The sequence below is a fragment of the Microcaecilia unicolor genome, unplaced genomic scaffold (assembly GCF_901765095.1).
Source record: "Microcaecilia unicolor unplaced genomic scaffold, aMicUni1.1, whole genome shotgun sequence".
Classification (NCBI taxonomy): Eukaryota; Metazoa; Chordata; class Amphibia; order Gymnophiona; family Siphonopidae; genus Microcaecilia; species Microcaecilia unicolor.
The window spans coordinates 38,345-110,433 of NW_021963320.1; the positions used below are offsets into that span (position 1 = coordinate 38,345).

General features: G+C 45.4%; 1 protein-coding gene across 1 annotated transcript; it reads left to right on the forward strand.

The window, feature by feature from the left end:
* The first annotated feature begins 3,235 nt into the window (after positions 1–3,235).
* Positions 3,236–50,529, forward strand: LOC115459183 (protein regulator of cytokinesis 1-like). Its single transcript, XM_030189046.1, has 6 exons — positions 3,236–3,381; positions 18,183–18,315; positions 22,662–22,784; positions 36,512–36,745; positions 43,614–43,784; positions 50,335–50,529. Exons 1-6 carry the CDS (start codon positions 3,371–3,373, stop codon positions 50,527–50,529), a joined length of 867 nt encoding a protein of 288 aa, XP_030044906.1. The 5' UTR covers positions 3,236–3,370.
* Positions 50,530–72,089: the final 21,560 nt, after the last annotated feature.

Consider the following 72,089-nt stretch of genomic DNA (forward strand, 5'->3'; position numbering starts at 1 on the left):
CAGACGCTTCACATCCACCTGTTCCACTCCACTCATTATTTTATATACCTCTATCATGTCTCCCCTCAGCCGTCTCTTCTCCAAGCTGTATAGCCCTAGCCTCCTTAGTCTTTCTTCATAGGGAAGTCGTCCCATCCCCGCTATCATTTTAGTCGCCCTTCGCTGCACCTTTTCCAATTCCACTATATCTTTCTTGAGATGCGGCGACCAGAATTGAACACAATACTCAAGGTGCGGTCGCACCATGGAGCGATACAACGGCATTATAACATCCTCACACCTGTTTTCCATACCTTTCCTGATAATACCCAACATTCTATTCGCTTTCTTAGCCGCAGCAGCACACTGAGCAGAAGGTTTCAGTGTGTTATCGACGACGACACCCAGATCCCTTTCTTGGTCCGTAACTCCTAACGTGGAACCTTGCATGATGTAGCTATAATTCGGGTTCTTTTTTCCCACATGCATCACCTTGCACTTGCTCACATTAAACATCATCTGCCATTTAGCCGCCCAGTCCCCCAGTCTCGTAAGGTCCTCTTGTAATTTTTCACAAACCTGTCGCGATTTAACGACTTTGAATAACTTTGTGTCATCAGCAAATTTAATTACCTCGCTAGTTACTCCCATCTCTAAATCATTTATAAATATATTAAAAAGCAGCGGTCCTAGCACGGACCCCTGAGGAACCCCACTAACTACCCTTCTCCATTGTGAATACTGCCCATTTAACCCCACTCTCTGTTTCCTATCCTTCAACCAGTTTTTAATCCACAATAGGACATTTCCTCCTATCCCATGACCCTCCAATTTCCTCTGTAGCCTTTCATGAGGTACCTTGTCAAACGCCTTTTGAAAATCCAGATACACAATATCAACCGACTCCCCTTTGTCCACATGTTTGTTCACTCCTTCAAAGAATTGAAGTAAATTGGTCAGGCAAGATTTCCCCACACAAAAGCCATGCTGACTTGGTCTCAGTAATCCAATGTCCTCGGATGTGCTCTGTAATTTTGTTTTTGATAATAGCCTCTACCATTTTCCCCGGCACCGACGTCAGACTCACCGGTCTATAATTTCCCCGATCTCCCCTGGAGCCTTTTTTAAAAATGGGCGTTACATTGGCCACCCTCCAATCTTCCGGTACCACGCTCGATTTTAAGGATAAGTTGCATATCACTAGCAGTAGCTCCGCAAGCTCATTTTTCAGTTCTATCAGTACTCTAGGATGAATACTATCCGGTCCAGGAGATTTGCTACTCTTCAGTTTGCCGAACTGCCCCATTACGTCCTCCAGGTTTACCGTGAAGTCAGTAAGTTTCTCCGACTCGTCTGCTTGAAATACCATTTCCGACACCGGTATCCCACCCAAATCTTCCTCGGTGAAGACCGAAGCAAAGAATTAATTCAGTCTCTCCGCTACGCCTTTGTCTTCCTTGATCGCCCCTTTTACCCCTCGGTCATCCAGCGGCCCAACCGATTCTTTTGCTGGCTTCCTGCTTTAATATACCGAAAAAAAATTTTTACTATGTTTTTTTTGCCTCTAATGCTATCTTTTTTTCATACTCCCTCTTGGCCTTCTTAATCTGCGCCTTGCATTTGCTTTGACGCTCCTTATGCTGTTTCTTGTTATTTTCAGACGGTACTGTTGTGTACATTTCCCAGATACAGACTACTCCCCCATCCCTTTCTCTATGGTCTCTGTTATGCTAAACTGGTACTGAATCTGTGCACAAAGCTGGTGAGAAAATATACAGAATCGCTTTAGATCTTGATATTTATATTCAAAACAACTTTTATTAAACATTTTCAGAGCAAGAAATCGCTCAATAACACGTGGCAAACAAGCAGCTTATAAAATTCCCAAGCAAGTACAGAGAACCAAACTACCCCCCCCCCCCATCCCCTAACTCTCCAGTCCTATACACTATGATATTTATTTATTTGGATTTTGCTCACGCCTTTTCAGTAGCAACTCAAGGTGAGTTACATTCAGGTATGATATGCTATGAAAGCCAGAAGGGCTGGACTTTTATGACCCTCGATATTTTGAACAGGTATTATGTACCAGAATTCAACTAAGTGCTGTAAGGGCAAGGAAAACAAGTGTTTTGTTGGTGCATATCCCCTCTATTTTTAGAATGTTTTTTAAAATATGAGTTTGCTTTGTTCTAATTCAGATTCCCAATCCCTTAAGATCTACAAATTTCAGATTCCCAATCCCTTAAGATCTACAAAGTGAGCTGATTTTCAGGGTATCCCCACAATGCAAATTTGCCATGTTCATATACCATATGCATTTGGAAATACCTTGTAAACATTCATTATGGTTATACTGACCGTCCGTGGGACGGTGTAAAAGCCAGATCTGCGGGTTCTTTGTTTTGACGGGCGCTCCTTTGTTTTTCCTTTGTTTTGACGGCCGCAGCGATCACCAGTCGCATCGCTGCGATCGCTGCCGGTTTTTACACCGTCCCGATCGTCCGTTAACAAGCAGGATCAACCATATAATTGGGTGATGTCACGCTGATGGTATCAGCATTAAAAACAAAAAAATTCTAGACGTGTACATGCATCCTACACCTCCATTCTTTCTTTGCAGTGCTCTTTAGTCAATCCAGTCGAACAACTGTCTCACACTGATATTTAAGCAACATTCCAAAAATTCCTCTCTCTCTCTCGCAGCCTTGCTCAAGAAATGAGTCAGCCACACCTATCTCTGCAAACCATCCAAAACCTTGTAAACTCTTCTCAAATTATGACTAAAGAGTAAGGTTTTCTTCAGAAATTTGCGTTTGCTGAAGAGGTCCAAAAACACCCAGAAAAACCGAAAACTAAAGGACCCGACATCTATCGGCCTATTGCATACCGAATTAAATGTATTAAAAAAAACAAACTATAACATTTATGTGGCAGCTGAAGAGACTAAGCGGCCCCGCAGCTTTCACGAACAACGTTGTACCTTTCGTTTTACTTTAAAGACAACAAAGCAACAGAACCACCCTTCTTGTATTCAATATCAGATTCATTACTCTGTCACTGATTTGAAAAACGACAAGCAAGCAAGTTGCAACTACTGCAGCACGCACGCAGGCGCAGTAAACAGCGTCCGGGTGTTCGCGACGCCAGGTTACGGGCGAGTCCTTGGCCTCTGATTGGACTAGTAACATTGATGTCACGACGCCACCGACCAATAGGGCAGCGGCTTGGTATTTTGTTGTTGAATTTGAAAAGGTGGAGCGCAACGGTCCGCTCGCTCCTAGTGCTGCTAGCGAGGAAGGAGGAGGTATTGGATCATTGTGGTCGTGTTTTGGATATTAAAGAACAGAGCAGTTTGATTAAGTGGAAAACGTTCAGTGGTTTTATCGTTATGAGGAAAAGGTAAGGAACACGAAATGAAAGGAGCTGGGTGGACTGATAGCGAAGGAATTTGAGGGTGGGTGATGGGCGAGGTGCCCAACAGTCTACTTACTGTACGTTTTGATGGTGTAGTAGGTGTTAGTTGATCTGAAAGGTTTCGCGGTTTGGAGACCGTTTTTAAATGTTCTAACTTAACGAGCTTGGTGGTTGTTGTTATTTATTCTTGTTCAGGAGAGGTTTAATATTATCTCGCTGAATAGTTGTTTATTTATTTATTGCATTTGTATCCCACATGTTCCCACCTCTTTGCAGGCTCAATGTGGCTTACAATACATAGTAACATAGTAGATGACGGCAGAAAAAGACCTGCACGGTCCACCCAGTCTGCCCAACAAGATAAACTCACATGTGTCATTTTTTGTGTATACCTTACCTTGATTTGTACCTGTCTTTTTTCAATACATCATGAATGGTGGAAATATATTAGAAAATAGACATTTAGTGTTACAGAAGGATCATTGGGCAACATGATAGTATAACAAGCAGATATTATAAGACAGGGCTGAATATATGTGGAGGAGTTGTGTTTAGTCTTCTAGCGCCTTAACTATTAAGTGGGGAAAGTTGGTATTTTTGTAGTCGATTCATGATTCATTCCTCTGTCTTAATTGATTCTACTTCTAAGTGTGTTCTGGTTTATATGAATTTTTGTGTCGGTTACCTTGCGTCTGATATGTTGTCAAATATTTTTGTCACCCCCTCTTAAGAAATTTTGTAGAGAAATCCGATATCTCTTGCAGCTTTCTTTGAACTGACAGTTCAGGGCTTGATTGATATTACTACGTCTAACAGTATATATGACATTTTCTAATCTGTTTTATATGAGGGCCTAATGGCCAGAGAGCATCTGGGAGAACTTGGAGAGCCTGGCTCAAATCCCACTGTGGTTCCTTCTGAGCTTGGACAATTTACTTTAACTCTGTACCTGAGGAAATGGATACTAGAGAGAAGGAAAATATCTTACTTTTAAATTATACACTTAGCATACCTACTACTTATAATTTCTAAAGCGCTACCAGACGTAGGCAGCGCTGTACACTTGAACATGAAGAGACAGTCCCTGCTCGACAGAGCTTACAATCTAATTAGGACAGACAAACAGGACAAACCATTTCCTTTCAGTAAATAGCTAAACTGAAAGCAGCGTTGTTACATCTCAATATAGAGTCACAGGTTGAAGCTGATAACTTTGCTTTTCATTGAATAAACAAACTTTACGTTGAATTGAATTTTGATTTGATAATTTAAAAAGTTAACCACATGTTTTCTCTAGTGATCTCTGGTGGAGTGCACCAAAAAGGATATCTTTACACAATATTTGCAAAATCTGCATGTTCTATATACTGCCAGGTTTTACCAGATCTAGGCGGTTAACAATAAATAAAAGTACAAATGATATATTGAATTTATAGTACTGTATTTAAAAACAAAGCACTTAACTTTCTGGTAGAAAGGATCAAATCGGATAGTAAACAGCTCTTGGGGTCTGGTATTATGACAGGACAGACAGGACAAGGTTAGCATTATCTTATTTTTACTGTGTGAATTGTGCCAGTCTGCCTTGCAGGACCTGTAGACACTGTACAGTTTATACTATTTATCTGAGGCAGTGCTATGTAACAGAAGGAGATATGAGTTTCTTCTGGGGGAATTATGCATGATTATGCACATTCTGCATGAGGATCAATCTGTGCACATGATATAAAAAATCTGTATGACGTCTCATAAAGTGATTATTATGCTTTATTTTGACAAAGCAGAAAAAATTGCAAAGCTTGCTACACAACTTGCCACTGAAAGCCCTCTATTCTCATATCTCACACAGGCTTGGGTGCTCAAGGATTGACTCCCACCCCCTCCCCATGACTCCACAACTCTCATCATCCTATCCCTCAGTGTTCTCTTTCTCACTACCCCCTCCACCCATACATTCAAGTTCTCGTATTCATAGGCTAATCTCACCCATAAGCAATCCCATCTCTAGTTCTCTTCCCAGAGCTTTCCCCAAGTTATTTTCTCTTCCCAAGCTCAGTTCTATTCCCACCATTTGTGCTAGTTCTCTCCTCCCAAACTATCTTCTCCTTAGCTCCTGATTTGCCTTTAGCCTGACACCCATTCCAGAATATGGCACTTTAGCTCCATCAGCTGTTTCAGTTGGAAGGAGGGGGGTGGGGGTTCCCACAAGTCATGCAGACCATAAGCTGCTTTTACTTTTTGCAGCTAAAAATGAAGAATAATTTTCTTTAGGAAATCAGTAAATGCCACCTTCCTTATCTTTCAAAAGGGTGAATATATAATGAGAAAAATGGTTAAAAAGCAGAGAAGGGCGACAAAGATGATTAAGGGGATGGGACGACTTTCCTAGGAGGACAGGCTAAAGCGGCTGGGGCTCTTCAGCTTGGAGAAAAGGCGGCTGAGGGGCGATATGATAGAGGTATGTAAAATAATGAGTGGAGTGGAAAAGATGGATATGGAGCATCTGTTTACGCTTTCCAAAAATACTAGGACCAGGGGGCATGCGATGAAGCTGGAGTGCAGTAAGTTTAAAACAAGAGAAAATTTTTCTTTACTCAGCGCTTAATTTGACTCTGGAATTCGGTGCCGGAAAATGTGGTTAAGGCGGTTAGCTTAGCAGAGTTTAAGAAAGGTTTGGACTGCTTCCTGAAGGAAAAGGCCATAGAATATTATTAAATGGATGTAGGGAAAAGTCCACTATTCCTGGGACAAGCAGTACAAAATGCTTTGCTCCGTGGATCTTCCTTGTCATCAGCAGCAGATGAATCCATTAACTGATGGGTTGTATCCACCTACCAGCAGGTGGAGATAGAGAGCACTGAAAAACCACAGTGACCCTTGGACGGATAGCCCTTTCTGCCTTCAGCATTTTTCTATCTCCCAGCAGGTGTGGACTGTTGCTTGATCAGCTCCTGGATTTCAGACTGCCTGGGGTGGCTCCTGTGCTTTGCCAGTTGAGCAGGGGTGTTGTGGCTGGTGGTGCCCACTTTAAAGGCATATAGGTTCGCCCTTTTCCTGCCTTACCCATTCCCCCGCCTCCTGGAGTCCCTCTGTTGCTGCCTGCCTCCAACACAGCGTTAAAAAAAAAAAAAGAGCCCGCTTATACAGCGTTGCTATTTCTGAGGCTTTCTCCACAGGTTCTGGTTCAGTGCAGCTTGACCGGAGCTCGTTGACTTGGTCTTCTGAGGTGAGAGTGGTGCCCAGCTCCTCTGGGAAGGTTCCCGCGGACAGCGGTCTGTGCGGGGTAAGTTTTGGCGCGAAGCCGCCATTTTATCTATATCTATATTTCCGTCCAGTTGGGCGATGGCTGCTGAAGGAGTTAAGTGCTGCACCCACTGTGGTAAGCACAGGTCAGCAGCGGGCCTTTGCAGTATGTGCTCCTTAGATGCTAGTGCGAGCATGGCGAGCGGTGATTCTTCCCGCTCGATGGAGCTGGCAGCGGGTGCCATTTTGGAAGCGCCGCATGACTCGACCCTCACTGGTGCGGAGGAGTCTGAGTGTAGGGGGACGCCTCATTCTGAGACTACTAGAGCAGCTCCTTCCTCCGCTTCTCCTAATTCGGGGGCGGAGGGCCAGGGTGAGTTTTTCTCCCCTGAATTTGTGCTACTGATGCATAAGGCCTTCATGTTAAATAGAGCTCTGCCAGAGGTGTCTGACACTGCGTTGCGCTCTGGTTTCCCTCCAGGTTTTGATGGCCCAGGGATGGCTGCAGATGTTAATGCTTCCCCCAAGCGTTGGAAGGACGCTAAACGTAAACGGGTGAATTCCCCGTCTGAGAGTGGCGCCTCTCCCTTTTTCCCCCCGTGGTCAGGCTGTGGGGAGTCTGAGTAATCTGGCAGGCCCTCATGGTTGGTTGATCCGGATGAGGGTCCCTGTTTGCCACAGGACTTGGATGATCTTAATGCGGTTCGGATTTTCCACCACGACGAGCTGCCAGCTCTCATTTCTGACGCCTTGCAGGCCCTCTCGATTGATGATCCTGCCGAGGGCGTTGCCTCCTCTAATCCTAGGATGGCTAGCACTAAGAAGCCTTCTCGGGCTTTTCCTGTGCATGACTCCATCCAGGAGCTTATTTCAGCGCAATGGTCTGACCCTGAGGGGCCCTTGGAAGTGGCCAGGGCTATGGGTCAGCTTTACCCTCTGAGTGAGGATCACTTGGCCCTTTTTGGGATGCCTAAAGTGGATGCGTTGGTCACGGCTGTGACTAAAAAGACCACTCTCCCAGTGGAGGGAGGGGTCGCTTTGAAAGACATGCAGGACCGGCGGCTGGAATCCACGCTGAAGCGGTCCTTTGAAATCTCGGGCCTTGCTTTAAGGGTGGCTATTTGCAGTTCTATGCAGTCCGGACCTGTCTTTCCTGGTTACAATAAGCGGTTGATCAGCCCGCAGATGGTACGGGTTCCCCCTCTGAGGTTGCCCCGCGGATGGAGTCTTCCCTGTCATTTCAGCGAGGACTTAAAAAAACAAGAAAAAGAAACCGGGAAACTTGAAAAGATCTGGAGCAAATCAAAAAAATATCACCCTTAACGCTTGGAAACAAACACAAAAGAAATACAAGAATGACATTAAACGAGCCAAAAGAACTTACTACACAAAACAAATCACAACCACAGGAACAGACATAAAAAAACAATACAAAATCATAAAAAGCCTTCTTAACATGAACCCAGTTACAACTTCACCCTCAAACAGTCCATCCGCTGACCAGATGGCCAAATACTTCAGCGATAAAAATCACTAATCTGTGCAAAACAATTCCACAAGATGACACCAATATTGACACTTTCCTCGACGAAATAGACCCTGACTCTGAAGAGGTCCCAGCAGATCGCTACTGGACAAATTTCGTTCCTCTCACCACTGAGGAAATCTCCTCCACACTATCCAAACTCTACAAGTCTCATTGCCACCTGGATCCGTGCCCCAATTATCTGATGAAAAATGCACCAGAACGATTTATTACAGAACTCACCACCCACTTAAATTTCCTACTTCAACAAGGCTCCTTCCCCTCCGAACACGGCAATATTATACTTACACCAATACCGAAAACCCCCCAAAAACCAGCGAATGACATCACCAACTATCGACCTGTGGCCTCCATCCCTCTTCTAACTAAACTGATGGAAAATAGAGTGACCTCCCAACTTAACGAATTCATACAAAAATTCTCCATACTACATGAATCATAATTGGGTTTTCGACCTGCACACAATACAGAAACAATATTACTCACCCTGGTAACTTAAGTTCAAACAAGAAATTTCAATTGGCAACAAAATACTTCTTCTGCAGTTCGACCTATCCAGCACATTTGACATGGTAGACAATGACATTCTTACGAAACTACTGGACAAACTAGGGATCGGCGGAAACATCAAGTGGATAAAAAGTTTTATCTCCACCAGATCTTATCGGGTTAAATCAACCTCATCAATATCACTTGCATGGTCATCAAAATGCGGAGTCCCCCAAGGCTCACCCCTATCCCCGATCCTTTTCAACCTTATGATTCCTCTAGCAATATCCCTATCTAAACATGGCCTAAATCCCTACATCTACGCTGATGATGTCACCATATTCATCCCTTTCCAATCCACCCTTACAGAAATCTCGGAGAAAATAACCACTGCCATGAGCATCCTAACTTCATGGGCCAACGCTTTCAAGATGAAAATGAATAAAGAAAAAACTCAATGCCTAATCCTTTCATCACAACACGCTACTCAGATCCCGACCACCCCTGACATTACAATGATAGTGGGGATGGGACGACTTTCCTATGAAGAGAGGCTGAGAAGGCTAGGGCTTTTCAGCTTGGAGAAGAGACGGCTGAGGGGAGATATGATAGAAGTGTATAAAATAATGAGTGGAATGGATCGGGTGGATGTGAAGCGACTGTTCACGCTATCCAAAAATACTAGGACTAGAGGGCATGAGTTGAAGCTACAGTGTGGTAAATTTAAAACGAATCGGAGAAAATTTTTCTTCACCCAACGTGTAATTAGACTCTGGAATTCATTGCCGGAGAACGTGGTACGGGCGGTTAGCTTGACGGAGTTTAAAAAGGGGTTAGATAGATTCCTAAAGGACAAGTCCATAGACCGCTATTAAATGGACTGGAAAAATTCCTCATTTTTAGGTATAACTTGTCTGGAATGTTTTTACGTTTGGGGAGCGTGCCAGGTGCCCTTGACCTGGATTGGCCACTGTCGGTGACAGGATGCTGGGCTAGATGGACCTTTGGTCTTTCCCAGTATGGCACTACTTATGTACTTATGTACAATCCCTATATCTGACTATCTAAAAATTCTAGGAGTAACATTAGACAAACACCTAACTTTAGAAACTCATGCAGAAGCCACGACAAAGAAGATGTTCAACATGATGTGGGTACTGAAAAGAGTAAAACCATTCCTCCCAAAGAAAACTTTCCGCAATCTAGTACAATCCACAGTGCTCACCCATGCCGATTAATGTAACAGCATCTTCATCGATTGTAAAGCCCAAATCATGAAAAAACTCCAAACTGCCCAAATACACAGCAGCTAGACTCATCTTTGGCAAATCACGATTCGAAAGCGTGACACCGTTACGGGAAAAACTTCACTGGCTCCCCATCAAGGAACGCATAAACTTCAAAGCCCATACAGTGATCCACAAGATCCTCCATGGCGAATCTCCAAGCTATATGTCCAACCTGATCGATCTTCCACACAGGAACTGGCTCAAATCTTCTCGAACATATCACAATCTCCATCTTCCCAACTGCAAAGGTCTCAAATACAAAACCTACTACGCATCCACCTTCTCTGTTATAGGCAGCCAACTCTGGAATGCCATACCTCGACACATCAGGAAAACCACTGAACACCTACCCTTCCGGAAACTACTGAAGACTTACCTCTTCAAACAAGCCTACCCAAATGAACCATCCTAACTCTTGAACCCAACTACACAACACTAGTATTACCCAAACACCAATTTCTTTCCCCACATCTCTTACTATTGACCTACTCTATGTAACAATGTCATCTCTGATACTTTGTCTCTTGCATTGTATTAATTCTGTGATACTTTGTACCACACCCTATGTAATTATGTTATCTCGGATACTTTGTTCCATACTTTGTATTAACTCTGTGCTACTTTGTACCATACCATGTAAGCCGCACTGAACCTGCTATCGAGCGGGAAAGAGCGGGGTATAAATGCTACAAATAAATTTTTGGTTGATGCACTTTATGAAATGGTCAGAGCTTCTGCTAAGCAGATGTCTGTGGCGTTTCTGCTCGCCGTCTTCTTTGCCTGCGGCATTGGGCGGCTGACATGGCCTCTAAGCAAAGGCTGGTGAGGTTACCCTTTCGGGGCCTTCTGTTATTTGGAAAGGAATTGGAGAAGATTGTTAAAGACCTAGGGGACTCTAAGTCCCAACAGTTGCCTGAGGATAGGCCGAGGCCTTCTTCCAAAAGTCTCGCTTCCGTGAAGCTTGCAGGTATCGCCGGGGCGCTCTGCTGGGTTTTCTTAATGTGCCCGTTTTCAGCAAAGGAACTCCGTTCGCTTGGAGAAATGTTCCACAGCAGCCGGGCCACGGCCAAGAGTTCAGAGGCGTCATCCAAAATGATGGGACGCCGTTCCACTCGTCGATTCCTGCAGTAGGAGGGCGTCTTTCCCTCTTTCTCGAGGAGTGGACCAAGATTTCTTCAGATCAGTGGGTCCTGGACCTGATCAGAGAAGGTTACCAATTGGAATTTGGTGCCCCGTTAGAGACGCTTTTATGGGGTCCCGATGCGGCACTGCCCTCAAACGGGTGGTGGTAGAGGAGACCTTGCAAGTCTTCCTGCACCTCGGAGCGGTGATTCTGGTGCCTCTCGCCGAACGCAGCTGCGGTCGCTACTCCATTTATTTTGTGGTGCCTCGAAAAGGCGGGTCTTTCAGACTGATCCTCGACTTACGAAGAGTCAACGAGGCCCTAAGAGTGCGGCACTTTCGCATGGAAACCCTGTGCTCTGTCATTGCAGCGGTACAGCCAGGAGAGTTTCTCACTAGAGAGTTGCACGGGGACAGAAATCCAACCAGTCCCCACCCGTTCCCACTAGAATCTAACCCATCCCCGCCTGTCCCCACGGGGAATCTTACCTGTCCCCACAAGAATTTAACCTGTCCTCACCCACAAGAATTTAATGGTACATTAAAAAAAAAATTCCTGTCAGCTCTCTGTCTCTGGATTTGAGCCGCAGTACTGCAGGCAAGGAAGGAAGAGGAGTGGAGAAGTGGCCTAGTGGTTAGGGTGGTGGACTCTGGTCCTGGGGAACTGAGTTTGATTCCCACTTCAGGCACAGGCAGCTCCTTGTGACTCTGGGCAAGTCACTTAACCCTCCATTGCCCCAGGTACAAATAAGTACCTGTATATGTAAGCCGCATTGATCCTGCCATGAGTGGGAAAGCGCGGGGTACAAATGTAACAAAAAAAAAAAGTTTGAACACTCAGTTGCGCACATATAAGACTTCTCTGATTCACTGGCACTGTGTGCTAAGAGATCACCACATGCACACGCCAGTAGGTCAGGTGACATCTGATGCTCATGCTTATGTCAGAGCTGAGGTCTGCGCATCAGCCCGGAAGCAGAGAGGATTAATAGTAATAGTAAATGATAGCAGATAAAAACTGGATCGGTCCATCCAGTCTGCCCAATAGTCACAATCATTATCAATTCATGATTCAATCAACATTGAATGTATATTATATACTTGATTATGGTCTTTCTGTGGCCTTTCTGGGACATAGACCATAGAAGTCCGCCTGGCCCTATCCTTATGTTCCAACTGGTGGAGTTGCCCTCAAAGCCCACTTCAGCCTATTCATCTTCTCATTTGCGAGACACAGACCGTAAAAGTCTGTCCAGAACTTTCCTCATGTTCCAGCCACTAAAGTTGCTGTCTAAACCCTTTCCAGCCCATCCAAAACCAGATTGCCATATATGAGAGACAGACCGTACAGGTCTCCCGGTATCAGCCCTAGTTCATCACAGCCAGAGTCACCATGAAAGTGTCACACGACACATCCATGCACATGCAGCCATTTAAGTTTAGGTTTTTTATAACTTCCATTTTCTAAATAGAGATCCTCTGTGTTCATCCCATTCCTTTTTGAATTTCGTCACCATTTGTATCTCTACCACCTCCTTAATGGAGGCTTTCCACATCTGTGCTGTTAAAGCAAAGAGGAGGAGGAGACAGCACTCAAAGAACTTGGTACTCGGTAGGTGAGAGGCTGGCGCAAGTGCAGCATACACTTCCACAGGAACCCCATAGGAACTGCTTCCGTCCCCGCCGGAATCCCGCAAACCCCGTTCCCGTGCAAGTCTCTATTTCTCATGTCTCTAGACCTAAAAGAAGCGTATTTGCACATTCCTATCTGGCCTCCGCATCAGCGGTTTCTCCGGTTTGCGGTGTTGGGCCAGCATTTCCAGTTTCGGGCCTTGCTGTTTGGCCTAGCCACAGCTCCCCGTACCTTTTCCAAGGTAATGGTGGTGGTAGCTGCCTTTCTCAGGTGAGAGGGTATCAGTTCACCCTTATCTCGACGCCTGGCTCATCAGAGCGGATTCGGCAGACGAAAAGCCGTCTTGCCACAGTGGTTGCGGTCCTTCAGACTCTGGGCTGGGTGGTCAATATACCCAAAAGTCACCTGACTCCCTTTCAGTCTCTCGAGTATTTGGGGGTCTAGTTCGACACGGCCTCGGGGTTTGTCTTTCTCCCCGACCTCAGGAGATGTAAGCTTCAGAATCAGGTCCATCTGCTCCTGCGGATACCTCGCCCTCGAGCTTGGGACTTTGTTCAGCTTCTCGGGTCGATGACGGCCACCATGGAGGTGGTTTCCTGGGCGAGAGCTCATATGAGGCCACTGCAGATTGCTCTGCTCCAACAATGGTCTCCGGTCTCCCAGGAATATCAACACAGACTAACTTGGCTCCCTGTGGCCCTGCACAGTATGGATTGGTGGCTCTCTGACAGGATGCTGCAACAGGCAATGCCGCTCGCGCTTCCTTCTTGGTGCCTGGTGATAACGTATGCCAGCCTTTCAGGCTGGGGAGCGCATTGCCAGGGAAGCTATGCTTAGGGTCAGTGGACACCCATGGAAGCGGGGTGGTCCATCAATCGCTTGGAACTGAGAGCGATATTCCAGGCTCTTCTGGCCTTCCACAAGATTCTAAAGGGGCTTGCTGTCCGAGTTCTGTCAGACAAAACGACAGCGGTGGCCTATATCAATCGTCAGGGCGGCACTCAGTGCAGGGCCCTGGTCGCGGAGGCCGCTCAGATTTTCATCTGGGCCGAGCTCCACTTGCATCTGCTGTCCGCAGCTCACATAGCAAGTCAGAGCAACGTACAAGCCAATTTTCTCAGCAGACATCAAATCGACCCAGCGGAATGGGAACTGGCAGAAGAAGTTTTTCTTCAGATTTTTTGCCAAATGGGGGACTCCAGAATTGGATCTAATGGCATCAAGTGCAAACGCCAAAGTACCTTGCTTTTTCAGCAGAAGGAGAGCTCCTCGCTCGGCGGGGTTGGATGCACTGGCTCAACCCTGGCCCTCGGGCCTCCTGTGTGTGTTCCCTCCATGGCCCTTGATAGGGCGAGTCCTCCTGTGGATCCAACTGCACCGGGGATTGGTGATTCTCTTCGCTCCGGATTGGCCAAGGCGTCCGTGGTATGCGGATCTTCGTCGGATGATGGTGGAGGCTCCATTTCCTTTGCCTCTAGTGCCGAATCTGTTGGTTCAAGGTCCGGTGACTATGGAGGATCCCTGCCGATTTGGTCTTATGGCCTGGCTATTGAGAGGGCGCAATTGAGAGATAAGGGCTACTCTAACAAGGTCATCTCTACTCTTTTGCAGGCCCGCAAGCAGTCTACCGCCGCAGCTTATGGTCGGATCTGGCGCAAATTTGAGGCGTGGTGTGTTTCAAAGGCGATCACACCCATGTGGGCTACAGTCTTGCCGGTACTGGACTTTTTGCAGGATGGCTTACAGAAAGGCCTGGCTTACAATTTCCTGTGGGTTCAAGTGGCAGCATTGGCATGCTTTCGAGGGAAAGTCTCGGGTTTATCCCTTGCTGCTCATCCGAACATTGTCGAATTTCTCCGAGGGGCGCTTCGGCTCCGTCCTCCCGTGCGGTTGCCTTGTCCGACCTGGAACCTTGGGCTGGTGTTGAAGGCTCTCCAGCGTTCGCCTTTCAAGCCGCTTAAGCGAGCTTTGGAGAAGGATGTGACTCTCAAGACAGTCTTTTTGGTGGCCATGACATCGGCTAGACGCATATCTGAGCTTCGGGCGCTTTCCTGTCGGGATCCTTTTCTACAATTCTCAGAGTCCGGAGTAATGGTGCGGACAGTGCCTTTCTTCCTGTCTAAAGTGGTTTCAGCGTTTCACCTGAACCAGCCCATTTTTCTACCTTCCTTTTCTAGGGAAGACTTTCCGGATTCCTTTGGGCAATTGCATCTTTTGGATGTCCGCAGTGCTCTGTTGCAGTATCTACAGATGTCAAATGACTTCAGGACTTCTGATCACCTTCTTGTATTGTTGACAGGTCCTCGACGCGGGTGTCCAGTGTCTAAGGCCACTATAGCCCGTTGGCTCAGGGAAGTCATTTTTTCTGCGCATTTGCTTTCAGGACGGTCTCCGCCTGAAGCGTTTAAGGCGCATTCCACGAGAGCAATTTCCTCGGGGTATGTGTTCCTACCTGAGCAAAGGCAGTGCAAGCTTCAGAACCAGGTCCATCTGCTCGTGAGGATGCCTCGCCCGCGAGATTGGGACATTGTCCAGCTGTTGGGGTCAATGACGGCCACCTTAGAAGTGGTGCCATGGGCGAGAGCGCACCCGAGACCTCTGCAGTGTTCCCTGCGTCAACGATGGTCTCCAGTATCTCAGGATTATCAATGCAGACTCACGTGGCTCCCTGCGGCCCAGCTCAGTATGGAGTGGTGTCTCTCAGACAACATGCTGTGGTGAGGAATGCCGCTGGCACTCCCCGATTGGTGCCTGGTGGTAACAGATGCCAGCCTGAAGGGCTGGGGTGCACATTGCCGGGGAAGGCATGACCAGGGTCTCTGGACACCCGAGGAGTCAGCGTGGTCCATCAATCGCTTGGAGTTGAACGTGATATTCCAGGCGCTTCTGGCCTTTCAGTTGTCCCTGGAAGGATTGGCTGTCAGAGTTCTGTCGGACAACACGACAGCAGTGACCTACATAAATCGACAAGGCGGCACTCAGTGTCAAGCACTGGCCTTAGAGGCCGCTCAGATATGCCACTGGGCCGAGCTACATCTGCAGTTTCTGTCAGCAGCTCACATTGCAGGTCAGAGCAACGTGCAAGCCGATTATCTAAGCAGGAATCAAATCGACCCAGCGGAGTGGGAACTTGCAGACGAAGCATTCCTGCAGATCTGTGCCAAATGGGGGACACCCGTAGCGGATCTTATGGCCTCAAGCGCAAATGCCAAAGTCCCGTGCTTTTACAGCAGATGGAGGGATCCTCGCTCGGCGGGGTTGGATGCCTTGGCTCAACCCTGGCCTCAGGGCCTCCTGTATGTGTTCCCTCCGTGGCCTTTGATAGGGCGAGTACTCCTGCGGATTCGGCTACATCAAGGAGAGGTGGTTCTCTTCGCCCCGGATTGGCCCAGGAGGCCATGGTATGTGGACCTCCGGCAGATGCTGTTGGAGGCTCCCCTGCCGTTACCTCTGGTACCGAATCTGTTGTCACAGGGACCGGTAACCATGGAGGACGCCTGCCGCTTTGCTCTTACGGCATGGCTATTGAGAGGGTGCAGTTGAGAGACAAGGGTTATTCCAGTAAAGTCATTTCCACTCTCCTACAGGCAGGCAAGCGTTCCACTTCTGTGGCTTATGCCAGGATTTGGCGCCAATTTGAGGCTTGGTGTGCTTCTAAAGCGATTACACCCATGTGGGCTTCTGTTGACTTTTTGCAGGATGGTTTACAAAAACGCCTTGCCTATAATTCCCTGCGTGTTCAAGTGGCAGCCTTAGCATGTTTTTGAGGGAAGGTCGCTGGCCTCTCTCTGGCTGCTTGTCCGGTTGTGGCACGGTTTCTCAGAGGGGTGCTTCGGCTCCGTCCTCCCATGCGAGCTCCGTGCCTGGCCTGGTACCTGGGGATATTTTTAACGACCCTTCAGTGTTCGCCCTTCGAGCCGCTTAGGTGCGCTTCGGAGAAGGATGTGACCCTAAAGACGGTCTTTTTGGTGTCCATTGCATCAGCGAGCCGGGTATCTGAGCTCCAGGCGCTGTCCTGTCGAGACCCATTTCTGCAATTCTCAGAGTCCAGAGTTATGGTACGTACTGTGCCGTCCTTCATGCCTAAGGTGGTTTCAGCGTTTCACTTAAATCAGCCTATTTTCCTGCCCTCCTTTTCTAAAGAGGAGTTTCCAGAATCCTTTGGGCAATTGCACTTCCTAAATGTGCAAAGGGCTCTGTTGCAGTATCTGCGCATGTCAAATGCCTTTCGGACCTCTGATCATCTTTTGGTTCTGTTATCAGGTCCACACAGAGGGTCTCCAGCGTCTAAAGCCACTATAGCCCGTTGTCTCAAGGAAGCTATTTTTTCAGCATATCTGCTGTGTGGTCGGCCTCCGCCTGAAGCCTTTAAGGCACATTCCACAAGAGCGATTTCCTCTTCAAGAGATATGTAGTGCAGCTACTTGGGCTTCTCTTTTGCCTGACATTACAGGCTGGATGTGGCTGCCAGGAGAGACCTGCATTTTTGAGCACAAGTGCTGGCGCGTGGTGTGGCTTGTTCCCAACCTATCTAGGGGTTGCTTTGTTACATCCCACTCGTAATGGATTCATCTGCTTGATGACAGGGAAGGGAAAATTAGGTTCTTACCTTGGTAATTTTCTTTCCTTTAGTCATAGCAGATGAATCCATGAGCCCTCCCTCAGTGGTTCATCATGTGATTGATGTTGTTTTATGTTCAGTTCTTCCTGTAGATATGTTCCCTCATTGGGAGAAGTTGGAAAACAGTCTTTAGGATTTCTGTTCTGTTACAGGAGGTTGAGTTCGTCCCTCCTTTGCATTGTTGCTCCTGTTCTGGGGCGTTCATCCGCTGTGAGGAAAGTTCATGTTATTAATGTGGCGGTGTCACACTGCTTTGGAAGCTTCAAATACTGAAGAGGCAGATGGAGCTAGCTGGCCATGAGGCACTATGGTTTTTCAGTGCTCTCTAGCTCCCCCTGCTGGTTGATGGACACAACCTACTCGTAATGGATTCATCTGCTATGACCAAAGGAAAGAAAATTACCAAGGTAAGAACCTAATTTTCCCTTCAACTCCACTCATTATTTTATAGACCTCTATCATATCTCCCCTCAGCCGCCTGTTCTCCAAACTGAAGAGCCCTAGCCGCTTTAGCCTTTCCTCATAGAGAAGTCGTGAGGACTATTATGTGCTCTGGCAGAATCATCTTTGTGGACCTGCAGTTCTTCTCTCTATATGCTCTACCTTCGCTTTCACCCAATGCAGTCTATTAAGATGTTTCATTGTGATTAGGTCAACATTGTATGTATCATGCTGTACCTTAATATGCACTGTTTGAAAATATTTTGTTTTGATATTGTCTATAGCCTGTTAAGTTGCATTTAAGAAGTTTATTACAAAATTAACAGCTCTGGAGAAAAATACAAATGATTAAGCTAGTCTTGTATAGTGTATAGTAACTTTTCATGTTCTTGCTTTCTCAAGTGAGGTGCTGGCTGCGGAATCCGTAGCATGCTTAAATAAAGCGCTTTCCCGTTTGCGTGATATCTGGGAAGAAATAGGAATACTGGAGCACCAGCGCATGGAAAGAACAGAGGTTGTGAAGAAACATATTAAAGTAAGTATAGCCTATATGTTTGGGCTTTTTTTTTTTTTAAGATTGAATTATTTGGAGACTTTTCAACAGCACTGAAACTAAAATGGGAAGGAACTTGATGGCTTAGGGGAATAGTCATAGAACTACCTAGGCTTTCATTTGTAGTTCACTACTTAGGTTGGCTCAAGGTAGTTGGAAGCCTTGGTCCAATTTCATGGGTCATAGCAGAAGTAGTCACATCACAGCCAACTTAAGAAAACCAGAAAAATCTGAATTCTGTTGTACAACTAGTTAAAGATTGTGATGAGGACACAAGGAGTGAGATAGCTTTAAGTCTGAATTTCCCATTGAGTTGTGTAGTGTAGACATATATTTAAAAGTGTCTCTTCCTGTTTCTGACAGCCAGTGCAACCATAATCTCTGGGATTGCTTTCCATAGGAAATTGATCATAATATTCTGGACTCAACTTATCTGAATATAAAAAGTATATTTCCTTGTCTGGCTGCACCATTCTGAACAAGTGGGTGTTATCTCATCCTAGCAGTAGGTGGGAGGTAGAGGAAAAACTGATCTTCCAGTGATCGTGCTGGTGCTTAGTGGAAAATTTCAGTAGGCTCTACCTCTAGCAGATAAGAATAGCCATACTGGGTCAGACCAGCCCAGTATCCTGTTTCCAACAGTGGCTAAGCCAGATCAGAAGTACTTGGTAGAAACCCAAATAGTGGCAGCATTCAATGCTACCAATCCCAGAGCAAGCAGTAGCTTCCCCATGTCTGTCTCGCACGAGAACACACAACTCGCACCACGAGAGACCAAATAGACCCGGATACTTTCTGGCAACAGATATACAACAACGATTGGACAGCACAAATGGAGTCCATAAATTACATAGTAACATAGTTGATGACGGCAGAAAAAGACCTGCACGGTCCATCTAGTCTGCCCAACAAGATAAACTCATATGTGCTACTTTTTGTGTATACCTTACCTTGATTTGTATCTGCCATTTTCAGGGCACAGACTGTAGAAGTGTTGCCCAGCACTAGCCCCGCCTCCCAATCTCGGCTAAGCTTCTAAGGATCCATTCCTTCTGAACAGGATTCCTTTATGTTTATCCCACGCATGTTTGAATTCCGTTACCGTTTGCATCTCCACCACCTCCCGCGGGGGGGCATTCCAAGTATCCACCACTCTCTCTCTCTCTGTGAAAAATTACCTCTCAGAATGGGACAAAAGATGCACACACATACTAGATGAAATAGCACCCTTACAAACAAGAACTTCACGTAGACACAACTCGATACCATGGTTCAATGAAGAATTTAAAATATTAGAAACACAATCTAGGAAACTGGAACGCGCATGGAAAAAAATAAGATGAACACACACTCAACGCATGGAAACAACCACAAAGGAAATACAAATACGCAATAAGACAGACCAAAAGGTCGTACTTCAAAACTAAAATTGGGCCGAACTACAAAAACACGAAGAAACTTTCCTTATCAGCAGCAGATGAATCCATTACCTGATGGGTTGTATCCGCCTACCAGCAGGTGGAGATGGAGAACGCTGAAAAACCACAGTGACCCTGGCTGCCCCAACTGCCTTCATTATTTCTCTATCTCCCAGCAGGTGTGGACGTAGCTTGATCAGCTCCTGGATTTCTGCCTGGGGTGGCTCCTGTGCTATGCCAGTTGAGCAGGGGTGTTGTGGCTGGTGGTGCCCACTAAAGGCATATAGGTCAGGGATTGGTGATCCTTATCTCTCCGGGCTAGCCAAGGCGTCCGTGGTATGCGGATCTCCGCCGGATGCTGGTGGAGGCACCAGTTCCTTTTCCCCTTGTGCCGAACCTGTTGGTTCAGGGCCCGGTGTCTGAAGGATCCCTGCCGATTTTGTCTTACGGCCTGGCTATTGAGAGGGCGCAATTGAGAGACTAGGGCTACTCTAACAATGTCATCTCCACTGTCTTGCAGGCCCACAAGCGGTCCACCTCCGCAGCTTATGCTCGGATCTGGCGCAAGTTTGAGGCGTGGTGTGTTTCAAAGGCGATCACTCCCATGCGGGCTACTGTCTCGCCGGTGCTGGACTTTTTGCAGGATGGCTTACAATTCCCTGCGGGTTCAAGTGGCAGCATTTGCATGCTATCGAGGGAAAGTCTCTGGCTTGTCTCTTGCTGCTCATCCGGACATTGCCCGATTTCTCAGAGGGGTGCTTAGGCTCCGTTCTCCCGTTCGGTCGACTTGTCCGGCCTGGAACCTGGGGCTGGTGTTGAAGGCTCTCCAGTGTTCTCTTTTCGAGCCGCTTAAGCGAGCTTCGGAGAAGGATGTGACTCTCAAGACAGTCTTTTTGGTGGCCATGGCATCGGTTAGACACGTGTCTGAGCTTCAGGCCCTGTCCTGTCGGGACCCTTTTCTGCAATTCTCGAAGTCCGGAATAATGGTACGTATGGTGCCTTCCTGAACCAGCCCATTTTTCTGCCTTCCTTTTCTAGGGAACATTTCCCGTACTCCTCTGGGCAGTTACATCTTTTGGGTGTTCGCAGGTCGCTGTTGCAGTATCTACAGATGTCAAATGACTTCAGGACTTCTGATTAGCGTTTTGTATTGTTGACAGGTCCTCGATGTGGGTGCCCGGCGTCTAAGGCCACTATAGCCCGTTGGCTCAAGGAAATCATTTTTTCTGCGTATCTGCTTTCAGGCCAGTCTCCACCTGAAGCGTTTAAGGCGCATTCCATGAGAGTGATGTCCTCCTCGTGGGCTGAAACGAGTGCACTCTCTCTTCAAGAGATCTGTAGTGCGGCTACTTGGGTTTCTCTACTCTCTTTTGTCTGGCATTACAGGCTGGATGCTGCAGCGAAGCAGGATGCTATTTTTGGAGCACAAGTGCTTGCTCGCGGTGTGGCTGGTTCCCACCCTAAGTAGGGATTGCTTTTCTACATCCCATCAGTTAATGGATTCATCTGGTGCTGATGACAAGGAAGGGAAAATTAGGTACTTACCTTGGTAATTTTCTTTCCTTTAGTCACAGCAGATGAATCCATGATCCCTCCCTGCCTGACTTTGTTTTTTTGTTCAGATATTTTATGCAGATATTGTATCTCATCGGGAGAAGTTGAAAACCAGTTCTCAGAATTTCTACATGCTGTTCTATTACAGGAGGTTGAGATTGTCCCTCCTTGGATGCTCCTGTTCTGGGGCGGTTGTTCGCTGTGAGGAATGTTCATGTTATTCTACTTTGAGGATTCACTCTGCTTTGGAAATTTCAAATACTGAAGGCAGATGGAGCTAGCCGTTCAAGGGACACTATGGTTTTTCAGTGTTCTCTATCTCCACCTGCTGGATACAACCCATCAGTTAATGGATTCATCTGCTGTGACTAAAGGAAAGAAAATTACCAAGATAAGAACCTAATTTTCCCATCTGCATGAAACATTTATTTTGACTTAAAAACCACTTGCCCCTGAAACATGTTCAAAACAGAATAATCCATTTGTGTATCTAAAATGTAAACTTCTTCAAAACAGATGATGTGATTCCATGTATCCCAATGAAAGAGTTTAATTTTACTTCCATTTAATTTCAATATATCCCATCAACAGGCTTCCCAAGGCGGCAGATTGCAACAGCAGTTAAGATGAACCCAACAGAAAACGGGATACCTTCACTGAAATTTGGCCATCTGTATTGTATAGAACTGTGTAGAAAAATGAGCACAAAATACAGTTTATAAGTGCTGTTTCTGTCAGCTACAATCGCTTTTTAAGCTGTTTTAGTGATATTCAGCTTTTATTTCATGATATCTATATCTAGTTATGGGAAGCTTTCAAATAAATTAAAGCTGTGAAATAAGTTAAAAAGAAAATCTTTTGTCTGCCTCCTTTTAAGGCACTACCTATCCAACTGGATCAGCTTTAGATTTTTTTTATAGATGGGCCACGCATGGGCAGTTGTTTATTTCTAATAATCTTTTGCAATTTTCAATAGCGTTTGCTATTGTTTTGGTATAGTAAAATGGCAGTGAGCTCCGCCTACTGGCTTCAGCCCATATAATGGACTAGATAGGCTCACCCCATCTCCTGTTTTTCATCTAACCTCCTTGCCCCCTTTTATTCTAGTGATGTCACTGGAATCAGTCAGTTCTCTACTACCATCTGCTGGTAGCCAGAGAACAATCCAAACAGTTCAGAATGATACAGCAGGACTACAGGAAAAGAAACATTTTAATAGGTGCAACTATAAAATTCACCTTCTCATTAGAGTATTAGTCTGTTTGAATTTAATCAAAGACAATACTATAGAGACTGGACAGTTATCCTACTAATATGCATGGGTTTATTTTTCTGCTTCCCCCTCACCCCCCTCAGAGTCTCTTGGACATGATGATAGCGGAGGAGGAGAGTCTCAAAGAACGCCTGTTAAAGAATATTGCTCTTTGCCGCAAGGAGCTTAAAACACTCTGCCAAGAACTTAACTTGCCTTCGTTTGAAGTAAGTTTGATTTATGTAAACTGGATCCTCTGTGGAGGTGCCAACTCAGAAGGGTACCTGAAAAATTCCTAAAAATCAATAAAAGGGCTCTAGTGGGTGGGGGAAGGAACTCACCTCAAGGCCTTATGGTTTATTTCATTTTATATATCAACTTTCTTGTAAAACATAAGGTGGGTTATAAAGGCTAATTATAATCGGAGAGAAAAGGAAAAGAATGTCATTTCATATGTAAGTTAAGGGATAAGCAGCTAGAACCTATGCTGTGGACTATCCCTTCCCAAAGTTAGATCACACACGCACACTCCTGAAAAGGTAGGTTTTTAATGCTGCCTTGAATTTTGGAAAGAGTGGTTTTGTGCATAACATTAAAGGCATTGAATTCCATAAAAAGTAGGGCTGCATTTTGATTAAAAACTTTAATCATAAGATTAAAGGTGGGGGTGTAGCCAGCAGTTCATTGGGAGGAGACACAGGTCCATTCTCTCACCTCGCCTTCCTGCATGGTATATCCTCCTGCTTGTTGCACCCTGAATAAGTTTTTTATAGATAGTGTTACACCTACCTCTCCTACCCCGACCCATCAAATCCCTTAGAGAGGCAGTAAGGCAAGAAGGCATGGAAGCCTATGAAAAGTTACCAAAGCCAAAGTGATGCAACCAGATATGGAGGGGCAATTAGACAGGACAACTGGAGCAAAGATCTTGAGGGAGAGTACCAATCCAGACAAGGTAAGATGCAGGGAGAGTGCTGATCACCTATCAAGTTACTGGGGACCATTTTTCCTCATCTTACTGCCTCCTACCCTGCAGAGCAGCTGTAATCGTCTCATAGTTCTGCAACTCAGCACAAACAATATATCGGCCCTCCAGAGAGGGACCTGCTAAATCTTTTCACGCACTGGCAATTGTCATTTTAGCTGCTAAGAAAAGAGTTGATGCTCAGTCATGGACCCTGATAATCCGGACTGCTGGCATCACTCAAATCAAGATAGTTATGAGTGATGCACAGTTTAAGTGAGGAAAAAGCCTCAATTACCAAGGAGAACTCCTGTGTTGGACAGCCAACTTAAGGGAGCCACCTCGAAATCATCACGGGCTAAAAAACCTCTTAAATTATCATTTCACACTTGAGCCTGATGCTTAAATCTTAGAGGCACTAAGTTGCATTAATCTTGCACTTATCTTAGGACAGCTGTCAAGTCGTATCCACCTTCCACGGCCCGACTTCGGCCCGAGTTTCGGTGACTGCCTCAGGGTCCATGGTTAACCGACTAGCTGTATTCCTAAAAAACATAATCAAATGATGATCGTACCACTCATTTCTCTCGCGGCGACCTCCATTTGTAACTTTATATATTCCTTACATTAAATGCTGCAGTTCTTATTTTCTGTGAGTGCTACCAACATGGCTTCCCTTTATAAAGCCTGACATCAGACGCTAATAAAGTAGTCCACCAATAGACAGCCGGTTCCATACCCCACGTGTATAGTGACGAGGCTAGACCCAATGTTAGCCGTTCTTCAGGAGTATAGATCTGATCTGTCAAAAACGTTAGAAAAACTGATTCCATTCTATCCTTGTATTGATCCCATACAGGTGTAAGGTATTCAATCGATGAATCCACCGTTGTTCTTGCTGTAGTAGGCAGAGTTTCTTATCACCTCCCCCGACATTCCAGCTTAGTTGTTTCCAGACGTGGAAATCGGGGCACAGTTTTTTCCTCGGAACGTGGAGGGTTCACTTCAAGGTCCCTCCCTGCTGCAAATGGACGATGGTACGTCTCTATTGGCCTCATGGAATGTGCTACAGAATTTATCACGCAGACTAATCAAAGCCAAATTACACTGCGCGACTATGATTGAATATTGTAAAACAGAAATGATCCCTAGAGGATTACGAATTGCCAAGGAACCCAAACTCTTTCTTGATGACAAAGAGTTTTTGGAAAAATGGGCAGGCATATTGAACAAATGCGCCCTTGATTTGATAGTATTGATTATAGACAAAACCAAAGATATTGCAGATCAGATTAAAAAAGATATTGAAACAGAGCAATTACTTAAACAGAGTCTGTGGATATTTTTTCTAAACAATTTGAAGATTTAAGACTGAGAATGGATCAATTTAGATTTGAGATTCAACGTAATAAAGTGAAAAAATTCCGTCGAGATGAGAGAGATTATACCAACAAGACTGTTTATCCGTGGCTCAATAGAGAAGATGCGCAACAGAGACCAGCGTTTGAGGATAGGAGTGATTCGGGAGATACGGACTCAGGAAGTTCTGAAGGAGAACGCCATTTTTTAGATCAAGGAAGAGGCAAAAGGGGTCGGCGAAGAGGCATAGGCTGTGCCCCCAGGCGGGGGACCAGACAAGACTGCGGATACATGCAGGAGAGATCGGACTGGCCAGTTACACGGTCACAACAATGAAGGAATCGGTGGTGATTAATTTATCGGGTTATACATTATCAGTAGATGAACATAATGTATTAGCTAAAGGACTCACTTTTGTACCTACAGTTTTCCATGACACATTTCAGAGTAGCGTTGATTTAGAGAGATTTCTCCGCACCGTAAGGATTAAAACATTCTTCTCGGAACAGGAGGAGGAGAGATCAGAAATAACTAGGGTCAAATTAAAATCCAAATGGGTGCCCCCCACTCCACCAGAACCAGCAGTGACCATTTTTAGACAATTAGTTGTTAAAGAACTTGAAAAATTGGAAGGGCACAGGTATAGAGGACATAGTAATTGTTCCAGACAGGAATTATTAGCGATAGAATCGCTAAGGGAGAACAGAGAAATAGTAATTAGGAAGGCTGATAAGGGAGGTTTGATAGTAATACAGGATAGGGTTGAGTATGTAAAGGACGCACTTAGACAATTATTAAATCCATGTGATTATGAGGCGTTATGGCAAGATCCCACTCAGATGCTACAAGAAAAGATATTTGCAGTCACAGGGATTGGATTTGCAAGAAGTTTCATTACACAAAAAGAGTTTGCATTTCTGAACACAAAAGCTCTGTGCATTCCAAGATTTTACACTCTACCTAAGATCCATAAAAGACTAATGGATCCCCTTGGACGCCGATTGTGTACAACAGACGAGATCGTACATTAAGGATACGACAGATTTTCTAGTTCAACTACAAAAAGTTGGAAATGTAGAAGATAATTGGCTGTTGGTTACAAAGGATGTCACCAGCTTATATACAATCATTCTGCTGCATGTCTCATATTCCGCCAGAACCGATATACTCATATCACCCCTCTACTCAGGTCACTTCACTGGCTTCCGATCAGATACCGCGTTCAATTCAAGCTTCTCCTTCTTACCTACAAATGCACTCGGTCTGCTGCCCCTCACTATCTTTCTACCCTCATCTCCCCTTACGTTCCCGCCCGTAACATCCGTTCACAGGATAAATCCCTCCTCTCAGTACCCTTATCCACCACCGCCAACTCCAGGCTCCGCTCATTCTGCCTCGTCTCACCCTATGCTTGGAACAACCTTCCTGAGCCCTTACGCCAAGCCCCCTCCCTCCCCGTCTTCAAGTCTTTGCTTAAAGCCCACCTCTTCAATGCTGCGTTCAGCACCTAACCCTTACCGTTCAGTGAATCCAGACTACCCCAATTTGACTGCCCCTATCGGACCGACCGTTCACTTGTCTATTAGATTGTAAGCTCTTTGAGCAGGGACTGTCTCTCTTTGTTAAATTGTACAGCGCTGCGTAACCCTAGTAGCGCTCTAGAAATGTTAAGTAGTAGTAGTAGGATGAAGCGATTAACGTTGTGAAGGACACTCTGGAGCAATGGAATGATTGTAAAATACCCACCTCCTTCATTGTAGAATTAGCGGCGTTAGCCCTACATAATAACTTTTTCCAGTTTGAAGGAAGACTCTTTAAACAAATCAAACCATTGCCCCCTCAGTAGCGAATTTATTTGTGGCTAGATTTGAAGAGCACATGTGTACACAACTTCCTTATTTCAGAAGGCTAAATTGTGGATTAGATTTATTGACGACGTTTTTTGTCTATGGTCAGGTTCTAAGGATGAATTAAAACATTTTACTGACTATTTGAACAGCTGCCACTCTACTTTGAGGTTCACTGTACAATCGGATTTTGAAGCCATTTCATTTTTGGATGTATTTATTATTAAGAACAGAGAGCTGCATACCACTGTGTTTCGGAAAACAACCGATAGAAATACATTTCTGGAATATGGGAGTTGCCATCCTAAGAGGCTTAAAGACAGCCTGCCCTTTTCCCAATTTATTCGCTATAGGTGGATATGTTCTGAAGATTCTGTGTTTAGAGAGAAAGCTAAAGAATTAGGTACAAGACTTAAAAGTAGAGGATACCCAGAGGAGATTATCCAGAAGGCATACAGACGTGCCAAATACAATAATCGGGATTACCTCTTTATGCAAGGAAGTACAGAGAAGATGACTGACTGTGAACCTATTACATGTGTGTTGCGCTTTAGCAACATGTCCAATAAAGTAGCTAACATCATTAAGAATAATTGGCATGTACTATAGACGTTACTCGGGTTAGACAAAACAGAGTTAAGATTGTCCTTTAGTAGAGGATGAAATCTAAAAGAAATATTATCACCTACGGTTTTGAGACAACCAAGGACAGAATATACTAATATTAATGGACATAAGAGATGTAGCAACTGTGGTATGTGTATAATGATGCTTGAAACAAAAGAATTAATTGATCCACAATCTAAGAGGACTTATTATTTAAATCACAACACATCCTGTAAGTCGGATTGGGTAGTTTATTGCATTATTTGTGGGTGCAATAAACTATATATGGACAGTCTTCGGGATGTCTGACCTATAAGACTAGCTGAACATAAAAGCAATGTCAACACTAAAAAGATGACAGCTCTGTTAGCAGCACATTGCATTAAAGAAGGGCATGCGTTTGATACCTTAAGATGCCTAGTATTAAAACAACTGAGCTGGAATGTCGGGGGAGGTGATAAGAAACTCCGCCTACTACAGCAAGAACAACGGTGGATTCATCGATTGAATACCTTACACCCATATGGGATCAATACAAGGATAGAATGGAATCAGTTTTCTACTCCTGAAGAACGGCTAACATTGGGTCTAGCCTCGTCACTATACACATGGGGTATGGAACCGGCTGTCTATTGGTGGACTACTTTATTAGCGTCTGACATCAGGCTTTATAAAGGGAAGCCATGTTGGTAGCACTCACAGAAAATAAGAACTGCAGCATTTAATGTAAGGAATATATAAAGTTACAAATGGAGGTCGCAGCGAGAGAAATGAGTGGCACGATCATCATTTGATTGTTTTTTAGGAATACAGCTAGTCGGTTAACCACGGACCCTGAGGCAGTCACCGAAACTCGGGCCGAAGTCGGGCCGTGGAAGGTGGATACGACTTGACAGCTGTCCTAAGATAAGTGCAAGATTAATGCAACTTAGTGCCTCTAAGATTTAAGCATCAGGCTCAAATGTGAAATGATAATTTAAGAGGTTTTTAGCCCGTGATGATTTCGAGGTGGCTCCCTTAAGTTGGCTGTCCAACACAGGAGTTCTCCTTGGTAATTGAGGCTTTTTCCTCAAACTGTGCATCACTCTTAACTATCATTATTTGTATGTCAGCTATATACTATCGTTGATAATTTATTGAAGATCATCCAAGCCGTTATTTATTATTATTTAGACCAATCAAATCAAAGCACATATAACAAAGTGGTTGTTTATTAAGCCTAAATATCCTCATGCTGTTCATCAAAAACTATTATTTGAAAGAGCCCTCAGAACATACCACCGCTTTTAAGGCAATATCATTTGTTTTTTGCATGGTGGAATAGCACCTCTTTCATAGGGCTTTTTCTTATATGTGCATATACGTGCTATTGCAACAGTCCAAAAGTGCTAACAAAATACTCATAAACAGTGCTCATACAAAACGTGAACTTATCTTTCAGACGATTCTTTGGCTGGCTCCGTCTTTTATCCTTTGTGGTCTTTTATTTTTTCTTTAATTTCCATTTGCTTTTTATGATGAAGCACCCTTGTTACTTTTAACTCCCGATCTCACACGCATAAATTCATTAGGTTTCCCCTAGTCACGCCCGACACCGCGGGTTTCACTGATTTCTTCAGGGACTTGGGTTAAATGTTATGCCATCTCTTGTTGTCGGCTGAGACTGCAATACCATACTCTTTGCACTTGCTCAGTTCTTCTAAGGCGCTTTTATATCATTGGCTTAAAAACGTCCGGTTGCTCTCGTGACGTCACTGCAATTAAATAAATTACCATTAATCAATTGGGACTACTAGAGTCACATTCTTATTGGCTAAACGTTAACAGGCAACATGTAATCAATCAAAGTTGACATCCAATCTAAAAAAAAAGCTCCCAAAGAGGCTAAATCAAGTCATGGAGTTCCACTCTATATTTTTCATTGAGACCTTGAAGACAAATAGTCTGAAGCTTTAAATATCCACCACTGCTCTCTCCGCGTCAAAACAGCTGCTCGATCTCCTCCCCCTTCCAACTGGGGTACGAGGTCTATATAATGAACCATCGTAAATCTGAGAACGCATGGTGGTGGTGTAAACAATGAGAAACCATAGGAGCTGTAAGTGTTTTTGTCGTAAGACGACTTATGTTCCACCAAACGGGTTCTCATTGTCCTTATCGTGCGACCCACATAATATAAGGTACAAGGGCAGTAAATAATATACACCACATAAGATGATTGACATGTCGTTAAATGCTCCATCACAAACGTTTGTTGTGTACTTGCATGGGTCCATTGTGACAAAATACTAGTTTGAACACAAAATTGACATTTTCCACATGGGCTATGACCCCCTTGATTTCTCTGTCGGCCAATATTACGGAACTTGGTGATGGACCAGCTGATCTTTCAAATTCCTTCCCCGGGTGTACGCTATACAAGGATGTTGTTAAACACAGGATGAAAAGTTGACACTTGCCAATGTTTTTGGATCAAGTGTGCTATTTCTGGGGCCAGCATGGAAAAGCCCAACACACATATACCATCTGTTCCATTTCTTGTTTAGATTTTTCTAGAAGCAACAACAGGCGCTGGGCATACAGAGCTCTCTTATATGCCTTTTTAATGCATTTTTGAGAATATCCTCTAGCTCGTAATTTAATAGTAAGAGCTGTTGCTTGAACGTTAAAGGACTCATCCGTAGAACATATTCTACGCAACCGTAAGAATTGACCCACTGGAAGGGACCATTTCAATTGGCGAGGATGATGACTACTGAACTGCAGTAATGTATTACGGTCAGTAGGTTTATGGTACACTGTTACTTGTGGTTGTCCCTGAACTTTATGTACCCATGTGTCCAAAAATGCAATATTTTCATAACTGTTCTTCATAGAAAATTTCAAATTGCTGTCAATATTATTGAACCACTCCAAAAATTGAATTAGTTGAATCTCAGTGGAATGCCACAAGAAAAATACGTCATCAATAAAGCGATACCAATGTGTAATGTTTTCTGTATACCACATCGATTGAAACAACTGGCTTTCCTCAAAGTCGCTAACAGTAGCCACACTGGGGGCCGCTGCTGTGCCCATCGCCACACCCTTCTGCAGAAATATTTTTTTGTCAAACTCAAATTAATTCTTCTTCAACACCAAACCCGCCAACGCCATCAAAAAATCCGTAGGTATCCTGTCATTCTCAGATCTCTTCCTCAAAGTTCTCTCAACAATATTCAGAGCAGCCTCTTGATGGATGTTCGAATATAACGCTTCGATGTGAAGCTTAACCAATATCACAGTGGAAGACACGTCACCTATATTATCCACACACCTCAAGAAATGGGCTGTGTCTTGTATGTAGGATTTCGCCAACTTCACATATGGTTGTAAAAAATGGTCCAGCATCTTCAGTTGCTGATATTTCTAGTAGCTCCTGTAATTTGGGTCCTGGAGTTTTACTAAGGGCAGTTTGTGGTACCGTTTGTGCCCATCTGCAGTTGAATTCCCCCGTCTTAAGGGGAGGAGATAGGAGTGTGGATTCAGTGGTTTTGTTCCTCTGCTTTGTTACGGTTTTACTGGTTAGTAGAAGGTCTGCACAGGCTACTTGTATAAGAAGTTGTGTTCTCAGTCTCCCTCTGCTGGTAGGAGTGCATAACCCAAGCGTCTTGAACGGTATGGAGGATCTAGAGGAAAGAAAATTAGCAGGTAAGGCCTAATTTCACCTTTGTTCAGGTAGTCGGTGATTTGGTTGGTTACCATGCTTTCCATTAGTTTCACTGCAAGAGGGATGGATGCTACCGGGCGATAGTTATGTCATTTGCTTTTTTTCTTTGTATCTTTTGGTATTGGAGTGAGTAGTATATTTCCTTTGTCCTTAGGGAAGAGACCATGTGGTTTAGGTGTGCTGTGAAATCTGTTATAAAGTGCTGTGGGGCAAATTTTATTAGGTTATTGGGACATATGTCCAGTTTGCATTGAGATTTGGCGAACCTGTTGATAGCTTGAGTGACAGTTTCGTTGGTCAGTAGGTCGATGTTTCTCCAGATTCGGTCCGCTGGGTATTCATTGGGGGTTGGGTCTAGGCAGTCAAAGAATTGTTCGTGGTCGGTGGTATTGAGTGGTAACGTGAGTCGCAGTTTTATAATTTTCTCGTTGAAGTATGTAGCAAGGTAGGATGTGGTAACCGGTGTTGTATCTAGTAGTTTGTTCACGAGTTGGAAGAGTTTATGCTTGTCTTTGTAGTCTGGCCCTATTTTGGTTTTGTAGTATGACCTTTTGGTTTGTCTTTTTGTATATTTGTATTTCCTTTGCATTTGTTTCCATGCATTGAGTGAGTGATCATCTTTTGTTTTTTCCCATGCTTTTTCATGTCTCCTAGCTAGTATTTTTAATTGTTTCAGTTCTTTGAACCATGGTACCGAGATGCGACGTTGTGAGGTTCTTGTTTGTAGTGGTGCGATTTTATCTAATATGCTTTTGTTGTCCCAATTGAGGAGGTAGTGTTTGGATTCTGTTTGTGCTATCCATTCCTCCTTGTAGATCTGTTGCCAGAATATGACAGGGTCAATTTGGCCTCTCGTGGTGTGTGTGGTGTATACTTGTTTGTGGTGTGAGCCTTTTTTCCACCATTGTAGGGTAAGGTTTAGTTGGTGGTGGTCTGACCATTGTATGTCTGACTATTTTGTGTCTGTTAGGATTAGGTTAAAATCTGAGGACAGTTTGTGTGTGATGAGGTCGAGTGTGTGTCCTTTAGCATGAATTGTTTGCATAGTAGGCCAGTTGAGGTTCCATAGTTGCAGGAAGTCCTTGGTTGCGTTAGGGTATTCTAGGTGTAGGTTTATGTCCCCTAATATCAGTAAGTTAAAGTTAGATACACAAGTATTCAATATCAAGTCCATGAAGTGAGTGAGGGTGGGATTCTTGCCGGTTGCTTGGTGGTCTGTAAAACAACACAGCATTTAGGTGGTCAAGTAAGGTAGTGCAGTGAATTCTAAGTGAAGCGATTTCAAGTTGTGGTGTTATAGACTCGGCAGTTGTTGTTACTGTGAAGTGGGATCTATAGATTAGTGCTATGCCTCCTCTTTTTTTTCCTTTTCTTGTCTAGTGAGTGATTTTGTAGCCTGGAGGACATAGATCTAGAATTATGAGGTCCTTGTGGTCATGGATCCAGGTTTCACTGATGAATAGTAGATCAAGGTTGTCTGCCGTGATCCAGTCTGTTGTTGTTGTTTTTAACTACTGATCTGGCATTTATGTAACCCACTTGGATTTTTTGATAGGGGTCGGTTGGGTTCGAGGTTGTGTTGATTTTCATCAGTTGTCTATTCTCCTGTAGTGTGGGTTTATTGTGTCCTTTCTTTCCTTTATGTTGGTTCTGTCCGCGTGTGGTAAATCTTCCATTGTTTTGGTTGTTGCTGTTTTGGTGAGGTGTATTGTATCTGGTTGGTATGTTTAGGTTGTGTAATGTGGGTATGTTGTTGGTGTTCATAAGGGGGGTGGTTAGTGTATGGTGTATTAATGGTAGTGAATAAATTGTTAGGAGCAACTTGGTGGTGTTCAATTTGGTGTTGAATTCGCTGTGGTTAGCTCAGGGTCGCTCAGTGTCTCTCGTCCTTCCTTGAGTTAGTGTGTGGTTCCAAGTGTAGGAGTGATGCTCCAGGTTTAGGGACTCCATGTGTATGGGTGTTGCGTTTGTGTTTTGGGTGCTGATTAAGGGAGACCCCTAGTTCAGTCGGTGTGTGGAGGAGTTTCCTCGGGTAGGATCTCTTTGAGTGGTGAGAGATGTGGCAGTGGATGAGGTAGGATTCCGTTTTAATATGTAATAAGGCAGTGATGGGAGCTGGGGGAGTCAGTAGTGGTGGAATCACCTCCTTGCTCCAGGTCTCGGCGGTTGGGCTCGATCTCCTCCAACCACATTGTTTTTCCCTTCCCCATGTTCCTATTGATGGCTCAGTCTCCTTCAGTCGTATTGTCTCCGTTTCTTCCTACCTTGTATCTCCCCAGTCTCTGGCGGTCCTAAGTTTCTCTTTGGTCTGTTTCAATTCTGTGCTGTCGTTCAGGTTCTGGTGTGCAGGTAGTGAAGAGTGGGGTTTGTCGCAGGGCTGGATTGCACGACCGCATTGACCACAGTGTGTGGCGATCCGGTCTCCACGCTTCACTCCAGATGGGCAGGCAGTGGGAGGGGGGAGGCTGGACTTGGTAAATGCCGCCCTGGGTAGTTGGGGAAAGGAGGTGGTTGTCTGCCTAGTCTGCAGGGCCGCTGCTGCATCGGGGGCTGGATCGTGGTTAGGTCGGACGTCTGTGTTCTCTGGCTCGGAGTGCCTCTCTTACCTCCGTTACTTCGGTCGGGTCAATTGGTCGTATCTGTTGCTGGCGGGCAGCCGAGCTGGGCTATAGTCGCTGTCGGGTTGGCCTTGCGTGGTCCTCTGAGGAAGAGGTTCGATTGCCTCTCCTGCTCTTGAGGTGCAGCTGTGCGATGCGATGGTGTCACCCCATGAAATGCCGGATGCGAGCTGGGAACTTCCGACTAAGCGGAATCAAGTATGTGGGGTCCAGCCGTCCGTCGGGGCACCGGGTGGGATGTAAAGGAGGTTTGGACGCCTCTAGCAACGCGGGGTGGGAGGCAGGCGAGCGGGAGCCAGGGCTGGGTAAGCGGGCCTCTTTGGGTCCCCCTTGGGGAGAGGTGCAACTGCCTCTCCCTTCGGGGCCACGACATGCTCTTTGCCGCCGCCACTAGTTCCGATCGCCACTTACCGGTTCTGCTTGGTGGCTCTTCGGTCCAGCTGGCAATCTGCGCTCTGACCTGCGATCTCAACCTGGGAGGGTGACTACGAGGTCACTCGGTTCTCGATCAGGTCCGTTTTTCGGTTCAGACTGAAACGACCGTTTCTTCTGGGGTCCGTTTGTGGGTCGGTCTCCGTTCCCAGTTGGTTTTTATACCTAATTTTATTTTCTACCTAATTTACTGACCTGGATCTGTGGAGCCGATGGCTCCATGACCATTAGATGATAGCCATATAAATTACAGAAATGTTCTTTCTGTTTTGCTGAGATGTCCCGTTTTGAAGGACACTGATATGTTTAAAGGCACTCACCCTTGGTTGCTGAGATGTCCCGTTTTGAAGGACACTGATATGTTTAAAGGCACTCACCCTTGGTTGCTGAGATGTCCCGTTTTGAAGGACAATGATATGTTTAAAGGCACTCACCCTTGGTTGGCAATGTGCCGGTGGCTGCTCAGGTTTTTGGATGCACAGTTTGTTTCTTCTCTGGCTTTACTTCTGCTTTGGTACGTTATTACTGGATCTTTCTCTGGTTGCCAAGGGCTCTTATTGGCTCCTAGAGTCACAGTTTTTTTTTTCTCAGTCTCCACCTGCTGAAAGGCGTACACAACCCATCGGTCACATTCTGGGCCAGTCCGGAGGGACTAAAGGAAAGCAAATTAGCAGGTAAGGTCTAATTTACCCTTTCTGTAGAGAGAAATTGCCAAGCTCTAGAGGTTCTAATATTTCTTCCCCTGACTCTCAGACGTCCTTCTTTAATCCTAAAATGGCTAGCATCAAAAAGCCACAGTCTTTCCCAGTCCATAAAGCTATGTAGGAACTTATTACAGATTGTATGCTCTTTTGAGCAGGGACTGTCTTTTCTTCATGTCCAACTGTGAAGCGCTGCATACGACTGGTAGCGCTATAGAAACGATTTGTAGTAATAGTAGTAGTAGTAGTAGTTAGTGGTCCACTTTGGATGCCATTCTTTGGGTGGCTCGAGCTATGTCTCGCCTTTACCCTATCTCTTAAGATGAGCTTGAGAAGTTTGAAATTACCTAAGATGGACTCTTGGTAGATTCAGTTTCAAAAAAAGCTACCCTTCCTATGGAAGGGGTGGGGACTAGGTCTAAAAGATGCCTCAAGACGGGAAGTTGTAGTCTTTAAAACTCTCCTTTTGAAGTCTCTGCAGTTCTTATGCAGCCAGGGCTTGCCTTAGCTGGTTTCAGTAGGCAGGGGATGAATTGACTGGAGCTGATTATCCAGTTTCTTTGGAGGTCCCCGATATTGAGACAGTAGCCACTCTCGGTTTATATCTTTTTGAAGGTGCGGTCTCCAGAATTGTACACAGTATTCTAAATGAGGTTTCACCAGAGTCTTATACAAGGACATCATCAACTCCTTTTTCCTACTGGCCATTCCTCTCCTTATGCACCCAAACATCTTTCTAGCTTTCGCTGTCGCCTTTTTTACCTGTTTGGCCGCCTTAAGATCATCCTGTACGATCACACCCAAGTCCCGCTCCTCTTTCGTGCAAAAGTTCTTCACCCCCTAAACTGTACCATTCCCTCAGGTTTTTGCAACCCAAATCCATGACTGCACTTTTTAGCATTAAATCTAAGCTGCCAAGTTCCAGACCATTCTTCTAGCTTTGCTAAGGCGTTCCTCATGTTATCCATACAGTTAGGGGTTTCTACCCTATTGCAGATTTTGGTATTATCCGCAAAGAGGCAAACCTTACCAACCAGTCCTTCAGCAATATTGCTTACAAAATGTTAAAAACTGAACCTTGCAGCACACCATCCAAATAAGCTGTATTTACAACTACTCTCTGTGCCTTCTGCTCAACCAGTTCCTAACCCAGTCAGTCACTTTAGGATCCATACCGAGGGCACTCATTATTAGTCTGTGCGGAACTGTGTCAAAGGCCACATCAAGCATCCTCCCTCGATCCAACTCTGGTCACCCAGTCAAAGAAATTAATCAGATTTGTCTGACAAGATCTATCTCCAGTAAAATTATGTTACCTTGGGTCGTGTAATCCCATTGGAGTCCAAAAAGTGTGTGTTCTGTATATGGCAGGATTGATCAGGCACACAATACCTTGTCTTAGTTCCATAGCTCGAGTAGTAATGCAAACACTAACTGTAAGCCTGTGACTTGTGTTGAAAGGGCCACCTCTGCTCACACTCATGAACTCGGGGAAAGCTGTTCTGTCCTGGCACTGTGTGATGACATCACTCGTGTACCTGATCAATCTGCTGTATTCAGAAAAACCTTGTTGCAGGTGAGCAACAATGCTATAGTTCTTCCATCTAGGTTTGTTCAGGAACACTTGGCTGTCATCTGGAAAAATGTTTTATGAGGTGTGGTGTGGTATGCAATTTTAACTTGAATAAATTGTACAATGATTTTTTTTTTTTTTTAAGGAAAAAGAGAATAGCACAATCCTAGAACTAGAGAGCGCTTTGCGCAGTCGTCTTAAAGTTTTATCAAAACAGAAGGATGAGAGAATGGAGGAAGTGAAAACGTTGAAAAAACAAGAACAAGACCTTTGTGACATTCTTTGCAAAAAACCCTACTATATTGACAACGAGGCTGTTCCAAGTCTAGAGGAACTAGATCAATTCAGACAGCACTTGGCTGCATTAACTGCTGAAAAGGTACTATGCATTATTTAAAAAAATAAAAAAGGTATAACTTGTTTTCTGCTGTGTAATTGTGTGCAGCCCTTCCTTTCTATCACTTTTTAACAAGTCTATATGTACTAATATTTCTCCGAGGACAAGCAGGCTGCTTGTTCTCATATGTGGGTCGATGTCCATGGCGGCCCCAGGAACAGAGATTTTTTTTCTAGTAAAATCTGAAGAGCTTTGCGACAGCCAGCAAAGCACGGGATGGACGCACTGCGCATGCACGTCCATCTTCCCACCCACGCACATCCGTTTCCGCCTCATTTTTTTTCGTTTCTGCAGTGGAGAATGGCTGCTTGTCGGTCTCTCTCCCTTAGGTCCCAGGAAAAACTTATTCACCTTTTCGCATGCTGTTCGCCGCTTTTTTCTTGTTTCTCTTCGCCCTTTTCTTGTTTTTTCTTTTCAAGTAAAAAAAAAAAAAGAAAAAACCTCTTTTTTTTTTTTTTTTTCCCTTAGTTTTTGGCCTTCTTAAGTTTCCTTTCGGTCTGTCGTGGCCATTTTGGGCCACCCGTCCGCGGTTCCCTTTTTTGTGCCCTCAGTTGGCACAATCAAGCCGTTTGACTTCGCCACCGCGATTTTTCCGCTAATTGTTATCGAAGCCTTCCAGCGGCTTCAAGAAGTGTGCTCGGTGCTAGCAGTTGATCTCAGGCACTGACCCGCACTCCTGGTGCATCCAGTTCCTTGGGCCGACGATTGCCCAGACGCTTGCAAGTTGTGTCTTAGCTTGAAAAAGCGGACACAGGCGTCGAGAAGAGCTCTTTGGGACCACCTTTTCGGAGCTCAGACTGATTCCTCTGCGTAGACGTGGACATCGGTACCGAGGTTGGCGGAGTCGATATCGGCACCAGGGATGGCATCCACATCGGGAGCGCAGGTAATTGCTGTCCGAACCTCCCCTCTAGCTGGAAGTAGTGAGCCATCGAATGGGTCTCCGTCTCGAAGGCTCCTGCTGTGCAGGCCCACCGGGACCGAGCGATGTCTGACCCGACCCCGAGGAGGTGTGTGGATTCCACGTCCTCGTCGGTTTCGAGGAGTACCGGTGACGTGCTTCGAGCGAAGGCGAAGAAGCATCCCCACCGGTCTCCCTCGAGGCATGGTACCGGAAACTCTGGGGCGTCGAGGGATTCGGCACCCGCGACACCAGGGGGAGCGCTCACCCTCTATACATGAGGTGTCGGTTCGTCGATCTTCGGACAGCCCGGTACCACCTCCCAGGCCTTTGCAGATTCTGACTTCAACTCCGGTACTGGCCCCACAGCCTTTCTCGACAGCGACTCTGGAGGAGAGCATTCGAGCCATTCTTCTGGTTCTCCTGGAAGGGCTGCTGCATCAGTCTGTTCCGATACTGGGGGTGCTAGAGATTTCGCCTCGGCGCCCCCGGGGCGAGAGGCTACGACTTCCTCTTTTGGGAGGAAATCCTACCAGTCCTCTATGCTCGTGTCCAAAATTCAGTCTTACTGTTACAAGAAATTATTTATTTTGGGGGAAAGAGCTCTAGAGCACTCGCTACTATTTATAATTTAAGAGCAGGCGCTGTATTTATAAGTTTTAGGATATTAATTTCTCCACCAATCACCAAAGGTGATAATTGCAATAAATTAAATAAATTAAGTATATATAAAAGATACCATATACTCAGAACACAAAGAGACCGTATTTTTAGCTTCAAAAAGGTTGATTTAATATACAATTGCACACGAGAGGTAGGTTTGATCTTAGAACAGAGAATTTGTGCATAAAATAGAACAAAGTAGCAGGTAGGTTAACTTATAAGTCCTTGTTACAAGCATGCTGTGGTCCAGCTGATTGATGAGCACATGGTTAGGACAGGAACAGGGCTTCTGCAGTGAGTGGATCATCTGAGTTGCTTGCAGCTGAAGAGAATCTGAATCTTGGGGAAACATCTTTTGCTTTTATATCTTGCAAGCTGCAGGAGGATATGATCAGAGTCCCAGCACCTGCTTCCTGGTTTGCACTGGATAACTTGCAAGGTATTATGGTATCTTGGTCTCATGTCTTATGACATCACAAAACTTGCTGTCTGGATCTTGCTGACAAATGGTCTTTTGATGTGAAAAGGCTTCCTCCTCAGTCTCTGGAGCAGATACACATTACAAGTCCTTCCTTTTTGCACATGTCTGAAAGCTGATGGGAGGGGCAGGTATACCTTTGACAAGCAAATGTCTTGTTTATGGTTTCCCCTCTGAAGTCTTTGTTATCAGTAGCTGGAGTTATGCCTTCTCCAGACTATCTGTCTGCTGGTGGAGATGTCTATGTGATTCTTCAAGTATCCACCTTAGTCATGCTTTTGTTCAGTCTTTTTAGGTGGGAGGCAGAGAGAGTTTTATTTCTCTTTGAAGCACAGTACCCTTTTGTCTCTTAAATGTCTTTTAAATGTTCCCCAAAGGGAGAGGGAAGAGGGCTTTTGGAATGAAAGCCAGTTCTGCTGCAGTGTCAAATATATATATCTCATCCAACACAACATCATGCTACACATTTAATTCTGATGATTGGCTTATACCATAACATTCTTACCAGCTGTACACAAGCATCCACATGCGGAACAATGTTAAGCAACTGGCAGACTTGGTGGATAAGCTCCCTCCGGAGCACACCAGGCCTTTTCAGGAGGTGGTCAGGCAGCTGAAGGCATGTCGTAAATTCCTGTCCAGGGGTGCTTATGACACTTTTGATGTTGCCTCCAGATCCGCTGCTTAAGGTATAGTGATGCACAGACTCTCATGGCTGCATGCTTCTGACCTGGACAATAGGACCCAGAAGCGGCTTACGGATGTCCCTTGCTGAGGGGGATAATATTTTTGATGAGAAGGTCGAGCAGGTGGTAGAGCAGCTCCACCAGCGGGAAACCGCCCTCGACAAACTCTCCCACCGGGCGCCTTCAGCATCTACCTCAACAGGTAGACGATTTTTCAGGGGAAGGAGGAATGCTCCCTATGCTTACAATAAACGTAGGTACAATCCACCTTCCCGACAGCCTTCTCAGGCTCAGCCCCAGAGCGCTTGTTCGCGTCAACAGCATGCACCCAGACAGGCCCCTGCAGCTCCCCAGCAAAAGCAAGGGACAGGCTTTTGACTGGCTCCAGCTGAGCATAGCCGCCATAAACGTAGCTGTGCCGGACGATCTACCGGTCGGAGGGAGGTTGAAATTTTTTCATCAAAGGTGGCCTCTCATAACCTCCGACCGGTGGGTTCTACAAATAGTCCGGTTGGGGTACTCCCTCAATTTGATCTCTAAACCTCCAAATTGTCCACCGGGAGCTCAGTCTTTCAGCTTCCAGCAAAGGCAGGTACTTGCAGAGGAACTCTCTGCCCTTCTCAGCGCCAATGTGGTTGAGCCCGTTCCACCAGGGCAAGAAGGGCTGGGATTCTATTACAGGTACTTCCTAGTACAAAAGAAAACAGGGGGGATGCTTCCAATCCTCGACCTAAGGGCCCTGAACAGATATCTGGTCAGAGAAAAGTTCAGGATGGTTTCTGAATCATGGGCACCCTTCCTCCCATGATTCAGAAAAACGATGGGCTATGCTCTCTGGACTTAAAGGATGCTTACACGCACATTCCAATTCTCCCAGCTCACAGGAAGTATCTGCGATTCTTTCTGGGAACACAGCACTTTCAGTATTGTGTGCTGCCCTTTGGGCTTGCCTCCGCGCCCAAGGTGTTTACAAAATGCCTGTTGGTAGTTGCAGCGTCGCTAAGCAGACTGAGAGTGCATGTGTTCCCTTATCTCGATGACTGGCTGGTGAAGAACACCTCAGAGGCAGGAGCGCTGCAGTCCATGCAAATGACTATTCGACTTTTGGAGCTACTAAGGTTTGTCATCAATTACCCAAAGTCCCACCTTCTTCCAGTTCAGCAACTAGAATTCATAGGAGCTCTGCTGGACTCTCAGACAGCTCGGGCCTATCTTCCCGAGACGAGAGCAGACAACCTTTTGTCTCTTGTTTCCATGGCCAGGGCATCTCAGCAGATCATGGCTCGGCAGATGTTGAGACTTCTAGGCCACATGGCCTCCACGGTTCATGTAACGCCCATGGCACGCCTGCACGTGAGATCTGCTCAATGGACCCTAGCTTTCCAGTGGTATCTATCTGCGGGGAATCTAGAGGATGTGATTCAGCTGTCCACCGATTTTCACAATTCCATTCAGTGGTGGACAATTCGATCCAATTTGACCCTGGGACGTGCTTTCCAAATTCCTCAGTCTCAAAAAGTGCTGACCACGGATGCATCTCTCCTGTGGTGGGGAGCGCATGTAGATGGGCTTCACACTCATCAGGGAGCTTGGTCCCTCCAAGAATCAGGTCTTCAGATCAATCTCCTGGAGTTGCGAGCGATCTGGAACGCTCTAAAGGCTTTCAGAGATCGGCTGTCCAATCAAATTATTCAAATTCAGACAGACAACCAGGTTGCCATGTACTATGTCAACAAGCATGGAGGCACTGGATCTCGCCCCCTGTGTCGGGATGCCATCCAGATGTGGCTTTGGGCTCACCGTCACGGCATGATTCTCCAAGCCATGTATCTGGCAGGCGTAAACAACAGTCTGGTCGACAGGTTGAGCAGGATAATGCAACCTCACGAGTAGTCGCTCAACTCTCGGGCGTGGTACGCAAGATCTTCCGGGAGTGGGTCACCCCCTCGGTGGATCTTTTTGCCACTCAGATCAATCACAAGGTTCCTCAGTTCTGTTCCAGGCTTCAGGCCCACGACAGACTAGCGTCAGATGCCTTTCTCCTACATTGGGGATCAGGCCTTCTGTATGCGTATCCTCCCATACCTCTAGTATGGAAGACTTTACTGAAACTCAGGCAAGACCACGGGACCATGATTCTGATTGCGCCCTTTTGGCCACGTCAGATTTGGTTCCCTCTTCTTCTGGAGTTATCCTCCGAAGAACCGTGGCGATTGGTGTGTTTTCCAACCGTCATCACTCAGAACGAAGGGGCGCTTCTGCATCCCAACCTCCAGTCTCTGGCTCTCACGGCCTGGATGTTGAGAGCGTAGACTTCGCCTCCTTAGGTCTTTCTGAGGGTGTCTCCCAAGTCTTGCTTGCTTCTAGGAAAGATTCCACAAAGCAGTGTTAGTCTTTCAAATGGAGGAGGTTTGCCATCTGGTGTGACAGTAAGGCCCTAGATCCTCGCTCTAGTCCTACACAGACCCTGCTTGAATACTTTCTACACCTGTCAAGAGTCTGGTCTCAAGACTAACTCCGTAAGAGTTCATCTTTGTTTGATTAGTGCTTTTCATTATCGTGTAGAGGGTTTGCCTATCTCTGGACAGCCTTTAGTTGTTCGCTTCATGAGAGGTTTGCTTTTGTCAAAGCCCCCTGTCAAACCTCCAGCAGTGTCATGGGATTTCAACGTCGCTCACCCAGCTGATGAAACCTCATTTTGAGCCACTGGATTCCTGCCATCTGAAGTATTTGACCTGGAAGGTCATTTTCTTGGTGGTGGTTACTTCAGCTCGTAGAGTCAGTGAGCTTCAAGCCTTGGTAGCCCATGCTCCCTATACTAAATTTCATCATAACAGAGTAGTCCTCCACACTCACCCTAAGTTCCTGCTGAAGGTGGTGTCGGAGTTCCATCTGAACCAGTCAATTGTCTTGCCAACATTTTTTATCCCCATCCTCATACCCGCCCTGCTGAACGTCAGTTGCATACATTGGACTGCAAGAGAGCATTGCCCTTCTATGTGGAGCGGACAAGCCCATGCAGACAGTCCGCCCAAATGTTTGTTTCTTTTGATCCCAACAGGAAGGGAGTCGCTGTTGTGAAACGCACCATTTCCAATTGGCTAGCAGATTGCATATCCTTCACTTACGCCCAAGCTGGGCTGACTCTTGAGGGTCATGTCACAGCTCATAGTGTTAGAGCCATGGCAGGGTCAGTGGCTCACTTGAAGTCAGCTACTATTGAAGAGATTTGCAAGGCTGCGACATGATCATCTGTCCACACATTCAAATCTCATTACTGCCTTCAGCAGGATTCCCGATGCGACAGTCGGTTCGGGTAGTCGGTGTTACAGAATCTGTTTGTGGTCTAGAATCCAACTCCACTCCCCTAGGCCCATTTTTGTTCTGTTCCAGGCTGCACTCTCAGCTGTTTCTTCGTAGGTCAATCTCTGTCATGTCCTTGCTGTTGCGAGGCCCAGTTGACCTTTCTTTGTTGTTTTGAGTGAGCCTGGGGGCTAGGGATACCCCACATGTGAGAACAAGCAGCCTGCTTGTCCTCGGAGAAAGCGAAGTTACCTGTAGCAGGTATTCTCCGAGGACATCAGGCTGGTTGTTCTCAGCAACCCGCCCACCTCCCCTTTGGAGTTGTTTTAGTCTTTATTTGCTTTTAACATAACTGAGGCGGGAACGGACGCGTGTGGGCAGGAAGATGGCCACGCAGTGCGTCCGTCCTGCACTTTGCTGGCTGTCGCAAAGCTCTTCAGATGTTACTAGAAAAAATCTCCGTTCCTGGGGCCGCTGTGGACGCCGACCCACATGTGAGAACAATCAGCCTGCTGTCCTCGGAGAATACCTGCTACAGGTAAGTAACTTACTTTATTTTCCTCATCCTGTTGGCACGGTTGTTTTGGTCCACTCTATTAAGGATATATCCCAGCTACCACTTTTAGAATGTTGCTCCTTTTCTAACTCAGTGGTTTTTGTTTATTGGTTCTCTATCTTACTGCGTAGCATACTGTACGTGTTCCCATACTTAATCTCATGCTCAGTCAGTCCTTCTCCTTCACCCAACTGTTACAGCCAAGCTTTGTAACTTTGGGTATTTCTGGAGCTGATTTCACTATACTACTTTTCTGGTTGCAGGATTGCAGAAAAGCAGAATTTATAAACACCAAAAGGCAGATAATTTTATGCATGGAGGAACTGGATCATCTTCCCGACACCAGCTTTGAACGAGATGTTGTATCTGAAGACGAGGAAGCTATTTGTTTATCAATTGAGAACATTGCTGCACTTAAACAGTTGTTACATCAGGTATGAAATCATCATGCCCACAGTGTTTTCTCACTATTTGAGGTTTGAATTATGAGGTGTATGCTGTGCTCTGTGTGTGTCTGTGTTAACCCCTTGTGAAAGGTGCTAAGAATTCTCAACCTTTAGCTTGAAAGGAGACATAATAGTGGGAATTGTCATTGGATATTTGCAAATGAGGGCTCAAGGTACTGAAGGTTGTTTTCAATTGAGTGGTAGCACTAAAGAAGAACATTGCCAGGCGCAAAAGTTCTGGTTCGTTCAGTCCAAAAAAAAAAAAAAAAATACAATCCAGATCTCCACAGTATTCTGGCAAAAAAAAAATACCCTTAAACTTAGGATCTTCACCAAATCCAACAATGGTGGCTCTTAGAGCACTAAATAGGCCAGGCTTTCAAAACAATGTATGACTTATCAGATTTGAATATGTAAATGTGCATGTCAAAATTCACATTTCCATTATGGCACCAAAGGATCAGTCCAGACAAATGTGTTTTGTCCATCAACTAGCAGGTGGAGATAGAGAACACTGGGTGTACGGAATTATAAAAAGCACAGATCACTAATGCTCTCCATCTCCAGCAGCTGGATAGCAGTTTATGTACAGCGGTGGCTTTCTGGTGTGCTCTTATCTTTCTGGAAAGGTTTGAAATCTTAGGGTTGAGTAGCTCAAGGTCTAAGGTGTAAACCTGGTGGCCTAGGTTCCTCCCTACTTCAACCGTGTTCTGACTCCACTTCCCTTTTCCAGCCTTTGTTTTAAAAATATATATATATACTCCTCAGCTTTACTACCTTTCTCTGTGAGTACATTTATTTCTTATGGCTGCTGAGCATATGAAATGCTGCTCCCGGTGTGGGAGCTGTAGAACAACTTTGGGCCAGTGCATGATGTGTTCTACCATGACAAGTAGCCAGGGGCAGCTTGTTCCTGACTCGGAATTGAGTACCAGCTCTGGCCAGGCTCCTCTGTTGGATGTAGTGGTTTTGGTGGGATCACCCATGACAGTGATCCCAAACAGAGCCACCACGGCAATTTTGAATACCGTGGTTGTTTCCCCTCCGATTCTGTCATGGCTTTATATCAGGCACTTAGTATTTCCCCATCCCCTGCCAACTATCTCTCCCTTCCAATTTTCGCCTATTTGTATTATAAATGCATCTGGTGTTGTAAAGCGCCAGCAAGGTGTTGCTCAGGCTGCACATGGGACTAAGGCATAAGGTGGATGCTCTTGAAGAACAGGTGAAGTTTTCTCCCCCCAACCTGTGACGGGGAGCTCATGTAGATGAACTTGGGTCTGCTCAGGAAACGGATCTTTATTTGAACCTCTTCGAGATGAGGGCCATTTGGAACACAGTATAGGCTTTCAGATATCGGCTACAGAACCAAATTTATTCTCACTCAACCAGGTTGTAATGTTTTATGTAACCAAGCAGGGGACTACAGGTTTCTACCCAGTGGGGCCTCCTTCACTGAATTGTACTTTGAGCCACATACCTACCAGGAAAGGACAACTGCCTGACGGACAGACTGAGCAGGGTTTTGCAACCGCACGAGTGGTGTTTCAAAAATAGGATATAGCCTGCAAGATCTGAGTGTGATCTCTTTGCCATCCATCTCAACAACAAAATCCCCGAGTTTTGTTCTAGGCTTGGATCACACTTTCTCCTACATTTGGGGAAGGGATTTCTGTATGCCTATCTTCTTATACCACTCATAGAGAAGACTTTCCTGAAACTCGAGCAAGACCAGGGAACTATGATCCTAATCGTGCCTTACTTGCCGAGGCATATCTGGTTTCCTGTCCTGGTGGCATCCTCTAAAGATCCAGGGAGATTGGAATACTTTTCCGACCCTCAGCACACAGAGCAAGGACTCGCTTCTGCATCCCAACCTCCAATCCCTGGCCCATGGTTTGGAAATTGAGAGCATAGAATTTGAATCCATGGACTTGCTGGAGGGGGGTCTCCTGCATTTTGCTGGCTTCCAGGAAAAACTCCACTAAGAGGTGTTACTCATTTAAGTGGAGGTGGTTGCTGTCTGGTGTGAGGGCAAGGCCTTAGATCCCCTCACCTGCCCTGTACAAAATATTGGAATACCTCCTCCACCTTCCTGAGTCTGGTTTGAAAACCAGCTGTGTAAGAAAAGTGCAATCAATGCTGCTCACCATATGGGAGGTAAGCCCATATCTGTACAGCCTCTAGTTCGCTTCATAAGAGGTTTGTTACTGACACAGCCTTCTGTCAAACCTCTAACTCTCATGGGATCTAAACATTGTCCTCACCCAGCTGATGAAAGCTCCTTTTGAACCACTTGATTTCCTGTCATCTGATGTATTTGACCTGGGAAGTTGTGTGTTTGGTGGCAGTCACTTCAGCTTGCAGTCGGTGAGCTTCAGGCCTTAATAGCCGATCCACCTTACACTAAGTTTCATCACAATAGAGTAGTTCTACACATGCGCCCTAAGTTCCTTCCTAAGGTGGTGTTGGAGTTCCATCTTAATCGGTCAATCATCCTGCCAACATTTTTCCAAAAACATGCCCATCCCGGCGACAGTGTAGTGCATACCTTAGACTTCACACATGCCTTTAGCCTTCTGTCTGGAGTGAACTAAAGTCTATAGACAGTCCACCCAGCTTTTTGTTTCTTTTGAACTAAACATGATGTGGGTAGCTGTCGGCAAATGCACAATCTCCAATTGGCTAACTGATTGCATCTCCTTATACCCAGGCTGGGCTTACTCTAGAGGGTCATGTCAAGGCTCAAAATTTCAGATCCATGGCTATGTAGGTAGCCCACTTGAGGTCAGCCTCCATAGAGGAGATTTACAAAACTGCAATGTGGTTATCTGTATACACATTTGCATCTCATTACTGCCTAGATCAGGATACCTGATGTGATTGCTAGTTACATAAGAGTAGCTGTACTGGGTCAGACCAATAGTCCATCTAGCCCAGTATCTTGTTTTCCAAACAGTGGCCAAGCCAGGTCACAAGTACCTGGCAGAAACACAAATCGTAGTAAAATTCCTTCTCTGAGGACAAGAGATCAAAAACTGAGCCTATACATATATGCAAACATACAATATATTTTCTTTGAAGTCAGGAAAGGTGACCAATTTCACAGGTTCTCCTTTTTGAAGTCCCTAGGGATGGAGCCTCTATGTCTGTCTCCTTTATTCTCAAAGAGAGCTCTGCTCCTAGGTAGGACAAAGGGTATGCTAATCAAGAGTATTAAACACAGGTCTAGCAGGCAGCTCAACACCATTTGGTCCATTTTGCCATCCTGAGTGGTTCCTGAGGGAGGGGTGTGTTCTCAGAGGTCAGAAGCTGGTTTAATATTACTCTATATTAATTTTAAGTATGTCCAGCCATCCTGACAGTGTCTACCATGCTTCGGTCCCTGTGTCACTCCGTGTCTAACTGTATCAGGACAAGGAGAGTGTTTGAGGCGTGGTGTGCCAAGTTGAGTATCTCTCCCTTTCGTGCTTCAGTGGCGCAGATCCTGGATTTTTTACAAGGGGGTTTGGAAAAAGGGTTAGTGCGCTCTTCGCTTAAAGTTCATGTGGCGGCCTTATCCTGTTTTAAGGGCCAGTTCAGGGGAAGTCCCTGGCTTTGCTTCCAAAAGTGGTCTGGTTTTTGAAGGGGTCAGGTCTTGTGTGGCCTCCATCGCTGACCATTTTTCCCTTGTGGGACCTTTAATCTGGTTCTCTCTGCTCCTTGCTCGGTCTCCCTTTGAGCCTTTGGCTTACTGTACTTTGAAAGATTTGACTCAGTGTGTTTTCTGGTAGCCATTGCCTCAGCCAGGAGAGGTCGGAGTTGCAGGCTCTTTCTTGCCGTTCTTCTTTTTTGGAATTTTGTTAAGGACTGGGTAGTATTGCAGCCGGTCCCTTCTTTTCTCCTCAAAGTCTTGTCATGTTTTCGTGTGTCTCAGTCCATCATTTTGCCTGTCCTGGGCTCTTCTTCCGGGTTGGCAGATCACCTTTATCTGAAATGTCTTGATATCAAGAGGGTTCTGAATCATTATTTGAAGGTTGCGGAGGAATTTCAACAGATGAATCACCTGTCTTATTGAGTGGAGGAACTCTGAGGGGGTTAGTGGCTTCTAAACCAATCTTTCTAGGTGGCTTAAAGAAATGATATAGCTTCCGCTTACCTCCTAGCAGGCAGACCGGTACCAGAAGGAGTGAAGGCTCACTCTACTAGGGGGCAGGCAGCTTCTTGGGCTGAGTGTTTTCTGGTTCCGCCTTTAGAGATCTGCAGGGTGGGGTCTTGGCCCTCTTTGCATTCCTTTTCATATCATTACAGATTAGATGTGCAGAGTCGTCAGGATGAAGTTTTTGTGGCGCATGTTCTCGCAGCGGGTTTGGGGTCCCGTCCATGGATTTACTGCTTTACTTCCCATCAGTCACAATCTGGGCCAGTCCGGAGGGACGCTAAGGAAGGAGAAATTAGATCTTGCGTGCTAATTAGCTTTCCTTTAGTTTCTCCGGATCGGTCCAGAACCCATTCTTTGGTTTGTTGCCGACAAGTTGGTATCTAAGTTTTGGTCTTAGAGCTGTGTTGTCCGTTTACTGTTCCTTGGTATTGTTTTCAAATAAAAAATAAGTAGAGAGAGAGAAAAACAACAATCTTGACAGGTTCCTGCAGAACTCTTTGTGCCTATGATACGAAAGGCACAGAAATCATATGGCACAGGCTCCCCATAAGTCTGGTACTGGTGTCTGCTCAGGTTCCCAGGTGCACAGAGCGTGATCCTTTCTTTTCTTCTCATGCTTTTTTACAATGTACTGGATCTTTCTGTACCTAGCAAAGGCTTAGTGCAGTGGACTTTGGTCCTGGGGAACTGAGTTTGATTAACTGCAGCTCCTTGTGACTCTGGGCAAGTCACTTAACCCTCCATTGCCCCTGGTACAAATAGGACCTGGTTATAATATGTAAACCACTTTGAATGTAGTTGCAAAAAAACTACAGAAAGACAGTATATCAAGTCCCATTTCCCTTCTTTTTCTTCTTATTGGCTCACTCTTTAGAGTCAGAATTCTCAGTCTCCACCTGCTGGAAGATGTCCACCAGCCGGTCTGGAGGGATTAAAGGAAAGCAAATTAGCAGGTAAGACCTAATTTCTCCTTTCTTGATTTTAAGCGGAGTTCCTTTGCCCAATTTTAATGATTTTGACACACTTTTGGATTTCACTTAGGATAGCCATATGTGCTTTGAGAGATACTATTACTACTACTACTATTTAGCATTTCTATAGCGCTACAAGGCATATGCAGCGCTGCACAAACATAGAAGCAAGACAGTCCCTGCTCAAAGAGCTTACAATCTAATAGACAAAAAATAAAGTAATCAAATCAATTAATGTGTACAGGAAGGAGGAGAGGGGGGTAGGTGGAGGTGAGTAGTTACAAGTGGTTACGAGTCAAAAGCAATGTTAAAGAGGTGGGCTTTCAATCTAGATTTAAAGGTGGCCAAGGAAGGGGCAAGACGTAGGGGCTCAGGAAGTTTATTCCAGGCGTAGGGTGCAGCGAGACAGAAGGCGCAAAATCTGGAGTTGGCAGTAGTGGAGAAGGGAACAGATAAGAAGGATTTATCCATGGAGCGGAGTGCACTGGAAGGGGTGTAGGGAAGGACGAGTGTGGAGAGATACTGGGGAGCAGCAGAGTGAGTACGTTTATAGGTTAGTAGAAGAAGTTTGAACAGGATGCGAAAACGGATAGGGAGCCAGTGAAGTGACTTGAGAGGGGTAGTATGAGTAAAGCGACCCTGGCGGAAGACGAGACGGGCAGCAGAGTTTTGAACCGATTGGAGAGGGGAGAGGTGACTAAGTGGGAGGCCAGCAAGAAGCAGATTGCAGTAGTCTAAACGAGAGGTGACAAGGGTGTGGATGGGGGTTTTGGTAGAGTGCTCGGAAAGAAAGGGGCGGATTTTACGGATGTTGTAAAGAAAGAAACGGCAGGTCTTGGCGGTCTGCTGGATGTGAGCAGAGAAGGAGAGAGAAGAGTCAAAGATGACCCCAAGGTTTCGAGCCGAGGAGACAGGGAGAATGAGAGAGCCATCAACAGAAATAGAAAACGGGGGGAGTGGGGAGGTGGGTTTGGGGGGAAAAATGAGAAGCTCGGTTTTGGTCATGTTTAATTTTAGGTGGCGTTGAGACATCCAGACAACAATGTCAGACAAGCACGCTGAAACTTTGGTTTGGATGCAAGGTGAGAGCTGACAGAAGGATAGTAATATCGGGGGGGGGGGGGTGTATACGTATATATATAATTTATATTTATCTAATACTTTCAATTGCTCCAACAGGCTCCTTAATGGTTGTAGCAAGACATTGAACAGCATAGGTGAGAGGGGTGGGCCCGGTGTTACCCCAGAAAGGTATACATGCTAATCTGGACAAATGTAGGATAAATGTTCTTCAAGCACAAAAATAAGTGTACCACCTTCAGCAGGGGAAATTCTTTGCTAGCAAAGTTATGGTTATCCTTCAGTAGTATATTGACAGTTTGTCTTGGATTTTTCATAATCTGAATTCACTGTTGGGTTTCTTTAGTTAGAGGAGCAGAAATCAAAGAATGAGGCAATATGCACAGAGCTGCGCTCTAAAATCACAGCGCTCTGGGACAGACTGCAGATTCCTGATGAAGACAGAGATGCAATTACCATACACATGACTGGATCCAAACCCACAACAATTAAAGCAGTAAGAATTTTGTCCTTCATTTTAAATTTACAGTTTTTGGAGTAAACTTAACTAACAATTCTTTATTTATTATTATTTATTATTGCGCTGGTAAGTTTGCGCAATAATTTAATATATAGGCGTGCTAAAATTGATTCAGGTCGATTGCAAGTGACTTTGGAGTAAACTTAACTAACAATATTTTACTTTGAGCAATAATATATAGGAGTGCTAAGATTGATGCAGGTTGATTTCAAGTGACATTGTTTTTCACCATCTTGTAGTCTAACTTGAGGACAGTAAGAGAGGTTAATTTAGAATGCAATGTAATACAAAGTTTGAAGAATGGTCCAGAATACGGCAGCTAAGATTTAATCCTAAAAAATGCAGGATCAAGCATTTGGGTGGCAAAAACCCAAGGGAACCGTGCAGTTTAGAGGGTGAAGAACTTTTGTGCATGAAAGAGAAGCAGAATTTTGGGTGCGATTGTATGTGATGATATTAAGGTGGCCAAAGAGGTAGAAAAGGTGGTAGTAAAATCTAAAAGGATGCTTGGTTGCATGTAAGTACATAAGTATTGTCATACTGGACCAGACCAAAGGTCCATCAAGCCCAGCATCCTGTTTCTAATAGTGGCCCATCCAGGTCACAAGTACCTGGCAAGATCCCAAAACTGTACAAAACATTTTATGCCGCTTATTCTAGAAATAAGCAGTGGATTTTCCCCAAGTCCATTTTAATAACGGTCTATGGACTTTTCCTTTAGGAAGCCAGACAAACCTTTTTTTTTAAACCCTTCCAAGCTAACTGCTTTTACTACATTCTCTGGCAACGAATTCCAGAACTTAATTACGTGTTGAGTGATGAAAGTATTTTCTCTGATTCGTTCTAAATTTACTACTTTGTAGCTTCATTGCATGCCCCCTAGTCCTAGTATTTTTGGAAAGAGTAAAGAAGCAATTCACATCTAATTTCTGATAACACTTCTACATCCACCTGTTCATCCTGGCCAGGTTGACATTAGTACACTCGCTCCTATCACTATCATTTTCCCCTTTACACATGGAATTTCAGTCCTTAGGGTTTCTAAGATGTTTTGCTTCCTGAAGAATTTTCAATCTATTTGATTCAAGGCCCTCCTTGACATACAAAGCTACCCCTCCACCAGTTTGTTCCACCCTATCACTATGATTGTACCCTGGTATGACAGTGTCCCACTGGTTATCCTCCTTCCACCAAGTCTCAGAGATGCCTATTATATCTAATATTTAATTTAGTGCAATATATTAACTCTCCCATCTTGTTTGTTAGGCTTTTGGCATTCCGCATGTAGACGTTTCAAACTGTTTGTTCCCATTTACATCTTGCTCATTAGTTGACACTGTTAATTTGCAATCTTTTGTCTGATTTTTATTTAAGGACATCTGATCTACTATGGTCTCTTTTTTGCAACCTCGTTATTGGGATACCCTATCTTCCCTGTTTTGGTGATATCTTTGAAAGATACCTTGTTCTGAACCATGCGTTATTGAACGACTGTCAGCTTTCCCCCACGTTCTAGTTTAAAATCTGCTCTTATCTCCTTTTTAAATGCCGATGCCAGCAGCCTGGTCCCACCCTGGTTAAGGTTGAGCCCATTCTTCCGGAATAGGCTCCCCCTTCCCTAGAATGTTGCCCAGATCCTTACAAATCTAAAACCCGTCTCGCTGCACCATTTCTTCATCCATACATTGAGACTTTTGAACTCTGCCTGTCTCTTGGGCCCTGCTCCCCTAGAGCTTCTAGATTTGAGCTTTCTACCTAAGAGCCTAAATTTGGCTTCCAGAACCTCTCTCCCACATTTTCCTATGTCATTGGTACCCACATGTTGCTCCTCCCCAGCACTATCTAAGATCCTATTTCCATATCATCAAGCTGATCAATCCATAGACTGGTGGGTTGTGTCCATCTACCAGCAGGTGGAGATAGAGAGCAAACTTTTGCCTCCCTATATGTGGTCATGTGCTGCCGGAAACTCCTCAGTATGTTCTCTATCTCAGCAGGTGGTGGTCACACACAGCAGCAGCTCTGGCTAGGCCTCCAAGCCTAATCCTTAGGTTTTGTTGAGGCCTGGGGTTGAGGGCTCTTTTGAGCAAGTGCAAACCTGGTGGTGCCAGGTCCCTCCTTTTCTCCCCCCTCCCGCTGGCTCCGTTTAAAAAAAAAAAAAAAAATTTTAAACGTCTTTAAAGGCGTTTAATTCGACATTTCTTTAAACGTTCATTGCAGCTACTCACTGGGACACCAGTTCGTTACAGCTCGGAGCGGCAAGCAGGTAATTTTACCTTTTTATAGCGGGCAGGGGGTTCCCCGATTCTTCTCCTCGTGGCATATGGCGTCGGAGGGCGAGGGCGCAAAGGGTCGCTCCCCGGATCGCTGAAGCGCTTCTAGAGGGGATGCGGGGGTTTTACAACCTGATTCGCCCTTGATGGGTGACAGTTTAGTGACCGATGAATGTCCCGGTCGTTCCTCCGGCGTGGCGGTTTTTTCCCGCCATAAACGCCCATCCCCCGCTCCTCGCCTCCGCCATCTTGGCCGGCCACGCGGCTCGGACGGCTTCTTCGTGGGCCGCCCTTGAGGTTGGAGACATTAATGCCATGAACGCCCTTAATTTGGGCGACGGCACAAAGCGGCTAAAGTTAAGCGCCGTTCTTCCCGCGCGGCTCCTTCGCGGAGTTTCGCGCCGGACGCCATTTTGGATGCGCAGCATGTCTCTCCCCCGCTATTGCGAGCGCCGGTTGAGAGTGCGTCTAGGGCTGTTGCCCAGGCTGCGGAAGTGCACTGTCTGGGGGGTTTCTCCCCCGAGTTTGTTTTGCTGCTGCATCAGGCTTTCCTCATGCAAAACGCTGCCCCTGCTCCCTCTTCTGATAAAGAGGTTGAGGTTCCCAGAGGTAAACGCCCTCGGGTTGATTTCCAGGCCTTGGAGGACTTTGTCTCCTCCGATGTAGATGAGGGCAGCGTGTCTGAGGTCTCCCAACGGTCCTTTGCGGATTCCTTGGAGGAGATAGATCCCCGCTCGGATGGAGCGGATGACCCCTCTGCAGCGCGGCTTTTTAGCCCAGAGGATTTGCCCAACCTGTTGTTACAGGCCATGGACACTTTGAAGATTTCCTCTCCGGAGGACGTCTCTCCCTCAGCCCCTGTTGGCTCTGCCATTATGCTGGGGACGTAGCGCCCGCCTAGATCCTTCCACGTGCATGATGCCATGCACACCTTAATTGCGGCTCAATGGGATGTCCCGGAAACGAGCCTTAAAGTGGCTAGGGCTATGTCCCGCCTCTATCCTTTGGCTGTGAGTGAACGTGAGGCCTATCTGTGGCCTACCGTGGATTCTTTAATCACTGCGGTGACTAAGAAAACGGCGTTGCCGGTGGAAGGTGGCACGGCCCTAAAGGACGCCCAAGACAGAAGATTGGAGGCGGCCTTAAGGTCGTCCTTTGAGGCAGCTGCGTTAAGTTTGCAGGCCTCAGTTTGCGGCTCCTATGTGGCCAGGGCGTGCCTGACTATGGTGCAGCGGGCTTCCCCCTCGGATCTTTCCTTGAGGGCTGATTGGCCGGCCCTGGAATCGGGCTTAGCCTATTTGGCAGACTTGCTGTATGATGTCTTGAGAGCCTCAGCTAAGGGCATGGCTCAGACAGTCTCTGCGCGGCGGTGGCTTTGGCTGAAACATTGGTCTGCTGACCACGCCTCTAAATCCCGCCTGGCTAGATTGCCTTTTAAAGGCAAGCTGCTCTTTGGGGTCGAGCTGGACAAAATCGTGACCGATCTCGGCACGTCTAAGGGCAAGAAATTACCAGAGGTCAGGGCTCGGGCTAGTACTCGTCCCGGTACCTCCAGAGGACGGTTGCTGGAAGCCCGTCGGTACCGCCCGGGCAAGTCGGGTTCCTCTGCCCCCTCTTCCTTCAAGAGGAATTTCTCCCCCAAGCAGCATTCCTTTCGCAGAGACCGCCGTCCCGGAGGTGCTCCCTCCGGTCCTCCCCCAGGGTCTCGTACCCAATGACGGGGCCTTGGTCCACGCCCCAGTGCAGATTGGAGGACGGCTGTCCTCGTTTCTGGGCGAGTGGACCACTATAACTTCAGACGCGTGGGTGCTGGAAGTCATCAGAGACGGCTACAAGCTAGAGTTCTGCCAACCCTTAAGATACGGGTTTGTACTCTCTCCCTGCAAGTCTCCGGTCAAGCTGTGGCAGTGCAGCAGACCTTGGACAACCTGATCCGCCTGGGTGCAGTCGTTCCGGTGCCAAAAAATCAGATTGGCAAGGGACGTTACTCCATTTACTTTGTGGTTCCAAAGAAAGGAGGTTCTGTCCGGCCTATCCTCGACCTCAAAGGGGTCAATCGGGCCTGGAAAGTGAGGCACTTTCGCATGGAGACTCTCCGCTCTGTTATAGCGGCAGTGAAGGCAGGAGAGTTCTTGGCTTCCTTGGACATCAAGGAAGCGTACCTGCATATTCCCATCTGGCCTCCTCTCCAACGCTTTCTGCGTTTTACAGTCCTGAGACGACACTTCCAGTTCAGAGCCCTCCCTTTCGGGTTGGCTACTGCTCCGCGGACCTTTTCCAAAGTAATGGGGGTCATCCTTATCTGGACGACTGGTTGATCCGAGCCCCCTCTTATGCAGAGTGCGGCAAAGCTATGGACCGGGTAGTTGCTCTGGTGAGCTCCCTGGGATGGATCATCAACTGGAAGAAGAGCCAGCTGCGCCCGACTCAGTCCCTGGAGTATCTGGGAGTTCGATTCGACACCCAAGTGGGCAGAGTGTTCCTGCCAGACAATCGGATTGTCAAGCTTCAGGCTCAGGTGGACTAGTTCCTAGTAGCCTCTCCTATTCGGGCTTGGGACTACGTGCAGCTGTTGGGCTCTATGACGGCCACGATGGAAGTAGTGCCCTGGGCCAGGGCTCATATGAGACCACTACAGCTATCTCTGCTGCTGCGCTGGACTCCGATGTCGGAGGATTATGCTGTGCGCCTTTCCGTGGACCCAGCAGTGCGCAAGGCGCTGAGCTGGTGGACGCAGACAGACAAGTTGTCTGCAGGATTGCCTCTGGTGACCCCGGAGTGGATTGTCGTCACGACAGACGCCTCTTTGATGGGCTGGGGAGCCCACTGCTTGGGAAGGACAGCGCAGGGGCTCTAGTCTCCTGCAGAGGCAAGTGGTCTATCAACCTCCTGGAACTCAGAGCCATTCGGTTGGTGTTATTGGAGTTCATCCCGGTACTGGTGTTGTAGCCTGTACGGGTCCTGTCGGACAATGCCACGGCTGTGGCCTATATCAACCGCCAGGGAGGTACCAAGAGCGCCCCTCTAGCCAAGGAGGCTATGAGTCTTTGCCAGTGGGCGGAAGCGAACCTGGAGCAGCTTTCAGCGGCCCACATTGCCGGAGTCATGAATGTCAAGGCGGACTTTCTCAGTCGCCATACCTTGGAGCCCGGAGAGTGGCAACTATCTGCTCAGGCGTTCTTGGACATCACGAAGCGCTGGGGCCAGCCGAGCCTAGATCTGATGGCATCATCGGCCAATTGCCAAGTGCCGCGCTTTTTCAGCAGAGGACGGGACCCTCGATCCCTGGGAGTAGATGCTCTTCTCCAACAGTGGCCGACACAAGAGCTCCTCTATGTGTTCCCGCCCTGGCCCATGTTGGGCAGGGTGCTAGACCGGGTGGCAAAGCATCCCGGCAGGATAATCCTGGTGGGTCCGGATTGGCCCAGATGTCCCTGGTATGCGGACTTGATCAGGCTCTCAGTCGACGATCCTCTGCGGCTGTCAGTGGAGCAGGGCCTGTTACATCAGGGTCCCGTGGTGATGGAGGATCCCTCTCCCTTTGGTCTTACGGCCTGGCTATTGAGCGGCAGCGTCTGAGGAAGAAGGGCTTCTCAGACAAGGTCATCGCCACTATGCTGAGAGCGAGGAAGCGCTCTACTTCTACTGCTTACGCCAGGGTTTGGCGTATCTTTGCAGCATGGTGTGAAGCAGGCTCACTTTCTCCCTTCACTGCTCCAATTTCTTCAGTGTTGGCGTTCCTGCAAGAAGGTCTGGAGAAAGGCCTGTCGCTCAGTTCCCTTAAAGTCCAGGTAGCGGCTCTGGCTTGCTTCAGGGGCCGCCTGAAGGGTGCTTCCCTGGCTTCGCAGCCAGATGTGGTGCGCTTTCTCAAGGGAGTTAATCACCTGCGCCCTCCTCTGCACTCAGTGGTGCCTGCGTGGAATCTCAACCTGGTGATAAGAGCATTGCAGAAGCCGCCTGTTGAACCCTTGTCGAGGGCATCTCTGAAAGACCTGACGTTGAAAGCAGTCTTTTTGGTGGCTATCACTTCAGCCAGAAGAGTTTCCGAGCTCCAGGCGCTCTCATGTCGAGAGCCTTTTCTGCAGTTCACTGAGGCAGGAGTGACTATTCGCACAGTGCCTTCCTTCCTGCCCAAGATTGTTTCTCGCTTCCATGTGAATCAGCAGCTCTGTCTCCCTTCCTTTCGTAGGGAGGACTACCCAGAGGAGTACTCTGCTCTTAAATATCTGGATGTGAGACGAGTCATCATCAGATACTTGGAAGTGACCAATGATTTCCGGAAATCGGATCATCTGTTTGTCCTGTTTGCAGGTCCTCGTAAGGGTCTGCAGGCTGCTAAGCCTACAGTGGCAAGATGGGTCAAGGAAGCCATTGCAGCGGCTTATGTGGCTGCGGGGAAGGTGCCGCCTATCCAGCTGAAGGCTCACTCCACGAGAGCTCAGGCGGCCTCGATGGCAGAGGCCGGATCCGTCTCCTTGGAAGAGATATGCAAGGCGGCAACTTGGGCTTCGGCTCATACATTCTCCAAGCATTACCGTTTGACTGTGGCTGCACGGGCGGAGGCCCGGTTTGGAGCTTCAGTGTTGAGGTCAGGGATTTCAATGTCCCGCCCTGGGTGAGTACTGCTTCGGTACATCCCACCAGTCTATGGATTGATCAGCTTGATGATATGGAAGGTAAAATTATGTATAATCATACCTGATAATTTTCTTTCCATTAATCATAGCTGATCAATCCATAGCCCCTCCCAGATATCTGTACTGTTTTTATTCTGGTTGCATTTCAGGTTCAAGTTTAGTCTTCAGTTACTTCAGAAAGACTTCGTGTTCAAGTTTTTTCACTTGGATTCTTCAAGAGTTAAGACGAGTTTGTGTTACAGTGAGCTGCTGCATTCCTCTCCCCTCCGTTTTACGGGGCTGGATTGAGACATAAATTCTGCCGGCACTCCCTCCCGCTTCGTGCGGCTGTAGGGCAGCTTTGTACCCCTCCCGCTTCGGCGGTGTTAGGGTCAGTCAGCTCCTCCCGCGGTTGCGGTTGCAGGATAAGCCAGATCCCCCCGCATCGGCGGGTGTGGTGTCCCTCCCCCGCTCCACGGGGATGAGCTGGACGGATTCCCCTCCCCCACTTGTGTGGGGATGAGCTGGGTTAATTCCCCTCCCCCGTTTCGGCGGTGGTGAGCTGGGCAGAGTGTCCCTTCGTGGGTGTAATTCTCTAAGTGCTGAGTCCTGCGGATGGAGCTTTGATATCGACATACTGAGGAGTTTCCGGCAGCACATGACCACATATAGGGAGGCAAAAGTTTGCTCTCTATCTCCACCTGCTGGTAGATGGACACAACCCACCAGTCTATGGATTGATCAGCTATGATTAATGGAAAGAAAATTATCAGGTATGATTATACATAATTTTACCGTAGTTGACGTGTGAGGTCTGCCACCTTTGTACCAGGCAGGCAAGTGACCAGGCAATCCTCACATCCATCAGCCACCCAGCTATCTACATGTCTAATAATCGAATCACCAACTACATCCGTCGTAACCCTTCTCTCCTGGGCAGTAGATCCTGGAGATACATCCTGTGCGAGATGATATTGCATCCCCTGGTGTTCTGGTTCTGGCTACAGGATTACTTCCAGCTTCACCAGAGTGATGCTGTCCTTTGTAGAAGAGCTCCCTCCTCCAAGGCAGCACAGGGGCTGCCTGATTGGAGTTGGTACTTTTCTACAACGTCCCTGTAGGCCGCCTCTGTCTGTCTCCCTGAGCTCCTCCAAGTCTTCTACTCTAGTCTCAAGAGAACAGACTCGTCTGAGAGCTAGGACCTCTTTGCATTGAGCACACAGATATGACCTCTCACCAACTGGGAGATAATCATACTTGTGTCACTCAATGCAAAAGACTAGGTAGCACCCCTCTTGGTGCTGGACCACTTAGTATTATAGAGTTGTTTTAATTAAAACTTAAGGTACTAGGGATATCAGATGAATACAAAGAGCCTAAAGACTGATATAATTTTATTTAGTGTTTGCTTCTCGGAAACTAATTAAATAATAAACTCTAATGAAAACCTTCTTGTCCTAATTAGAATAATTGACTATAAATGAAGAGTTGAGCTAGGGGTGGCTGGGAAGGAGGACCGAACTAGATCCTACTGTGCCTTCCAGAGACTATCTGTTTATGCTGTGGCAGAAAATTTAAGTTTTAAAACTATGGGGAAAGGGTTATGGAGACTAGCTAATAAACTTTGCTGCTTTTTTGTTTTTATCTTTCAATGATTTTTATTGAAGACTTAGCCAATACAAATGTGAATGGAACAATCATTTTCAGAGAGAGAATATAAAATCACAAAAACAATGAATTCTTCCACATTTGTTTCCCCAGACATTATTATCAACTTTTTCATTTTATATCCCACCTCCCCCCTCCCCTTATGCTGGAGTCTGTTTTATTCAGATAAGTTATCACATCGAACATTTGCAACATAGCTCAAACAAAGGTACTTAAACATCAATTAGCTATCCAGCCTCTATTAGAAAGCAATACTTTATAAATTTCCTCTCCTATGTTACCGAACAACTATTAACTGACCTGATAGCTACTATAACGGTAAGCATACATTATCAGTGGTCCATTACCTATATTAATCCCTCCATCCCCCCTCCCTCCCCCCTTCTCCTCCCTTCCCACCCTCCCCCCTCTGAGATCTGATTTAAAGTCTGATGTCACTTCTGTGATGTATCAAAAGGTGTCGCTGGTGTCTCCACACTCCCTTTCAATCTGTGTATAATCCTCTTCCTGATGTTAGGCTGAAGGGTAGTCCAATAATGTTCCCACACCCTACAGAATGCGTTCCTCTCCTGCTCTGAGTAAGCAGCCTTAGTGAGTCCACAGAGTTCCAGGTGTAACTGTTCAGTCATTTTTGTTCTCCACAGCTCTTTTGTAGGCGCCTGAGTCTCTCTCCAGCTGAGCAAAATCACCTTTTTCCCTATTAACACTGTCCTTCTAAGAAAGCCTGTGCATCCCACAGGGATCGGTTTGGCGATGATATAAACGTCGAATAATAACAGCGGGGTATCTCCCACTGTCCGCTTCCAGTACTGATTGACCTCTGCCAAAACCCGCTTCCAAAAAGTTCTAATCTGTGTACATTGCCAGAACATATGGCCCAAAGTTGCCTTTTCTTCTCCACATTTGGGGCAATTTCCTGTTCCAAAACCTGCCTTTCGTGCTCTGGCTGGTGCGATGTAAGCCCGCGTGGCAAACTTATATTGCTGTTCCCATTGCCTCATGAATGCCGCCCTATGCAGAATGGATAGCAGGTAGCCTTGTAACATATCAGCTGTGATCTCAACTTTTAGATCCCTCTTCCAATCCCGTGCCACTTTGCGATAGTCTATATCTTCTGTTGTATCTAAAAGGTGTCTATGGTGAAATCGCAGCGGCACAAAATTTTCCGATCCCAGAGTGAGTGCTGTTGATATCGTTTCCTGTACGTCCTCTGCCAGATTCATTGCTCCCAATGATTGGGCATAGTGCTTCACTTGTGCATAGGCATAAAAATCTGATGCAGTCAAACCAAATTCTCTTTGTAATTCTGCCAGTGGCTTTACCTGCCCTTCCTCATCCAGCAATTGAAATACGTACCGAATCCCCTTCGTCCTCCATGATTTAAAATGTTGCGCTGATGATCCATCTGGGAAATCTGGGTTAAGATTTAATGATAGAAAAGGAGTAGCCTCTGCCGCGAAGCCTTGTCTACGACACAACCACCGCCACATTGCTCTTGCTGATCGCACAAAACAGTTCAAGGGTTGCTGCCCAGCGGGTCTTGTTTTTGAGGTATGCACTAAGCAGCTGAGATGCACCTCCGGAGTCAATGATGCTTCCAGCTGGGTATTTGTAAACTGTTGGCTTCCTACTAGCCAATCACGAACATGTCTCATGGTGCAGGCAATTGTGAGGTACCTGATACTGAGTAATCCCATACCTCCATGTGTTTTAGGTTTACATAGTACATTTAACGCTATTCTGGGGCGTTTGTTATTCCACAAGAACTTCCTTAAGACTTCATGTAATGTTTTCTCCTCCCTTCCCCGTAAATACAGTGGCAGCATCTGGAATCTGTACAGCCATTTTGGTGCTATCATCATGTTAAATAAGGCAATGCGCCCCGTTAGGGAAAGTGGACAAGAGCCCCAGATCCCTAAGAGGCGTTTAGTTTCCTCCAGCAGGGGCTGTACATTCCTTCTATACAATGTGGACAAATCTACCGGGATATCCACCCCCAAATATTTAAGCTTCTCCTCCGCCCATTTAAAAGGAAAGGGGCCACTCCAGCTGGACCGAACAGTGGGGGACATCGGCAGCGCCAAGGACTTTCCCAGATTTAATCTAAACCCCGATAACTTTCCATATTCCCCTATCCTCTCAAGTAGCCGCGCCACTGATGTCTGCGGGTCTTCCACCAGAAGCAATAAGTCATCTGCATAAGCTAATAGCTTCACCTCCCCTTTGCCCATCTTCATACCCCGGATTCCAGGCTCTGTGCGAATTTTACATAATAGGGGCTCCAATGATATCAAAAATAGTAATGGGGACAGAGGACATCCCTGTCTTGTTCCCCGTCTTATTAAGAATTCTTGAGTTCTAACCCCATTTACCAATAATTTAGCCCGTGGATCCACATAAAGCATCCTAATCGCTTGTAGAAACCAGCCCTTTATTCCCACCCATTGCAGCATCTCAAACATAAATGACCAGATTACCCTATCAAAAGCGCGTTCCGCATCCAAACTAATCACTAGGCTTGTTGCAGTTCCCCCAGGTGCCGCTATCACGGCTGCCAGCAGCTTTCGGACATTTAACACTGAATGTCTACCACGGACGAATCCCACTTGTTCCTCTCCTACTAACGTTGGAAGTACACTTGCTAGGCGTTCTGCTAATAACCGGGAAAGGATTTTGACATCCACGTTAATTAGTGATATAGGCCTATAGGCAGCTGGGTCCGTGGAGTCTCGTCCTGGTTTGGGGATTAAAGTGATCAGCGCTTCATTTGCGTATCTGGGGAGCCTTCCTGTTTCTATCGCCTCTTCAAACAGGCCTATCAGGGGCCCCACTACTTGTTGTTTAAGCAATTTATAAAACTCACCCGAAAACCCATCAGGGCCGGGTGCTGAGTGCATTTTCAGGGCCTGTATTGCCTTCATCACTTCCTTTGCATCTAGTGGGGAGTCCAGAGACTCCATCTGGTCTCCCGTCAAATGTGGTAGTTTAGACTGAGTTAGATATTCTTGAATCTTTCCCCGTAGCTCGTCCCCTGTCTGCTCCCCTGAGTACACCTCCTCAAAATGTGTTCTAAAAATCTCCGTAATTTCCTCTGGGCTTGTGGTGCATGAATTAGGGCCACTACGTATGCTGGTCACTACTAGCCTTCTGCGAGCTCCTTTAATCAGCCTAGCCATCATGCCTCCCGGGCGGTCTCCAAATCTATGGAGATGATATTTGCGGACCACTGTGGCTCTCATAAACCTCTCCTGGAGCAGGCTATTTAACTCTGTCCGTGTTGCAATTAAGGACTCGAACAAGTCCTGTGTGGGATGAGCCGTGTACTTCCGTCTGGCCTGTTTTACCCTCCTCTCTGCCTGTACCACCTGCTGTGCAATTTGCCTATTCCTCCTTCCAATGTATGCCATCACCTCCCCCCGCATTACCGCTTTTGCAGTGGACCAGAAAAGGCCAGCATTATCTACGTGCTGTTCATTGTTCAATTTAAAATCTGCCCACTTATCAGCAAGATATACAGCAAACTCAGCGGAAGAATATAGATATGCTGGAAAACGCCAACCTCCAGACGCTCGGTAATATGGTTGGGCCTCTATATCTATCCAAATCAAAGCATGGTCTGATATTTCATCTGGGCCAATAGTCGCATTCGAAACCTGGTAAAACAGTTGTTGCGAGACGAGAATGTAGTCTATGCGGGATTGGGTTCCGTGGGCCCGCGAGGTGTGTGTGTAATCTCGTTCTGTGTCATGAAGTAGCCTCCACGGGTCCACCATCCCCAGCCCACCACAAAAGGTCTCAAGCACACCAGGTCCCAACGTCTCCCCTCTCGGTTGTCTGCCTGTCCTGTCTAATCCCGGCTCCATAACCTGGTTCATGTCTCCAGCAATAATTAATGGGTCGGAGCCATATTCCTGGCATTTTGCAAAAAGGTCTGCAAAGAAGTTCTTTTCTCCTGTCTGGGGTGCATAGACCGCTACAAGGAGCCTCGTCTGTCCCTGCCAATTTAATTGCACCCCTACGTAATGTCCCCCACTGTCCGCAAATAAAAATTTAGCTTTTATTGCTGCCGCTTTATGTACTAGAATCGCCACCCCCCCTCTTCTTCCCACTGCTGAGGAGCAAAAAAACCTCTCCTACCCAGTGCCTTTGTAGTTTCTGGTGTTCTATCTGAGATAACCTAGTTTCTTGTAAGCATGCCACTCCCACCTTATGCCGCTTTAAAGCGCTTAAAATCTTTGCCCTTTTAACCGGTGATGTGATCCCACCTACATTCCAGGAGATCAGTCTAGTCCCCCCTCCTTGCAGATTAGCCATCTCCTCTGTGTACAACAAATAACTTCAGTTTACATTCTATACCCTTCCTCAGGGGTCCCAGCCTCCCCCCCTTGGAATATCCATCTCCAGTTACACCCGATCTTTAAGTCCACCAGTCTCCCCCTCAGTTCAGTCCTTCCCCTCTTTAGAGATACCCAGCTTTCTAGTGGTCCCTCCTGATTGTGACCTTCAGTCCCTACCCCCCCTCTTTCCCTTCCCCCTTCCCCCCCCTCTCCTCTTTTCAGACTCCCCTCGTCCCCCATCTTCCCTTCTCCCCACCCCTTATCTACTCCCATTATCCTTAATGGGTTTTGGGGTTCCCCGTGTCCCCGGGCCCCAGCTCTCCCTCCCCTCCACATTAGCTCTACATCCGTTTTAGGATTCTTTTATTACTCAGTATCGGTCCCCAAAAACAAACCTTTTGCACTGCAGGTCTCCCTTCCTTAGTGCACCTCAGCCGTTTGTCTGCTCAGTGTTTCCTTGCTGGTCTCTTGTCTCCAGCTCCATCACAAATCTCTGAGCTTCTTGAATATCCTCAAATTGCTTCCACCGGCCCTCATGCTTGATTTTCAATATTGCTGGGTAAATCAGCATAAATATCTGTTGCTTTTCATGTAATTTCTGGCACAGTGGGTGAATTTTTCCTTTTTTCCTGCAGTGCTGCTGAATAATCCTGAAAATACGTATCTGCTGTCCCTCATACTGCAGCGTATTCCTTTTTTGGCGAAACCCTCTTAATATTTCTTCTTTGTGCACATAATTGTGTACTTTTACGATCACTGTTCGTGGGGTCTGCTTGCCCTCTTGCCTCCGACCTATGCGATGAGCCCTTTCCAGCCATAGTTTCCCTGCATGGTCCGATAACGCGAACTCCTCTGCTAACCATTTTTCTAGTAAATCGGATAACAGACGGTCATTTACTGATTCTGGCAGCCCCACTATGCGAAGGTTTCCCCGCCGTGACCTGTTTTCTAGGTCCTCTACTTTTGCTGACAGGGTTTCTAGTGTGGCGGCCATTTTTTTTCCCTCTGCGTCGCGGGGCCTGCTGCGGTCTTCTGCAGCGGAGACCTCTTCTTTCCAGTTCTCCAGTTCGTTGGGCCGTGTCTGCAATGAGCATTCCAGGTTGGACACTTTAGTATATAGTTTTCTAGCTTCGGATCTAGTGCGGTGTCCATCGCTTCCACGATCTGTTGTAATTGCTCCGTGGTGAACCGGGTTCCCCCGTTTGCAGGGCGTTCTTCTGCTATCGCGGTTGGCGCCTTTGTTTTTTCTTTTTCCTTTTTGCTCCCTCGGTTCGCCATGGCTTGCGTTGGCGAACTTAAATATTTGTCCATGAGGGGCTAAACTATTTCTTATATCGTCTTTTGGGGAGAGATGTAAGCTGAAGGTCCTATTTTAAAGCAGTTTAGAGAGCCAGGGCCCAGGAGATCGCGGGACCACGTCTTCCTCTCTTCAGAGCATCACGTGACCCCCCGGGAGTTATTTATTACAGGAATGATTTAAACAGCGGTACTGAACAGGTGAATAAGAGGTTAAGAGTTAAAAGCAGCCTCTAAAAGGTGTGATTTTAGCCTGGGTTTGAATAGGATCAGAGACAGAGCATGACTACTGGCTCAGATGTCTATTCTAGGCATATGATGCAGCAAGATGGAAGATTCTGGCTCTTGGCTGACAGCTATGACTGTCATGACCAGACTAGGGATGCTGGGACAGATAAGAAGAGGGAAACCCTAGGGGCAGCTGCTCATGGCATTAGATTTCAGGCCTAGTTCCAAATGAGTTGGGGGACACAAAGGAGAAGGAAACTGCTCAGCCAAAAAAACTAAAACTGTACACAAGGCTACTCAAACTACTGGCTCAAAATTAAGTAATTTTTAAAAAGGACACAACTGTCACAAAACACCTATGTATCCCACGGCCACTTAAAGGGTTTATCTCCAGCAAAAGGTCCGCCTGCACCTGCCACTCGTGCTCTACACTAGTACCCTCCTCCTCCCGACTGGGTCGCAACCACCTCTGGCTGAGTTTCCCACACTCCAATTATACCCAGTAATTTCTAGGTTACTGAAGCCACACTCTGTGATCCCACAGTTCCCAGAAAGCACTCACAGACACAACACTCAAACTACCAGGATTCTTTATCAGTCCAAACATGGTGAACGCATGTTTATTCTCTTAAAAAATATTGAACAGTGGAACAAAATAGTGTAAATAAACAATAACAGGTAACTGAAATACGGATCAATTATAACACTATCTGTATACTGTCTAAACAGTACCTGGGAAGGTCAGGACATATAATTCACCGAGCCTCAGCAAAGAGATCTGTCTCTCTTCCTCCCGGGCTAAGACTGAAGCAACAGTCAGCAACAACTGCTGGGTAACTTCAAACTCCAGGCCAATCAGAGCCCAGTCAACAAGATTTTATCTTGTTTCCTGTTTGTCAAACTAAGGGAAAAAACATTCAGTTCTCTGTAACACCTTTACTGCAAAGAAACACCACCTGCTGGCCAATAGGAGAAATAGAGTTCAGAACATAATCGATGCAGGAAAATATCTAAAAAAAATTTACAGGCTTAAATACTGTTACATCACACCAACAATTCAAAAAAAGGGAAAAATGGGAACCACCAGCATTTGTTCACAAATGCCATGCAACAGGAAAGATGCAAAACAGTAAACATTTTGCTGCAACTCTTTGCTCTGTCTGAAAATGTTTACTGCTACAAGAGGGAAAGTGAAAAGTACAATATTATAATATTCAAATAGTTTCCCAACCTCCTATTATGTGGAAAATAGAGTAGCCTAGTGGTTAATTATGGAAATTAAGCTTCAAATCCTATGGACGCTTCTTGTGACCCTGGACATGTCACTGAACCCACTATTGCCTGAGATACAGACTGTGAACCTTCTGGAGAAAGAAATACCTAGCATACCTAAATTTAACTTGCCTTAAGCTACTACTGAAAAGGTACAAGTTAAAACAAAGCTAACAAAAGCCTTAAAATTAAAGGAGGCTCTATGTTTCTGCCCACCAAGATAACCAGGGTACCCTACATCAGAATAAGCCAATAAGGAACCATACCATATACAATGGGCTGTTTCTGTAGCCTGTTCCTCCTCTTTCCTCAAGGACTCAGAAGCATCTAATTTATCCACCTGAAAACAAAACACACACAAAAAAGATCAACATTCATCAGCTTTTATAAAGGTTATACCGGTGGCAGAAGTGGAAAAGCCTTAATTCAAACTAGTTCAGGGAATACTCAGAATTCTCGCTTAAAAAAAAAAAAAAGGACCATCCAATTATTCATTCTGTACGTGCTCTTAAGATATACATTCTAAACAAGATCCACAAGTATCCAATGAAAGGGTGCATGGTTACCGCCATATATATATATATATATATATATATATATATATATATATATATATATAATATATATATATATAATATATATAAAGAAATCCTTAGTTGTGTGACCACTAAAAGCAATAGTAATTTTACCACTAGAACAATTTAAAACAGCTGCTGAATGTTGAAGTTTTAAACAATAAGTGAATTTTTACATCAACTAGGGTATCTTCACAGGTGGCGATACCATTTAAAAGGACCACCAAAAAGATGTTTTAGTACATGAATTTTCCAGGCCTAAAACCTCAATCTTTCGTATCACCAGAACCAATACAGCTATATTAGATGTCTACACGATAGCAATACAGAAACTAATTCCATCTGGTTATCTTAAGCTACAGTAAAGAGATGTGGAAAACCAAACCCACTTCCACATTTAAATTTCTCAAAATAATATTTTAATGCTCAGGTTACTGTACATGCAGATTGTGTGTGCTCTTTTTAAATTTCCTGCCCTTTCTTCAAATGTCTGTTTTCTCTCTTTAAAAAAAAAAAGTGAATGAATTCAACTTTAGTTCCAACAATCCTAATTCCTTTAATATTTAATAGTGTTAAAACACATATGCAATTAAAATACCCTGCTTAGATGGATTCCACAGCTAGCATACGTCCAAAAATCAAAGCAACAAAAATGTCTCAAAGATGTGTGCCTCTCTTGCCAATGGTGAAGACTATTGTAATAATTCATATTTTAAACAATTTTGGTGAGGCATGTCAAAATAAAATAAGGAAGTTTACCACAGTTTAGAAAAGTGTTTTTATACTTGTTACTGGGCCCATGAATTTCTGAAGCCACACTGATAACTTCAGTCTTGTGAGAAGGGAAGAGGGATTTTGGAAGAACACACTGATACCCTTGAACCTTTGAACATCGACCCAAAAACTAATACCAAGATTCAGTCTGGACTACATAAGAGCTAGGAACTATCATGGGAACTCAGATGTCCTAAGCTTTATAGGTGGTGACTACAGTAATAACCACACACTTCCTCTGGTTTTAAGCCTATTAGTCTGCTGTAAGAACACAGAAAAGGGAAGAGGAGAAACCCAAGCACAGACTGCTGAAGAGGGGGAATTTTGCAAGTAGCAAATGTTAAGCAAAAGATGTAAAACTGGCTACAAATTCCTGTACATTTGCAGTAGTTCAAGGCACAATATAATACCTTTCAAAAGTATCAATGCCTTATTTTTTCACCAATTCACTAAAATCTGAGTCAACCAAGTTTTCCTTAGTTCTGTTGATATAGATGAAAAGAAAATCATTCCTCCCCCACTTTGCCTCCTAAATCAGTTTTGGTGCATCAGCATAACAGACAACTGGATTCAGTTCCCTACACACTTGCTTGCTAATCAGAATTAGTAAAAGTAGTTAAACTGCTTTAAAAGGCTTTTCCACAAAGACTGCAATAAGCTGCAGAGGAAAAGGAAAACATGCGTTTAATGTTAATTTTGGTGTTATGTGTGCATGAAAAAAAAGGCAAAAGTACTGAAGCAAGAAGTGAAATCTGAAGATGGTTGTTGCCATTCAGGCTTCCAAAATATAAAAGAAAACAAAGACAGACACAGCCCAGAGCAATGCTTTTTATAGCTTCAGGAAGTGTGATGTCATTGCAATGATCATAACACATGCTTAAAGTTTAACACAAACACTGCAGTTCAATTACCTCTTTTTTTTCACACACAGCCTTCTTACTACCTGCCTTCCTAGCTGCTGCAGACCTTGCATGTAGTCAGGTTGGTTTAATGTTCTGATGGTGACCGGGCACATTGTGTGCATTCACAAATGGAAATACATTTAACCACAAGGAGTCATTTACCTAGGCTACTTTCAATACTTTTTTTTTTTATGCTTGCCTTTTCCAAACCATATTTTGCAAATGCAGCTCCTTAACCTTCTTCACTCTTTATATTATGCTGGAAGGAGTCCTCCAGGACTATATTATCTGTGGCAATATCCTTGGTGCCCGATTCAGAAACAAGGAGAGGGAGAAAGGGGACTAAGAGGATGGCAGAAACAGATGAAACACTCATTCAGCATTAGGAACAGAAGTATGGGGATGAAGTGAGAACATTTTTACAGCACAGCCTCAAATTCTGGACACTGAAATTCAAGGATTTTGAAGCTGACTGAAAACATCAGTATTGTAGCTGTCCAAGTGAATATATAGACAAAACACTTCTGCCACAAATTTTTAAAATCTATGAGAATTCCCTTGTAAGCTATTCGCTTTTCTTAATTTTGCCAATTGACCCTATTAATTAGATCAAGAAAATGGAGCATTACATATTTAATATGTTAGAAAGTACTCTGCCTTGATCAAAAATAGTGTGACAAACTCTTGCTTTGGATATTACCAGAAAGTGCCACACAACCTATCAGCTGTATGTAACAAGGGTTCAAAAAAAAAAAAAAAAAAAAAACAGCTTCAGCTGAAAATTAGAGATGAAGCTTCCACCATCAGAACTAGACACCTGAAGCAATGCAAAAGTGTCTCCTGGAGCAGCTAGTATCTACTCTGTCCTGAATCAGCAAAACACATTAGTAAGAATCAGGAGAGGTCAGAAGGTGGATTACAGTCCTTAAATGCATGGCCAAAAAGGCCTTTTTCATATCTTAAGGATTTATCAACACAGCATCTGAAATTTAGGCAGTAAGATAAATTGGTTACAAGCCAGGTGAACACTAATTTCGAATTCAGCACACCTGTGGCATGTCATCTTACTTCCCCATGCCTTAATTTAACCACTAATTGTGCAACTGCATTAACTTCTCACTCTGGAAGCTTTTATAGGTTTATACTGCTAGATCCTCTATGCTGGCAGTATCTATATTATAATTCCTTATTAACTGTGGTGTTCCTTGGGATCAGAATTAAAGGAAGCACATACACTTAAAATTATTAGTTAAGTTCCGTCAGTAACTTGAAAGCTAGCCATTTTAATTATGGTTGCAGATATAAAAAGGTTTCTATGAACCGACAACCTTAAAGTTTACTAAAATAATGTAGATATATGAATCCTTCAGATATGGCTCAGAGGCATGCTCACACATAGACTGTGATTCACCATCTGATCAGCCTTCTGCCCTTCCTCAAACTAGATTAGCCGATTAGTAGCAAGTGTTTCTACTAACATCCTACAGTTCTAACAAGTAGCTATGTTTTAAAGGACTAGCAGAGGCTTTCAGTGAGATTTGGTTGGAGGGGAAGAAAAGCAGCAGCAGCAGTAGTGTGAAGGTAGAAGGAAAAATAATTCATGCAGATTCCTTAGACTTAGTCCTCCAGATTTAAAGATGGAAAACAAGAATCAACTTTCACCTTTTCCTTTATTGCATCAACCTGCAAAGGAATTCAGAGGGTGCAGCTTAGAAAATTAAATCCATATCCAGCATAAAAGGCAGAATCAGCAACATAAGAGTTAGGGAAGAAAATTCATTGGCAATATACAAGCTGAAAGAACGTAAGAAAAACCAAGGACACCCCGAGGTGTATAAACTTCCAAAAGCCATTTAAATTAGAAAAAGCCTTTCATTTTAACTTAAAATTCTGGTAGAAGTCCATGTATTAAGACCGAGATGCACAGATTAAAAGATGGTCACTATAAATGAAGCACAATTTTCTTCTTTCATCAATCAAGTAAAATCCTGCAGCAATGTGTATAAGGGGTGTTAAAAGGTTTTGGTAGTTCTTTGCTTGGCATAGTCATCACTCCTTTGGGCTGCCAGCTGAAGCTGAACCTTCTTCAGCTGGGGCTATGGCACAATGAGCCTTCATTCAGCCAACCACGTTTTCCTATCCATTTATATTCCTTCTCCAATCTATGCCCAGCCCATGCTGCAACAAGCCTCTGGCTGAAATGCAGACCTCAATTCCCTTCAGACCCAGTATTTCTTAGGACAGTCAGTAGGTGCCATTCTTGAGCAGTGGCTGCAAGCACTGTCTCTGCAGCATCCCTGCTGACCTAAAGGGCAGAAAACCAGTCAACTAGTCCAAGGACAAAAAAAAAAGCCAGCACACAGCCATTAGGACATCTGGACAATATTTAGAAAACGCCTTTTGTAAAAAAAAAAAAAATCAAGCTACAGCACTCCACTTCCTTTTCTGATACTGAATTGTCAGTTGCAGCATCCACTCAGGGAAATATCAGTGGGGAAAGCCATCTTTATCTGTGTTGCAGGCAAGGAAGAAAAGAGTTTACAAAGAATTTTAGCATTTACCTCAGTAACATTCCCAAGTTGGTCTTAAGATTCTTTAAGAATGACTGGAGCCGTGGTCCAGGTCTCAATAAGGAATAAGCGAGGATTTGGTCCTTTCACTTCAGCTGCAATGTGACAGCTGCATGCATTGCCTATCAGTTGTTCTAATGTCCACCTGACTGAAACCCTAGCAAGCCTAATTCATCTTTTTGGTGCCAATTGTTTCAGTGTGCTGCAAAAATTGTTAAATTAATCAGTTATCTTACCTTTGGCAATTTAAAACTATTTAAATTGTGGCCCAAATGAAAGCCAGAAACCCAATGTGAGAAGTAAATTAAGATGTTATGGAACTTCATCATCGTCTAAGCCATAACAAGACATTTTTCCCTTAAAGCTAGCTGTTCTACTTTCAACCTAAAGTAGCAGTTACATACATAGGTGAATAAAAGCATATCAACTGAAATGAGGTTCAAAAGAGTTACAGTGTCCATAAACACAAGAGGGATCAAGAAAATTAAATGAAAGAGGCAAAGATACATGACTGCAATAGAAAACTGGCAATGCAAAACAATGGAAAAAAGTGTGACATGTTTATACGTAAATAAATTTAGTCTTAAATGACCACAAGCAGATCAGAACAAAGCAACAGTATTAAGGTAACAGTATTAAGGTTTGCAACTACAAAGTCACATCTTAAGGACTAAGATGCAGGCTGTATAAATCTTGCCTAATCATTTCTATGCAATGTCATCTAAGCGTACCCTTTTCTTTTGATTCTTCTGATAATAAACTGTGGGCTCACTTATCAAACGTTTAGAGAAAAGTCTAACAGATCAGACCCTATGCATTCAAGCCAATATCCACAAGAAAAAGCTATATATAACCTCTATTAAACGTGATAGTATTACAGTGATGGTTTACATATTGTATGCTTTGAATTAGAAACCACCTCTCTGTCTAGTCTATGAATACAGCATAATAGTTTTATATTACTAGTATCCTAGTTCTCAGGTCCTGCCCCAACACTATGATTTTTCAAAGCTCTACCATGATCTCTTAAGAATAGAGGTGGTCTCAAACAAGCCTTCGGTTAAGTGCAT

Bases quoted from the DNA above. Each gene is read 5' to 3' on its own strand.
- LOC115459183 (XM_030189046.1), top strand. The intron at 18,316-22,661 runs GTAAGTATAGCC...CACCCCCCTCAG, and splicing joins TTGTGAAGAAACATATTAAA to AGTCTCTTGGACATGATGAT. The intron at 43,785-50,334 runs GTATGAAATCAT...GGGTTTCTTTAG, and splicing joins TTAAACAGTTGTTACATCAG to TTAGAGGAGCAGAAATCAAA.